Source organism: Ranitomeya variabilis, chromosome 1, assembly GCF_051348905.1.
Source record: "Ranitomeya variabilis isolate aRanVar5 chromosome 1, aRanVar5.hap1, whole genome shotgun sequence".
Lineage (NCBI taxonomy): Eukaryota > Metazoa > Chordata > Amphibia > Anura > Dendrobatidae > Ranitomeya > Ranitomeya variabilis.
Window position 1 is genome coordinate 553,345,651 of NC_135232.1, and position 72,089 is coordinate 553,417,739.

The 72,089-nt window shown below is 49.8% G+C and overlaps 2 protein-coding genes across 5 annotated transcripts; one reads left to right on the forward strand and one right to left on the reverse strand.

The window, feature by feature from the left end:
* Positions 1-10,408: 10,408 nt before the first annotated feature.
* Positions 10,409-33,759, forward strand: DPM3 (dolichyl-phosphate mannosyltransferase subunit 3, regulatory). Of its 2 annotated transcripts, none has more exons than XM_077255984.1 (2): positions 10,409-10,526; positions 33,225-33,759. In XM_077255984.1, the coding sequence occupies exons 1-2, from the start codon at positions 10,454-10,456 to the stop codon at positions 33,509-33,511; spliced, it is 360 nt and encodes a 119-aa protein (XP_077112099.1). In that variant the 5' UTR covers positions 10,409-10,453; the 3' UTR covers positions 33,512-33,759. The 2 variants fall into 2 exon arrangements, with proteins under 2 accessions (XP_077112099.1, XP_077112104.1); XM_077255989.1 differs by lacking the exon at positions 10,409-10,526 and adding an exon at positions 10,564-10,584.
* A 513-nt stretch (positions 33,760-34,272) lies between these two features.
* SLC50A1 (solute carrier family 50 member 1) lies at positions 34,273-47,165 on the reverse strand. 3 transcript variants are annotated; one of them, XM_077255967.1, is made up of 6 exons: positions 46,938-47,165; positions 46,728-46,805; positions 45,469-45,592; positions 45,218-45,379; positions 34,866-34,985; positions 34,273-34,795 (listed from the first exon to the last, which is right to left on the reverse strand). In XM_077255967.1, the coding sequence occupies exons 1-6, from the start codon at positions 47,003-47,005 to the stop codon at positions 34,697-34,699; spliced, it is 651 nt and encodes a 216-aa protein (XP_077112082.1). In that variant the 5' UTR covers positions 47,006-47,165; the 3' UTR covers positions 34,273-34,696. The 3 variants fall into 3 exon arrangements, with proteins under 3 accessions (XP_077112082.1, XP_077112075.1, XP_077112088.1); XM_077255960.1 differs by having other exon boundaries at positions 46,690-46,805; positions 46,938-47,084; XM_077255973.1 differs by having other exon boundaries at positions 46,882-47,019.
* Positions 47,166-72,089: the final 24,924 nt, after the last annotated feature.

Below are 72,089 nucleotides of genomic sequence, written 5' to 3' on the forward strand. Positions count from 1 at the left end.
GAACGAACCCTCATCCGACCCGAACTGGCGGCCCCTGAAGAAATCATTCCGGGGAAAACCCTAACTGTCACTGGGATTGGGGGCATCAGCTGTCCCTTGCCAATGGCCCGGGTTTTTATTGATTGGGGTGCTGGGAGCGGGGTGAAGGAAGTGGGGCTGTCTGATAATTTGCCCACTGATGTTTTGTTGGGGACTGATTTGGGGAGGTTGGTTGCATACTTCGTGGATGACCCTCCTCCCCAATCTACTAATGAGGGTAACGTTAACCCTGACAATGATGATGATGATGAGGGGAAATCGCATGTGTTACCTGACCATGCTTTATCTTGTAGTGATGCATCTGCTAACCATTTTTTCCCTAGGATTGATGGTGAAAATGTTGTACCTGTGCCAACTGTATCTGATAATGATGTTTCTGTAAAAGTTGATGTGTCCATAGGTACAGGAGTGCTCAGCCACGTTGCTCTGCGGAGTGAGACGGCTGAGGAACCCCTAGCAGGGGCAAGTGTCGGTGCTACAAGAAATGGGGAGATACATGGGAACCGTGAGACAGGTGACGCCATGAAATTGACCAGTGCCACCGAGGAAGGTAACTGGCCCCTAAGTAGCAATGCTCCTGAGGTAATGGGGGAGGATGGGGAGGTAGAGCCCATAGCAGCGTCAGCTGATGGGTCTGTAGAAACCCCCGGGGAGACAGCCTACGTAGCTGCTGTCACCCGCAGTCAGAGTGCCCGGAACGCAGATACCTGTCTGCCTTCCGGACCCTCCTCAGTCATCAGTGTGACTGAACCAGAGGTGGACCCAGTGCAGGTCCCAGAGGGCTCCCGTGGGCAAGGGACCCTGACGTCGCTTCTGGCTTCCCCTAGCCAGGAGTTTCAGGCCGCTCTGCACACAGATGCGAGCCTAGAGAGTTTGAGACAACTCGCCGGGGCGTCATTCTCCGAGACTGATAAGGAGAAGGTGTTCTGGGAAGGAGGAAGGTTGTACCGGGAGACAGTACCCGGAGAATCACAAAAGGAGTGGTTGAGGGAAAGACAGCTGGTCGTCCCGCAGCAATTCCGGGGTGAGTTGTTGCGGATTGCCCATGAGATCCCACTAGCTGGACACTTGGGGATCAGCAAAACTAAGGCCCGGCTGTCTCAACACTTCTATTGGCCTAAGATGGGGACAGATGTGTCAAACTACTGCCGCTCCTGTGTCACCTGTCAAAGAGTGGGGAAGGCGGGGCCTGCTCTTAAGGCTCCCCTGATCCCTTTGCCAGTGATAGAGGAGCCTTTCCAGAGGATTGCGGTGGACATTGTGGGCCCGCTGGCCGTCTCCAGCAGCTCTGGAAAGCGATTTATTCTTACTGTGGTAGACTACGCTACCCGGTACCCAGAGGCAGTAGCTCTGTCGTCAACTAGGGCAGATAAGGTGGCGGATGCCCTGTTGGCTATCTTTTCACGGGTAGGATTTCCCAGGGAAATGCTTACTGATCGAGGGACCCAATTTATGTCTCACCTAATGGAGGCTCTCTGTAAGAAAATGCAGGTGAAGCACCTGGTATCGAGTGCGTATCACCCACAGACCAATGGCTTGTGTGAACGTTTCAATGGTACCCTCAAACAGATGCTACGCATGCTGGTTGAGACACAAGGGCGCGACTGGGAGCGGTACCTCCCACACCTGCTATTTGCTTACCGAGAGGTTCCGCAGGCCTCGACGGGGTTCTCCCCCTTCGAGCTCCTGTACGGCAGGCGAGTCCGGGGACCCCTTGGGTTGGTAAGAGAATCCTGGGAAGAGGAGCCGAACCCTTCTGAAGTGTCCATAGTGGAGTATGTCATGCGCTTCCGTGACAAGATGCAGACCTTGACGCAGTTGGTGCATGACAACATGACGCAGGCTCAGGCTGATCAGAAGCACTGGTACGACCAGAACGCCCGAGAGCGGACCTACCACGTGGGTCAAAAGGTGTGGGTGCTGGTTCCTGTACCAACAGATAAGCTTCAGGCAGCCTGGGAGGGCCCATACGTCGTCCACCAACAGCTCAACCCGGTCACCTACGTGGTCACGCTTGACCACGCTCGGGGTAGGCGAAAGGCCTTTCACGTCAACATGATGAAGGCTCATCACGAACGTGAACCTTTCGTCCTACCGGTCTGCAGCTTACCCGAAGACGGGGAGGAAGACACCCTCCTGGACATGCTGGCCCAAGCCAAGGCCCGTGGGTCCATTGAGGACGTGGAGGTGAGCGCCTCGCTAGATGAACCACAGCGGTTGCAGTTGCAAACCACACTGGAACCCTTCCGGGTCGTGTTCTCCAACCGGCCTGGAAGGACTGAGTTAGCGGTCCATGAGGTGGACACCGGGAATCACGCCCCACTACGGCGAACACCCTATCGAATCTCTGACCAGGTGCAGCAGATTATGCGCCAGGAGATCGATGAGATGTTACAGCTGGGGGTGATTCGACGGTCAAAGAGCGCGTGGGCCTCACCTGTAGTGCTCGTGCCAAAGAAGGACCGGACCACCCGGTTCTGCGTGGACTACAGGGGGCTCAACGCCATTACAGCCTCTGACGCGCACCCAATGCCGCGCATCGAGGAGCTGCTTGAGAAGTTAGCTGGCGCAGAATACCTGACAATAATGGATCTGAGTCGCGGATACTGGCAGATTCCCCTGAGCCCCGAGGCGCAGGAGAAGTCCGCCTTTATCACACCCTTTGGACTGTACGAGTCCACGGTCATGCCCTTCGGCATGAAGAATGCCCCTGCCACTTTCCAGCGGATGGTCAATCTCCTGCTTCAGGGACTGGAGAAGTACGCAGTGGCGTACTTAGATGACATTGCCATCTTCAGTCCCTCCTGGGATGAACACCTGCAGCATCTCGAGGAGGTGCTCGGGCGAATTCACCGAGCAGGACTGACCATCAAGCCGGGAAAGTGCCAGATGGGCATGAGGGAGGTTCACTACCTGGGGCACCGGGTAGGCGGAGGCACCCTGAAACCGGAGCCTGACAAAGTGGGCGTGATCGTGAACTGGCCCACTCCCAGGAACAAGAAACAGGTGATGTCCTTCCTGGGCACTGCAGGGTACTATAGGCGCTTCGTGCAGCACTATAGTAGCCTGGCAAAACCTTTGACGGACCTCACCAGGAAGAAGCTACCCCACATCGTCAACTGGACAGATGGCTGTGAGGGGGCCTTCCAGGCGTTGAAAACCGCACTGTGCAACGCCCCTGTGTTGAAAGCAGTCGACAGCAGTCGACCATTCTTGGTACAGACCGACGCCAGCGAGTTTGGCCTTGGTGCTGTGCTCAGCCAGGTGGACTCGGAGGACCAAGAGCACCCCGTGTTGTACCTGAGCCGGAAACTTTTGCCGAGGGAAGTGGCCTACTCCACCATTGAGAAGGAGTGCCTGGCCATAGTCTGGGCCCTGCAGCGCTTGCAGCCCTACTTGTACGGGCGCACCTTCACTGTGGTGACCGACCACGACCCTCTGCGCTGGCTAAGCACCATGTGTGGAACCAATGGCAGGTTGCTACGCTGGAGCCTTGCCCTTCAGCAATTTGACTTCACCATTAAACACAAAGCGGGCAAAGAGCATGGTAATGCAGATGGACTCTCCCGCCAGGGTGAACCCACGGAGGTGCGCATGGAGGCATACCGAGAGGTCCTGCCGCCGTAGCGCACGCCAAAAGGGGGAGGTGTCACGATATGGTATGAAATATCATAAGTTAGTTTTCTTGCTAGCATGCGGGGGCTAAACCCCCCCCCCTCTCTCTGGTTCTCTTTCCTTCCCTGTGGTTCTAACTGTCTGTGTAGCAGAGCTTGCCTTGTGGGGGAGTTTTATTGACGGAAGGTATTTACGACGGTCATAGCTGCAAGGGAAATTTGTGTTAGCAGGAACTGTTAGAGAAACTTCTAGAATCATGAAAGTCTTTTGTTCCATTTTTGTAAGATATTACGCAAACCGTTTACGTTAAAAACACGAAAATAGATGTTCTTATTCTCTCTCGGTGGATCTATCAATGACTCTAATCACAGGCTTGTAGCTCCCTCTGGTGAAGAAGTAGGGATTGCTCTGTAAATAATAGGACATATTTGATCTCATAAGAAAGCTCATGTTAATACAAGCTGAATGCTGGGTGTGCTATGATTCTGATATGTACTGGAACGGAGTTATAAGCATTAGACCAATTTGTATTCAAAGTACTCAGACTGAAAGGTAGGAGGATCTGGAAAAGCCAGCCCTTTCTGTGATGTCACTAGCTGTAGGTCTTAAGTTTGTGGCCAGATCCCCAGCTCCCTTCTTCTTGTCTTTTCCTGTGAGGCCTGAGCAGCACGACAAATGAGCTGGGATGTCTGGTTGCCTGCAATGCAATGATCTGAGAATATGTGAGTGTTATCTTTTCTTCATTTAATCCTTTTATTTTCATAATTACCTTGTACATATTTGCAATTGTCTCATTTGTAACATCTTTGTGAAATATTTTATAAACACTGCCTAAAAATCATTTATGGGGTATCATATTTATTACTAGTTCGTTCTCCATGCTCTAAAAACGTACCCTGTCTTTGAAGGGAATTTACGCTACTATTTTGGGGGGTTAGCAGCCGAACCCGTTTAATCGGTGCTGGTGGCAGCTTACCGTGTGCCGGCTGTTGAAGGGTCACTGTAGCGACTGCGGCTTGATAATTATTGTTCCTGCCTGAGTGGGAGTAGTTATCGCGTTGCTGTAGTGCGCCCAATAGCCAGTACATAGCAGGCAGCCTTTCTGGCGACTAATTACCCCAGGTGCAGTACCTAATCTGACCTGAGAGTAAGGGGGGCGCCAGAGAGCTGCAAGTGTTAAGTGGAACTGTAAGCGGGATAGACACAAATCCCTGCAGTTCATGGTATATTGAAGAGCAGTGGGATACCTAAAATAAGCCCCTGCTGTAAACAAGAGGTCAATAGCCTCGTGTGTGTTTTTTCATCACATTGTGGCAGTGGAGGGATAACTAGGATAAGCCCCCCTGCACATGTGATAGCCGTCTGCTGGTCTAAAGTCACCCCGATCCGTGACATATTGTGGGCAGCGGCTAAGGGATCTTGACAGTCACGGTGTGAATCGTGACACCACCCATTTTTTAATAACCAGCTACGAAAAAGCAGACAGCTGTTCACTGATTAATAGGCTAAAAAGGTAAATGTTTATTGGGCCCTTCCCAGCATAATGAGACCAGCTCACAGCCAATGTGGTCTCGAACTTTCGTGCTGTAAAATGGGGGTAGTAAGCAGTAAAGGTGAAAAATGGAACAAAAAGGGGGTAAGCAGGACAACAGCCCTGAAAACAAATATGGATAGTAAGATCACTTAAAATAACAGAATAAAAAGTAATAATAATCTTGAAAAAAGAGGCATAGGTCCAAATGTAGGAGGAGGTGTAGTAGGTGGATGAGCTTGAGGCAAATGTGGCGATGAAGGTGGAAGAGGCAGGGGATGAGGTATGCAACAGTTTTTTTTTTGTTTTTTTTTTTAGGGACAGCACTTAGAAGAACATAATATAAAATAAAAAAGAACAATGTAGATACAGTAGTCGGATGTCCTAGTGGAGGAGGAGGTGGTGTAGGTGGACTAGCAGGAGGTGGACATTGCAGTCTAGGTGGAAGAGGCAGGTCTGATGGTATCCAACATTATTTTTGTGGATTTTATTTCTCTTCCTTTTTGGTAAGGCCCCAAAATAAAACAAATGGCAAATAAAATATAACAATGTCTGGGTGCAGATGGTACATTTGTCTGGTTTGCCAGAGGTACAGACAAGTCCTGTGGACTCCACTCCTGGTTTCTTTTAATGAATGCGAGAGTGCCCACGTTGACTTTGGACAGGTAGATGCGCCCACGTGTGATATCCCCTGCTGTGATAAACACATGTTCCAACATTACACTTGCCACGGGGCATGCCGGCACTTCCAAGTCAAACAGTACAAGCCTAGGCCATGTGTCCAGTTTGGAAACCAAGAAGTTAAATGGGCAGACCCAACATAGTACATGCAGATGTGTGGACATAGACATGTACTCTTCCACCATGTTGTTATAACGCTGGCACCTGGTTGTATAGACCGTATCAGATGGTGGTGCTGGATGCTGTGTCATGCGGATTAATTTTTTTCACATTTTAGCCATGTTAACCCTCCCTTCTGAGGTGGTGCCCCAGCTGCGTTGGCGACTTCCTCCTCCTCTGCCTTGTGTTTCTTCTGTCAGGTGGGAATGCCGTCAGTAGTGCCCCTACCAGCATGTGCTTGTATTCACACATTTTGCCATCCCGCTCCAGTGATGGAAGTAATAATGGTACTTTGTCTTTGCAGCAGGGATCCAGCAGGGTGGCCACCCAGTAATCAGTAGGGGTATGATCTGGGGAACTCTGCGGTCGTTGCGCAGGCTCAGCAGACTGTATTGGCTCATTCCGCCCTCTCTCTGTTGGAGTCCCTCAAGGCTCTGTCCTGGGGCCCCTAATTTTTTCCATCTATACCCTTGGCCTAGGATAACTCATAAAGTCCCATGGTTTCCAGTATCACCTGTATGCTGATGACACTCAGATCTACCTCTCTCGCCCAGATGTCACCTCTCTGCTGTCCAGAATCCCGAAGTGTCTATCAGCCATATCCTCCTTCTTCACCTCTCGCTTCCTAAAACTCAATGTAGACAATGCCGATCCCCCCTACCTGATTTATCTATTATGGTAAGCAGCATCACGCTCTCCCACACCTGAAATCCGCTGCCTCACGGTAACTCTCGACTCTGCCCTGTCCATCAAACCGCACGTCCAAACTCTTGCCACCTCCTGTCGCCTCCAACTCAAACATATTGCCAGAATCCGTCCTTTCCTCTGCCCTCAATCTACTAAAATGCTTGTGCATGCCCTCATCTCTCGCCTCGACTACTGCAACACCCTCCTCTGTGGCCTCCCCGCTAACTTTCTTGCACCACTCCAGTCTGTCCTCAACTCTGCTGCCCGGCTAATCCACCTCTCTACTCCCGTTTCTCCCCTCTGCAAATCCCTCCACTGGCTCCCAATTCCACAACGAATCCAGTTCAAACTACTAACACTGATCTACAAAGCCATCCACAACCTGTCCCCTCCCTATATCTCTGAACTAATCTCCCAATATCTTCCCTCACGTAATCTTCGATCCTCCCAAGACCTCCTACTCTCCTCCACACTTATTTGTTCCTCACACAACCGCCTCCAAGATTTCTCCCCAATATCCCCCATCCTCTTGAATTCCATGCCTCAACACGTCCGATTATCCACCACCCTTGGATCCTTCAGACGGAACCTGAAAACCCATCTCTTCAGGAAAGCCTACAGCCTGCAATAACCATTCTGCCTCCTCACCACCACCCGAGCTGCTGCACCCCCGACCTTTTGTCTCTTCCCCATAGAATGTAAATCTGCAAGGAAATGAAATTTCAACTCATAGCGGTCAAACAAATTTATTACAAGTCAAATAGTTAGAAATAAAAAAAAGAGAAATATATAAGTATGCATACATACAAATCAATAATAAAGAGTTTTAGAAATCAAAACAATTAATTAAACATTAAAGACAGATTAATTACAAAAAAGAAAAAACACATTTTGTACCAAAGTCCCCTGTGCTTTAGCTGCAAAAATTGTATTGTGGTGCTTAAAGGCAACCTGTCACCCCCAAAATCGAGGGCGAGCTAATCCCACCAGCATCAGGGGCTTATCTACAGCATTCTTTAATGCATTCTGTAATGCTGTAGATAAGCCCCCGATCCCCCGATGTATCCTTAAAAATTAGAAAAAGAGGTTATATTATACTCACCCAGGGACACTCCCGGTCCTGTCCGATGGGAATCGAGGTCCGGTCTGGCGCCTCCTATCTTCATCGGATGACGTCCTCTTCGTGTCTTCACGCTGCGGCTCCAGCACAAAGTACTGCAGTGTGCAGGCCCCAGGCCTCTCTGACCTTTCCCGACGCCTGCGCACCGCAGTGTGAAGACAAGAAGAGGAAGTCATCCTATCAAGATGGGAGGCCCAGGACCGGACCGCGACTTGGATCGGACCACCCGCGTGAGTATAATATAACCTCTTTTTCACATCTTTTAGGATACATTGGAGGCTTAACTACAGCATTACAGAATGCTGTAGATAAGCCCCTGATGCTGGTGGGCTTAGCTCACCATCGATTTTGGGGGTGACAGGTTCCCTTTAAGACGGAGAGCGGGGAGACAGACGGAGAGCGGGGAGACAGACGGAGAGCGGGGAGACAGACGGAGAGCGGGGAGACAGACGGAGAGCGGGGAGACAGACGGAGAGCGGGGAGACAGACGGAGAGCGGGGAGACAGACGGAGAGCGGGGAGACAGACGGAGAGCGGGGAGACAGACGGAGAGCGGGGAGACAGACGGAGAGCGGGGAGACAGACGGAGAGCGGGGAGACAGACGGAGAGCGGGGAGACAGACGGAGAGCGGGGAGACAGACGGAGAGCGGGGAGACAGACGGAGAGCGGGGAGACAGACGGAGAGCGGGGAGACAGACGGAGAGCGGGGAGACAGACGGAGAGCGGGGAGACAGACGGAGAGCGGGGAGACAGACGGAGAGCGGGGAGACAGACGGAGAGCGGGGAGACAGACGGAGAGCGGGGAGACAGACGGAGAGCGGGGAGACAGACGGAGAGCGGGGAGACAGACGGAGAGCGGGGAGACAGACGGAGAGCGGGGAGACAGACGGAGAGCGGGGAGACAGACGGAGAGCGGGGAGACAGACGGAGAGCGGGGAGACAGACGGAGAGCGGGGAGACAGACGGAGAGCGGGGAGACAGACGGAGAGCGGGGAGACAGACGGAGAGCGGGGAGACAGACGGAGAGCGGGGAGACAGACGGAGAGCGGGGAGACAGACGGAGAGCGGGGAGACAGACGGAGAGCGGGGAGACAGACGGAGAGCGGATCGAGAAAAAGGTTTTTTTTTTTTTTTTTAAGTAATTATACTCATCTATCTGACATTATCAGATGCACACGGTGTCATCCCTTTGGGTCCTCACATGGATTGTGGGGGCACCGCCATTCCACTTGGTGAAAAGAAGTCCAGTGATGTAATGACATCTGCAGGGAGGTCACTGCTCTGGGGGGCACAGGATGGGGAAAAGTCACAACACCTAGAATAAAACAGAAAAAAAAAAATCATGCAGAAAACTGGATACAAGTAGTGGCTGACACCAGTGGCCATCGGGCTAATACTGAGCAGCACAGCGTGCGAGGGGAGAATAAAGCCAGGGATCTGGAGACATTGTTGTAAAGCTGTTTCGCTCCCAGAGGTAATAGGTCAGTCATCAACCTGACAGCAGGTGTCCCCAATAATATTAATAATATTAACAGGACCGACTCCTCACCATCAGGCAGAGATTCTCATGCCAAGTAATATCAATCCCTCAGATCTCCATCATCATTCATCCCCTCCCCTGTTCGCCCCCACACACAGCACTATACTTCCCTGCACCCCCCACCGCAAGTGACATCACACACATTGACCTGCACAACACGTGACATCAGCCCCCCACACCACACAGACCCATGCGAGTAACATCAGCCCCATTCTGCAGGTAGACCCCCCTGCACGCAGATCCCCCACGCATGCAACATGACCCCCTTCCCACTGAGACCCCCAGCATGCAGTCACCCTTCCCCAGGCAGGCCCCTCCAGCACGCAGTCCCATGCAAACAACATCTCTCCCTTCTCCCCAGGCGGACCCCCCGTCCAGCATGCACATGCAGCCCCATGCAAGCACCACCACCCCATCCTCCCCAGGCAGCCCCATGCAAGCACCACCACCCCATCCTCCCCAGGCAGCCCCATGCAAGCACCACCACCCCATCCTCCCCAGGCAGCCCCATGCAAGCACCACCACCCCATCCTCCCCAGGCAGCCCCATGCAAGCAACACCACCCCATCCTCCCCAGGCAGCCCCATGCAAGCAACACCACCCCATCCTCCCCAGGCAGCCCCATGCAAGCAACACCACCCCATCCTCCCCAGGCAGCCCCATGCAAGCAACACCACCCCATCCTCCCCAGGCAGTCCCATGCAAGCAACACCACCCCATCCAGCCCCATGCAAGCAACACCACCCCATCCTCCCCAGGCAGCCCCATGCAAGCAACACCACCCCATCCTCCCCAGGCAGCCCCATGCAAGCAACACCACCCCATTCTCCCCAGGCAGACTCCCACTTACCTGATCTGTGACTTTAGAGAATGACCCCAAATCTTGCACAAAAATCCTCGAAATCCAGCCATGACATCCACAGCCTCCTCCTGTCTGCTCTGCTCTATGGAGGAAGAGGCAAATCCTGCACAAAACACTCCAAAACCAAATCCTGCACAAAATCCCGCCATGATATCCACAGCTTCCTCATGTGTGCTCTGTCTGTTCTATGGAGGAAGAGGCACCGCCCCTTCCGGTCACATGGGCAGAGGTCCTTTAGCCGACTTGGATTTAGCCTCTACCTTTACCTTTAGCTTCTACCTGCATCTCCCCGGTAACCGACATGTGTGGTGACGGGAAACCGGAAATGTGTGATTACAGGGGGGTGTAATGTGCGTGATTACAGGGGGCTCCGCCGATTATACTGTACGGGGGTGTAATGTGCGTGATTACAGGGGGCTCCGCCGATTATACTGTACGGGGGGGTGTAGTGTGTGATTACAGGGGGCTCCGCCGATTATACTGTACGGGGGGTGTAATGTGCGTGATTACAGGGGGCTCCGCCGATTATACTGTACGGGGGGTGTAATGTGCGTGATTACAGGGGGCTCCGCCGATTATACTGTACGGGGGGTGTAATGTGCGTGATTACAGGGGGCTCCGCCGCTTATACTGTACGGGGGGTGTAATGTGTGTGATTACAGGGGGCTCCGCCGATTATACTGTACGGGGGGTGTAATGTGTGATTACAGGGGGCTCCACCGATTATACTGTACGGGGGGTGTAATGTGCGTGATTACAGGGGGCTCCGCCGATTATACTGTACGGGGGGTGTAGTGTGTGATTACAGGGGGCTCCGCCGATTATACTGTACGGGGGGTGTAGTGTGTGATTACAGGGGGCTCCGCCGATTACACTGTACGGGGGGGTGTAGTGTGTGATTACAGGGGGCTCCGCCGATTATACTGTACGGGGGGTGTAATGTGCGTGATTACAGGGGGCTCCGCCGATTATACTGTACGGGGGGTGTAATGTGCGTGATTACAGGGGGCTCCGCCGATTATACTGTACGGGGGGTGTAATGTGCGTGATTACAGGGGGCTCCGCCGCTTATACTGTACGGGGGGTGTAATGTGTGTGATTACAGGGGGCTCCGCCGATTATACTGTACGGGGGGTGTAATGTGTGATTACAGGGGGCTCCGCCGATTATACTGTACGGGGGGTGTAATGTGCGTGATTACAGGGGGCTCCGCCGATTATACTGTACGGGGGGTGTAGTGTGTGATTACAGGGGGCTCCGCCGATTACACTGTACGGGGGGGTGTAGTGTGTGATTACAGGGGGCTCCGCCGCTTATACTGTACGGGGGGTGTAATGTGTGATTACAGGGGGCTCCGCCGATTATACTGTACGGGGGGTGTAATGTGCGTGATTACAGGGGGCTCCGCCGATTATACTGTACGGGGGGTGTAGTGTGTGATTACAGGGGGCTCCGCCGATTACACTGTACGGGGGGGTGTAGTGTGTGATTACAGGGGGCTCCGCCGCTTATACTGTACGGGGGGTGTAATGTGTGTGATTACAGGGGGCTCCGCCGATTATACTGTACGGGGGTGTAATGTGCGTGATTACAGGGGGCTCCGCCGATTATACTGTACGGGGGGTGTAATGTGCGTGATTACAGGGGGCTCCGCCGCTTATACTGTACGGGGGGTGTAATGTGTGTGATTACAGGGGGCTCCGCCGATTATACTGTACGGGGGGTGTAATGTGCGTGATTACAGGGGGCTCCGCCGATTATACTGTACGGGGGGGTGTAGTGTGTGATTACAGGGGGCTCCGCCGATTACACTGTACGGGGGGGTGTAGTGTGTGATTACAGGGGGCTCCGCCGATTATACTGTACGGGGGGGGTGTAGTGTGTGATTACAGGGGGCTCCGCCGATTATACTGTACGGGGGGTGTAATGTGTGTGATTACAGGGGGCTCCGCCGATTATACTGTACGGGGGGTGTAATGTGTGTGATTACAGGGGGCTCCGCCGATTACACTGTACGGGGGGTGTAATGTGCGTGATTACAGGGGGCTCCGCTGATTATACTGTACGGGGGGGTGTAGTGTGTGACTACAGGGGGCTCTGCCGATTATACTGTACGGGGGTGTAATGTGTGTGATTACAGGGGGCTCCGCCGATTATACTGTACGGGGGGTGTAATGTGCGTGATTACAGGGGGCTCCGCCGATTACACTGTACGGGGGGGTGTACTATGTGATTACAGGGGGCTCCGCCGATTACACTGTACGGGGGGTGTAATGTGCGTGATTACAGGGGGCTCCGCTGATTATACTGTACGGGGGGGGGTGTAGTGTGTGATTACAGGGGGCTCTGCCGATTATACTGTACGGGGGGTGTAATGTGTGTGATTACAGGGGGCTCCGCCGATTATACTGTACGGGGGGTGTAATGTGCGTGATTACAGGGGGCTCCGCCGATTACACTGTACAAGGGGGTGTAGTGTGTGATTACAGGGGGCTCCGCCGATTACACTGTACGGGGGGTGTAATGTGCGTGATTACAGGGGGCTCCGCTGATTATACTGTACGGGGGGGTGTAGTGTGTGATTACAGGGGGCTCTGCCGATTATACTGTACGGGGGGTGTAATGTGTGTGATTACAGGGGGCTCCGCCGATTATACTGTACGGGGGGTGTAATGTGTGTGATTACAGGGGGCTCCGCCGATTACACTGTACGGGGGGGTGTAGTGTGTGATTACAGGTGGCTCCGCCGATTATACTGTACGGGGGGTGTAATGTGCGTGATTACAGGGGGCTCCCCGATTATACTGTACGGGGGGTGTAATGTGTGTGATTACAGGGGGCTCCCCGATTATACTGTATGGGGGGTGTAATGTGTGTGATTACAGGGGGCTCCGCCGATTACACTGTACGGGGGGGGGGGGGTAGTGTGTGATTACAGGGGGCTCCCCGATTATACTGTACGGGGGGTGTAATGTGCATGATTACAGGGGGCTCCGCCGATTACACTGTACGGGGGGGTGTAATGTGTGCGATTACAGGGGGCTCCGCCGATTACACTGTACGGGGGGGGGGGGGGTAGTGTGTGATTACAGGGGGCTCCGCCGACTATACTGTACGGGGGGTGTAATGTGCGTGATTACAGGGGGCTCCGCCGATTACACTGTACGGGGGGGTGTAATGTGTGCGATTACAGGGGGCTCCGCCGATTACACTGTACGGGGGGGGGGGTGTAGTGTGTGACTACAGGGGGCTCCGCCGATTACACTGTACGGGGGGGTGTAACGTGTGCGATTACAGGGGGCTCCGCCGATTATACTGTACGGGGGGTGTAATGTGCGTGATTACAGGGGGCTCCGCCGATTACACTGTACGGGGGGGTGTAGTGTGTGATTACAGGGGGCTCCGCCGATTACACTGTACGGGGGGTGTAATGTGCGTGATTACAGGGGGCTCCGCTGATTATACTGTACGGGGGGGTGTAGTGTGTGATTACAGGGGGCTCTGCCGATTATACTGTACGGGGGGTGTAATGTGTGTGATTACAGGGGGCTCCGCCGATTATACTGTACGGGGGTGTAATGTGTGTGATTACAGGGGGCTCCGCCGATTACACTGTACGGGGGGGTGTAGTGTGTGATTACAGGTGGCTCCGCCGATTATACTGTACGGGGGGTGTAATGTGCGTGATTACAGGGGGCTCCCCGATTATACTGTACGGGGGGTGTAATGTGTGTGATTACAGGGGGCTCCCCGATTATACTGTATGGGGGGTGTAATGTGTGTGATTACAGGGGGCTCCGCCGATTACACTGTACGGGGGGGGGGGGTAGTGTGTGATTACAGGGGGCTCCCCGATTATACTGTACGGGGGGTGTAATGTGCGTGATTACAGGGGGCTCCGCCGATTACACTGTACGGGGGGGTGTAATGTGTGCGATTACAGGGGGCTCCGCCGATTACACTGTACGGGGGGGGGGGGGGTAGTGTGTGATTACAGGGGGCTCCGCCGACTATACTGTACGGGGGGTGTAATGTGCGTGATTACAGGGGGCTCCGCCGATTACACTGTACGGGGGGGTGTAATGTGTGCGATTACAGGGGGCTCCGCCGATTACACTGTACGGGGGGGGGGGGTGTAGTGTGTGACTACAGGGGGCTCCGCCGATTACACTGTACGGGGGTGTAACGTGTGCGATTACAGGGGGCTCCGCCGATTACACTGTACGGGGGGGGTGTAGTGTGTGACTACAGGGGGCTCCGCCGATTACACTTTACGGGGGGGGATGGTAGTGTGTGATTACAGGGGGCTCCCCGATTATACTGTACGGGGGGTGTAATGTGCGTGATTACAGGGGGCTCCGCCGATTACACTGTACGGGGGGGGGTAGTGTGTGATTACAGGGGGCTCCCCGATTATACTGTACGGGGGGTGTAATGTGCGTGATTACAGGGGGCTCCGCCGATTATACTGTACGGGGGGGGGTGTATTGTGTGTGAGATTACAGGGGGCTCCGACGATTATACTGTACGGGGGGTGTAGTGTGTGATTACAGGGGGCTCCGCCGACTATACTGTACGGGGGGTGTAATGTGCGTGATTACAGGGGGCTCCGCCGATTACACTGTACGGGGGGGTGTAATGTGTGCGATTACAGGGGGCTCCGCCGATTACACTGTACGGGGGGGGGGTGTAGTGTGTGACTACAGGGGGCTCCGCCGATTACACTGTACGGGGGGGTGTAATGTGTGCGATTACAGGGGGCTCCGCCGATTACACTGTACGGGGGGGGGGTGTAGTGTGTGACTACAGGGGGCTCCGCCGATTATACTGTACGGGGGGGTGTAATGTGTGTGAGATTACAGGGGGCTCCGCCGATTATACTGTACGGGGGGGTGTAGTGTGTGATTACAGGGGGCTCCGCCGATTATACTGTACGGGGGGTGTGATGTGCGTGATTACAGGGGGCTCCGCCGATTACACTGTACGGGGGGGTGTAATGTGTGCGATTACAGGGGGCTCCGCCGATTACACTGCACGGGGGGGGTGGGGGGGTGGTGTAGAGTGTGATTACAGGGGGCTCCGCCGATTACACTGTACGGGAGTGTAATGTGTGTGATTACAGGGGGCTCCGCCGATTACGCTGTACGGGGGGTGTAATGTGTGTGATTACAGGGGGCTCTGCCGATTACACTGTACAGGGGGGGGTGTAGTGTGTGATAGGGGGCTCCGCTGATTATACTGTACGGGGGGGTGTAATGTGCGTGATTACAGGGGGCTCCGCCGATTACACTGTACGGGGGGGGGGGGGTGTAATGTGTGCGATTACAGGGGGCTCCGCCGATTACACTGTACGGGGGGTGGTGTGGTGTAGTGTGTGATTACATGGGGCTCCGCCGATTACACTGTACGGGGGTGTAATGTGTGTGATTACAGGGGGCTCCGCCGATTACGCTGTACGGGGGGTGTAATGTGTGTGATTACAGGGGGCTCTGCCGATTACACTGTACAGGGGGGGGGTGTAGTGTGTGATAACAGGGGGCTCCGCTGATTATACTGTACGGGGGGTGTAATGTGTGTGATTACAAGGGGCTCCGCCGATTACACTGTATGGGGGGGGGGGGCGGGTGTATTGTGTGTGGTGTGAGATTACAGGGGGCTCCGCCGATTACACTGTATGGGGGGGGGTGTAGTGTGTGATTACAGGGGGCTCCCCGATTATACTGTACGGGGGGTGTAATGTGTGTGATTACAGGGGGCTCCGCCGATTATACTGTACGGGGGGGGGGGTGTAGTGTGAGATTACAGGGGGCTCCGCCGATTATACTGTATGGGGGGGGGTGTAATGTGTGATTACAGGGGGCTCCGCCAATTATACTGTACGGGGGGGGGGTGTATTGTGTGTGTGATTACAGGGGGCACCGCCAATTACACTGTACGGGGGTGTATTGTGTGGGATTACAGGGGGCTCCGCCGATTACACTGTACAGGGGGGGGGTGTAGTGTGTGACTACAGGGGGCTCCGCCGATTACACTGTACGGGGGTGTATTGTGTGGGATTACAGGGGGCTCCGCCGATTACACTGTACAGGGGGGGGGTGTAGTGTGTGACTACAGGGGGCTCCGCCGATTATACTGTACGGGGGGGTGTATTGTGTGTGAGATTACAGGGGGATCCGCCGATTATACTGTACGGGGGGGTGTAATGTGCGTGATTACAGGGGGCTCCGCCGATTACACTGTACGGGGGTGGGTGTAGTGTGTGATTACAGGGGGCTCCGCCGATTATAATGTACGGGTGGTGTAATGTGTGTGATTACAGGGGGCTCCGCCGATTATACTGTACGGGGGGTGTGTGTGTGTATTGTGTGTGAGATTACAGGGGGCTCCGCCGATTATACTGTACGGGGGGGGGTGGGGGTGTATTGTGTGTGAGATTACAGGGGGCTCCGCCGATTATACTGTACGGGGGGGGGGGTGTTGTAGTGTGTGATTACAGGGGGCTCTGCCGATTATACTGTACGGGGGGTGTAATGTGTGTGATTACAGTGGGCTCCGCCGACTACACTGTACGGGGGTGGGTGTAGTGTGTGATTACAGGGGGCTCCGCCGATTATAATGTACGTGTGGTGTAATGTGTGTGATTACAGGGGGCTTCGCCGATTATACTGTACGGGGGGTGTGTGTGTGTATTGTGTGTGAGATTACAGGGGGCTCCGCCGATTATACTGTACGGGGGGTGTGTGTGTGTATTGTGTGTGAGATTACAGGGGGCTCCGCCGATTATACTGTACGGGGGGGGTGTAGTGTGTGATTACAGGGGGCTCCGCCGATTATACTGTACGGGGGGTGTAATGTGTGTGATTACAGGGGGCTCCCCGATTATACTGTACGGGGGGTGTAATGTGTGTGATTACAGGGGGCTCCGCCGATTACACTGTACGGGGGGGTGTAGTGTGTGATTACAGGGGGCTCCGCCGATTATACTGTACAGGGGGTGTAATGTGCGTGATTACAGGGGGCTCCGCCGATTATACTGTACGGGGGGTGTAGTGTGTGATTACAGGGGGCTCTGCCGATTATACTGTACGGGGGGTGTAATGTGTGTGATTACAGGGGGCTCCGCCGACTACACTGTACGGGGGTGGGTGTAGTGTGTGATTACAGGGGGCTCCGCCGATTATAATGTACGGGTGGTGTAATGTGTGTGATTACAGGGGGCTCCGCCGATTCTACTGTACGGGGGGGGGGGTGTGTGTATTGTGTGTGAGATTACAGGGGGCTCCGCCGATTATACTGTACGGGGGGGGGGGGGTGTATGGTGTGTGAGATTACAGGGGGCTCCGCCGATTATACTGTACGGGGGGGTGTAGTGTGTGATTACAGGGGGCTCCGCCGATTATACTGTATGGGGGGGTGTGATGTGCGTGATTTCAGGGGGCTCCGCCGATTACACTGTACGGGGGGGTGTAATGTGTGCGATTACAGGGGGCTCCGCCGATTACACTGTACGGGGGGGTGTAGGGTGTGATTACAGGGGGCTCCGCCGATTACACTGTACGGGGGTGTAATGTGTGTGATTACAGGGGGCTCCGCCGATTACGCTGTACGGGGGGTGTAATGTGTGTGATTACAGGGGGCTCTGCCGATTACACTGTACAGGGGGGGGGTGTAGTGTGTGATAGCAGGGGGCTCCGCTGATTATACTGTACGGGGGGGTGTAATGTGCGTGATTACAGGGGGCTCCGCCGATTACACTGTACGGGGGGGTGTAATGTGTGCGATTACAGGGGGCTCCGCCGATTACACTGTACGGGGGGTGGTGTAGTGTGTGATTACAGGGGGCTCCGCCGATTACACTGTACGGGGGTGTAATGTGTGTGATTACAGGGGGTTCCGCCGATTACGCTGTACGGGGGGTGTAATGTGTGTGATTACAGGGGGCTCTGCTGATTACACTGTACAGGGGGGGGTGTAGTGTGTGATAACGGGGCTCCGCTGATTATACTGTACGGGGGGTGTAATGTGTGTGATTACAGGGGGCTCCGCCGATTATACTGTACCGGGGGTGTACTGTGTGTGATTACAAGGGGCTCCGCCGATTACACTGTATGGGGGGGGGTGTAGTGTGTGATTACAGGGCGCTCTGCCGATTATACTGTACGGGGGGGGGTGTATTGTGTGTGAGATTACAGGGGGCTCCGCCGATTATACTGTACGGGGGGGGGGTGTAGTGTGTGATTACAGGGGGCTCTGCCGATTATACTGTACGGGGGGGGGGGTGTGTATTGTGTGTGTGATTACAGGGGGCTCCGCCAATTACACTGTACGGTGGGGGGGTGTAGTGTGTGATTACAGGGGGCTCCGCCGATTACACTGTACGGGGGTGTATTGTGGGATTACAGGGGGCTCCGCCGATTACACTGTACAGGGGGCTCCGCCGATTATACTGTACGGGGGGGTGTATTGTGTGTGAGATTACAAGGGGATCCGCCGATTATACTGTACGGGGGGGGGGGTGTATTGTGTGTGAGATTACAGGGGGCTCCGCCGATCATACTGTACGGGGGAGGGGGGGGTGTGTATTGTGTGTGAGATTACAGGGGGCTCCGCCGATTATACTGTACGGGGGAGGGGGGGTGTGTATTGTGTGTGAGATTACAGGGGGCTCCGCCGATCATACTGTACGGGGGGGGGGGGTGTGTATTGTGTGTGCGATTACAGGGGGCTCCGCCGATTACACTGTACGGGGGGTGGTGTAGTGTGTGATTACAGGGGGCTCCGCCGATTACACTGTACGGGGGTGTAATGTGTGTGATTACAGGGGGCTCCGCCGATTACGCTGTACGGGGGGTGTAATGTGTGTGATTACAGGGGGCTCTGCCGATTACACTGTACGGGGAGGGTGTAGTGTGTGATAACAGGGGGCACCGCTGATTATACTGTACGGGGGGTGTAATGTGTGTGATTACAGGGGGCTCCGCCGATTATACTGTACCGGGGGTGTAATGTGTGTGATTACAAGGGGCTCCGCCGATTACACTGTATGGGGGGGGGGTGTAGTGTGTGATTACAGGGGGCTCTGCCGATTATACTGTACGGGGGGGGGGGTGTATTGTGTGTGAGATTACAGGGGGCTCCACCGATTATACTGTACGGGGGGGGTGTAGTGTGTGATTACAGGGGGCTCTGCCGATTATACTGTACGGGGGGGGTGTATTGTGTGTGTGATTACAGGGGGCTCTGCCAATTACACTGTACGGTGGGGGGGTGTATTGTGTGGGATTACAGGGGGCTCCGCCGATTACACTGTACAGGGGGCTCCGCCGATTATACTGTACGGGGGGGTGTATTGTGTGTGAGATTACAAGGGGATCCGCCGATTATACTGTACGGGGGGGGTGTATTGTGTGTGAGATTACAGGGGGCTCCGCCGATCATACTGTACGGGGGGGGGTGTGTATTGTGTGTGAGATTACAGGGGGCTCCGCCGATTATACTGTACGGGGGGTGTGTGTGTGTATTGTGTGTGAGATTACAGGGGGCTCCGCCGATTATACTGTACGGGGGGGGTGTAGTGTGTGATTACAGGGGGCTCCGCCGATTATACTGTACGGGGGGTGTAATGTGTGTGATTACAGGGGGCTCCCCGATTATACTGTTCGGGGGGTGTAATGTGTGTGATTACAGGGGGCTCCGCCGATTACACTGTACGGGGGGGTGTAGTGTGTGATTACAGGGGGCTCCGCCGATTATACTGTACGGGGGGTGTAATGTGCGTGATTACAGGGGGCTCCGCCGATTATACTGTACGGGGGGTGTAGTGTGTGATTACAGGGGGCTCTGCCGATTATACTGTACGGGGGGTGTAATGTGTGTGATTACAGGGGGCTCCGCCGATTCTACTGTACGGGGGGGGGGTGTAGTGTGAGATTACAGGGGGCTCCGCCGACTACACTGCACGGGGGTGGGTGTAGTGTGTGATTACAGGGGGCTCCGCCGATTATAATGTACGGGTGGTGTAATGTGTGTGATTACAGGGGGCTCCGCCGATTCTACTGTACGGGGGGGGGTGTGTGTGTATTGTGTGTGACATTACAGGGGGCTCCGCCGATTATACTGTACGGGGGGGGGTGTATTGTGTGTGAGATTACAGGGGGCTCCGCCGATTATACTGTACGGGGGGGGTGTAGTGTGTGATTACAGGGGGCTCCGCCGATTATACTGTACGGGGGGGTGTGATGTGCGTGATTACAGGGGGCTCCGCCGATTGCACTGTACGGGGGGGTGTAATGTGTGCGATTACAGGGGGCTCCGCCGATTACACTGTACGGGGGGGGGGGGGGTGTAGAGTGTGATTACAGGGGGCTCCGCCGATTACACTGTACGGGGGTGTAATGTGTGTGATTACAGGGGGCTCCGCCGATTACGCTGTACGGGGGGTATAATGTGTGTGATTACAGGGGGCTCCGCCGATTATACTGTACCGGGGGTGTAATGTGTGTGATTACAAGGGGCTCCGCCGATTACACTGTATGGGGGGGGGTGTAGTGTGTGATAACAGGGGGCTCCGCTGATTATACTGTACGGGGGGTGTAATGTGTGTGATTACAGGGGGCTCTGCCGATTATACTGTACGGGGGTGGGGTGGGGGGTGTATTGTGTGTGAGATTACAGGGGGCTCCGCCGATTATACTGTACGGGGGGGGGTGTAGTGTGTGATTACAGGGGGCTCTGCCGATTATACTGTACGGGGGGGGTGTATTGTGTGTGTGATTACAGGGGGCTCCGCCAATTACACTGTACGGTGGGGGGGTGTAGTGTGTGATTACAGGGGGCTCCGCCGATTACACTGTACGGGGGTGTATTGTGTGGGATTACAGGGGGCTCCGCCGATTACACTGTACAGGGGGCTCCGCCGATTATACTGTACGGGGGGGTGTAATGTGCGTGATTACAGGGGGCTCCGCCGATTACACTGTACGGGGGTGGGTGTAGTGTGTGATTACAGGGGGCTCCGCCGATTATACTGTACGGGGGGTGTGTGTGTGTATTGTGTGTGAGATTACAGGGGGCTCCGCCGATTATATTGGTACGGGGGGGGGGGGGGGGGGGTGTATTGTGTGTGAGATTACAGGGGGCTCCGCCGATTATACTGTACGGGGGGGGTGTTGTAGTGTGTGATTACAGGGGGCTCTGCCGATTATACTGTACGGGGGGTGTAATGTGTGTGATTACAGTGGGCTCCGCCGACTACACTGTACGGGGGTGGGTGTAGTGTGTGATTACAGGGGGCTCCGCCGATTATAATGTACGGGTGGTGTAATGTGTGTGATTACAGGGGGCTCCGCCGATTATACTGTACGGGGGGTGTGTGTGTGTCTTGTGTGTGAGATTACAGGGGGCTCCGCCGATTATACTGTACGGGGGGGGGGTGGGGGTGTATTGTGTGTGAGATTACAGGGGGCTCCGCCGATTATACTGTACGGGGGGGGGGGGGGTGTTGTAGTGTGTGATTACAGGGGGCTCTGCCGATTATACTGTACGGGGGGTGTAATGTGTGTGATTACAGTGGGCTCCGCCGACTACACTGTACGGGGGTGGGTGTAGTGTGTGATTACAGGGGGCTCCGCCGATTATAATGTACGTGTGGTGTAATGTGTGTGATTACAGGGGGCTTCGCCGATTATACTGTACGGGGGGTGTGTGTTTGTATTGTGTGTGAGATTACAGGGGGCTCCGCCGATTATACTGTACGGGGGGTGTGTGTGTGTGTATTGTGTGTGAGATTACAGGGGGCTCCGCCGATTATACTGTACGGGAGGGGTGTAGTGTGTGATTACAGGGGGCTCCGCCGATTATACTGTACGGGGGGTGTAATGTGTGTGATTACAGGGGGCTCCCCGATTATACTGTACGGGGGGTGTAATGTGTGTGATTACAGGGGGCTCCGCCGATTACACTGTACGGGGGGGTGTAGTGTGTGATTACAGGGGGCTCCGCCGATTATACTGTACGGGGGGTGTAATGTGCGTGATTACAGGGGGCTCCGCCGATTATACTGTACGGGGGGTGTAGTGTGTGATTACAGGGGGCTCTGCCGATTATACTGTACGGGGGGTGTAATGTGTGTGATTACAGGGGGCTCCGCCGACTACACTGTACGGGGGTGGGTGTAGTGTGTGATTACAGGGGGCTCCGCCGATTATAATGTACGGGTGGTGTAATGTGTGTGATTACAGGGGGCTCCGCCGATTCTACTGTACGGGGGGGGGGGGGTGTGTGTATTGTGTGTGAGATTACAGGGGGCTCCGCCGATTATACTGTACGGGGGGGGGTGTATTGTGTGTGAGATTACAGGGGGCTCCGCCGATTATACTGTACGGGGGGGGGGGGGGGTGTATTGTGTGTGAGATTACAGTGGGCTCCGCCGATTATACTGTACGGGGGGGGTGTAGTGTGTGATTACAGGGGGCTCCGCCGATTATACTGTACGGGGGGGTGTGATGTGCGTGATTACAGGGGGCTCCGCCGATTACACTGTACGGGGGGGTGTAATGTGTGCGATTACAGGGGGCTCCGCCGATTACACTGTACGGGGGGGGGGGGTGTAGAGTGTGATTACAGGGGGCTCCGCCGATTACACTGTACGGGGGTGTAATGTGTGTGATTACAGGGGGCTCCGCCGATTACGCTGTACGGGGGGTGTAATGTGTGTGATTACAGGGGGCTCCGCTGATTATACTGTACGGGGGGTGTAATGTGTGTGATTACAGGGGGCTCCGCTGATTATACTGTACGGGGGGGTGTAATGTGCGTGATTACAGGGGGCTCCGCCGATTACACTGTACGGGGGGTGTAATGTGTGCGATTACAGGGGGCTCCGCCGATTACACTGTACGGGGGGGGGGTGTAGAGTGGGATTACAGGGGGCTCCGCCGATTACACTGTACGGGGGTGTAATGTGTGTGATTACAGGGGGCTCCGCCGATTACGCTGTACGGGGGGTGTAATGTGTGTGATTACAGGGGGCTCTGCTGATTACACTGTACAGGGGGGGGTGTAGTGTGTGATAACAGGGGGCTCCGCTGATTATACTGTACGGGGGGTGTAATGTGTGTGATTACAGGGGGCTCCGCCGATTATACTGTACCGGGGGTGTACTGTGTGTGATTACAAGGGGCTCCGCCGATTACACTGTATGGGGGGGGGGTGTAGTGTGTGATTACAGGGGGCTCTGCCGATTATACTGTACGGGGGAGGGGGGGTGTATTGTGTGTGAGATTACAGGGGGCTCCGCCGATTATACTGTACGGGGGGGGTGTAGTGTGTGATTACAGGGGGCTCTGCCGATTATACTGTACGGGGGGGGGGGGGGGGTGTATTGTGTGTGTGATTACAGGGGGCTCCGCCAATTACACTGTACGGTGGGGGGGTGTAGTGTGTGATTACAGGGGGCTCCGCCGATTACACTGTACGGGGGTGTATTGTGTGGGATTACAGGGGGCTCCGCCGATTATACTGTACGGGGGGGTGTATTGTGTGTGAGATTACAAGGGGATCCGCCGATTATACTGTACGGGGGGGGGGGGTGTATTGTGTGTGAGATTACAGGGGGCTCCGCCGATCATACTGTACGGGGGGTGTGTGTGTGTATTGTGTGTGAGATTACAGGGGGCTCCGCCGATTATACTGTACGGGGGGGGTGTAGTGTGTGATTACAGGGGGCTCCGCCGATTATACTGTACGGGGGGTGTGTGTGTGTATTGTGTGTGAGATTACAGGGGGCTCCGCCGATTATATTGTACGGGGGGGGGGGGGGGGGTGTATTGTGTGTGAGATTACAGGGGGCTCCGCCGATTATACTGTACGGGGGGGGTGTTGTAGTGTGTGATTACAGGGGGCTCTGCCGATTATACTGTACGGGGGGTGTAATGTGTGTGATTACAGTGGGCTCCGCCGACTACACTGTACGGGGGTGGGTGTAGTGTGTGATTACAGGGGGCTCCGCCGATTATAATGTACGGGTGGTGTAATGTGTGTGATTACAGGGGGCTCCGCCGATTATACTGTACGGGGGGTGTGTGTGTGTCTTGTGTGTGAGATTACAGGGGGCTCCGCCGATTATACTGTACGGGGGGGGGGTGGGGGTGTATTGTGTGTGAGATTACAGGGGGCTCCGCCGATTATACTGTACGGGGGGGGGGGGTGTTGTAGTGTGTGATTACAGGGGGCTCTGCCGATTATACTGTACGGGGGGTGTAATGTGTGTGATTACAGTGGGCTCCGCCGACTACACTGTACGGGGGTGGGTGTAGTGTGTGATTACAGGGGGCTCCGCCGATTATAATGTACGTGTGGTGTAATGTGTGTGATTACAGGGGGCTTCGCCGATTATACTGTACGGGGGGTGTGTGTTTGTATTGTGTGTGAGATTACAGGGGGCTCCGCCGATTATACTGTACGGGGGGTGTGTGTGTGTGTATTGTGTGTGAGATTACAGGGGGCTCCGCCGATTATACTGTACGGGAGGGGTGTAGTGTGTGATTACAGGGGGCTCCGCCGATTATACTGTACGGGGGGTGTAATGTGTGTGATTACAGGGGGCTCCCCGATTATACTGTACGGGGGGTGTAATGTGTGTGATTACAGGGGGCTCCGCCGATTACACTGTACGGGGGGGTGTAGTGTGTGATTACAGGGGGCTCCGCCGATTATACTGTACGGGGGGTGTAATGTGCGTGATTACAGGGGGCTCCGCCGATTATACTGTACGGGGGGTGTAGTGTGTGATTACAGGGGGCTCTGCCGATTATACTGTACGGGGGGTGTAATGTGTGTGATTACAGGGGGCTCCGCCGACTACACTGTACGGGGGTGGGTGTAGTGTGTGATTACAGGGGGCTCCGCCGATTATAATGTACGGGTGGTGTAATGTGTGTGATTACAGGGGGCTCCGCCGATTCTACTGTACGGGGGGGGGGGTGTGTGTGTATTGTGTGTGAGATTACAGGGGGCTCCGCCGATTATACTGTACGGGGGGGGGGTGTATTGTGTGTGAGATTACAGGGGGCTCCGCCGATTATACTGTACGGGGGGGGGGGGGTGTATTGTGTGTGAGATTACAGTGGGCTCCGCCGATTATACTGTACGGGGGGGGTGTAGTGTGTGATTACAGGGGGCTCCGCCGATTATACTGTACGGGGGGGTGTGATGTGCGTGATTACAGGGGGCTCCGCCGATTACACTGTACGGGGGGGTGTAATGTGTGCGATTACAGGGGGCTCCGCCGATTACACTGTACGGGGGGGGGGGGGTGTAGAGTGTGATTACAGGGGGCTCCGCCGATTACACTGTACGGGGGTGTAATGTGTGTGATTACAGGGGGCTCCGCCGATTACGCTGTACGGGGGGTGTAATGTGTGTGATTACAGGGGGCTCCGCTGATTATACTGTACGGGGGGTGTAATGTGTGTGATTACAGGGGGCTCCGCTGATTATACTGTACGGGGGGGTGTAATGTGCGTGATTACAGGGGGCTCCGCCGATTACACTGTACGGGGGGTGTAATGTGTGCGATTACAGGGGGCTCCGCCGATTACACTGTACGGGGGGGGGGTGTAGAGTGGGATTACAGGGGGCTCCGCCGATTACACTGTACGGGGGTGTAATGTGTGTGATTACAGGGGGCTCCGCCGATTACGCTGTACGGGGGGTGTAATGTGTGTGATTACAGGGGGCTCTGCTGATTACACTGTACAGGGGGGGGTGTAGTGTGTGATAACAGGGGGCTCCGCTGATTATACTGTACGGGGGGTGTAATGTGTGTGATTACAGGGGGCTCCGCCGATTATACTGTACCGGGGGTGTACTGTGTGTGATTACAAGGGGCTCCGCCGATTACACTGTATGGGGGGGGGGTGTAGTGTGTGATTACAGGGGGCTCTGCCGATTATACTGTACGGGGGAGGGGGGGTGTATTGTGTGTGAGATTACAGGGGGCTCCGCCGATTATACTGTACGGGGGGGGTGTAGTGTGTGATTACAGGGGGCTCTGCCGATTATACTGTACGGGGGGGGGGGGGGGTGTATTGTGTGTGTGATTACAGGGGGCTCCGCCAATTACACTGTACGGTGGGGGGGTGTAGTGTGTGATTACAGGGGGCTCCGCCGATTACACTGTACGGGGGTGTATTGTGTGGGATTACAGGGGGCTCCGCCGATTATACTGTACGGGGGGGTGTATTGTGTGTGAGATTACAAGGGGATCCGCCGATTATACTGTACGGGGGGGGGGGTGTATTGTGTGTGAGATTACAGGGGGCTCCGCCGATCATACTGTACGGGGGGTGTGTGTGTGTATTGTGTGTGAGATTACAGGGGGCTCCGCCGATTATACTGTACGGGGGGGGTGTAGTGTGTGATTACAGGGGGCTCCGACGATTATACTGTACGGGGGGTGTAATGTGTGTGATTACAGGGGGCTCCCCGATTATACTGTACGGGGGGTGTAATGTGTGTGATTACAGGGGGCTCCGCCGATTACACTGTACGGGGGGGTGTAGTGTGTGATTACAGGGGGCTCCGCCGATTATACTGTATGGGGGGTGTAATGTGCGTGATTACAAGGGGCTCCGCCGATTATACTGTACGGGGGGTGTAGTGTGTGATTACAGGGGGCTCTGCCGATTATACTGTACGGGGGGTGTAATGTGTGTGATTACAGGGGGCTCCGCCGATTATAATGTACGGGTGGTGTAATGTGTGTGATTACAGGGGGCTCCGCCGATTCTACTGTACGGGGGGTGTGTGTGTGTATTGTGTGTGAGATTACAGGGGGCTCCGCCGATTATACTGTACGGGGGGGGGGTGTATTGTGTGTGAGATTACAGGGGGCTCCGCCGATTATACTGTACGGGGGGGGTGTTGTAGTGTGTGATTACAGGGGGCTCTGCCGATTATACTGTACGGGGGGGGTGTAATGTGTGTGATTACAGTGGGCTCCGCCGACTACACTGTACGGGGGTGGGTGTAGTGTGTGATTACAGGGGGCTCCGCCGATTATAATGTACGTGTGGTGTAATGTGTGTGATTACAGGGGGCTTCGCCGATTATACTGTACGGGGGGTGTGTGTGTGTATTGTGTGTGAGATTACAGGGGGCTCCGCCGATTATACTGTACGGGGGGTGTGTGTGTGTGTATTGTGTGTGAGATTACAGGGGGCTCCGCCGATTATACTGTACGGGAGGGGTGTAGTGTGTGATTACAGGGGGCTCCGCCGATTATACTGTACGGGGGGTGTAATGTGTGTGATTACAGGGGGCTCCGCCGATTATACTGTACGGGGGGTGTAATGTGCGTGATTACAGGGGGCTCCGCCGATTATACTGTACGGGGGGTGTAGTGTGTGATTACAGGGGGCTCTGCCGATTATACTGTACGGGGGGTGTAATGTGTGTGATTACAGGGGGCTCCGCCGACTACACTGTACGGGGGTGGGTGTAGTGTGTGATTACAGGGGGCTCCGCCGATTATAATGTACGGGTGGTGTAATGTGTGTGATTACAGGGGGCTCCGCCGATTCTACTGTACGGGGGGGGGGTGTGTGTATTGTGTGTGAGATTACAGGGGGCTCCGCCGATTATACTGTACGGGGGGGGGGGGGGTGTATTGTGTGTGAGATTACAGGGGGCTCCGCCGATTATACTGTACGGGGGGGGGGGGGTGTATTGTGTGTGAGATTACAGGGGGCTCCGCCGATTATACTGTACGGGGGGGGGTGTAGTGTGATTACAGGGGGCTCCGCCGATTATACTGTACGGGGGGGTGTGATGTGCGTGATTACAGGGGGCTCCGCCGATTACACTGTACGGGGGGGTGTAATGTGTGCGATTACAGGGGGCTCCGCCGATTACACTGTACGGGGGGGGGGGGGGGTGTAGAGTGTGATTACAGGGGGCTCCGCCGATTACACTGTACGGGGGTGTAATGTGTGTGATTACAGGGGGCTCCGCCGATTACGCTGTACGGGGGGTGTAATGTGTGTGATTACAGGGGGCTCCGCTGATTATACTGTACGGGGGGGTGTAATGTGCGTGATTACAGGGGGCTCCGCCGATTACACTGTACGGGGGGTGTAATGTGTGCGATTACAGGGGGCTCCGCCGATTACACTGTACGGGGGGGGGGGTGTGTAGAGTGGGATTACAGGGGGCTCCGCTGATTACACTGTACGGGGGTGTAATGTGTGTGATTACAGGGGGCTCCGCCGATTACGCTGTACGGGGGGTGTAATGTGTGTGATTACAGGGGGCTCTGCTGATTACACTGTACAGGGGAGGGTGTAGTGTGTGATAACAGGGGGCTCCGCTGATTATACTGTACGGGGGGTGTAATGTGTGTGATTACAGGGGGCCTCCGCCGATTATACTGTACCGGGGGTGTACTGTGTGTGATTACAAGGGGCTCCGCCGATTACACTGTATGGGGGGGGGTGTAGTGTGTGATTACAGGGGGCTCTGCCGATTATACTGTACGGGGGAGGGGGGGTGTATTGTGTGTGAGATTACAGGGGGCTCCGCCGATTATACTGTACGGGTGGGGTGTAGTGTGTGATTACAGGGGGCTCTGCCGATTATACTGTACGGGGGGGGGGGTGTATTGTGTGTGTGATTACAGGGGGCTCCGCCAATTACACTGTACGGTGGGGGGGTGTAGTGTGTGATTACAGGGGGCTCCGCCGATTACACTGTACGGGGGTGTATTGTGTGGGATTACAGGGGGCTCCGCCGATTATACTGTACGGGGGGGTGTATTGTGTGTGAGATTACAAGGGGATCCGCCGATTATACTGTACGGGGGGGGGGGGTGTATTGTGTGTGAGATTACAGGGGGCTCCGCCGATCATACTGTACGGGGGAGGGGGGGGGTGTGTGTATTGTGTGTGAGATTACAGGGGGCTCCGCCGATTATACTGTACGGGGGGTGTGTGTGTGTATTGTGTGTGAGATTACAGGGGGCTCCGCCGATTATACTGTACGGGGGGGGTGTAGTGTGTGATTACAGGGGGCTCCGCCGATTATACTGTACGGGGGGTGTAATGTGTGTGATTACAGGGGGCTCCCCGATTATACTGTACGGGGGGTGTAATGTGTGTGATTACAGGGGGCTCCGCCGATTACACTGTACGGGGGGGTGTAGTGTGTGATTACAGGGGGCTCCGCCGATTATACTGTATGGGGGGTGTAATGTGCGTGATTACAAGGGGCTCCGCCGATTATACTGTACGGGGGGTGTAGTGTGTGATTACAGGGGGCTCTGCCGATTATACTGTACGGGGGGTGTAATGTGTGTGATTACAGGGGGCTCCGCCGATTATAATGTACGGGTGGTGTAATGTGTGTGATTACAGGGGGCTCCGCCGATTCTACTGTACGGGGGGTGTGTGTGTGTATTGTGTGTGAGATTACAGGGGGCTCCGCCGATTATACTGTACGGGGGGGGGGGGGTGTATTGTGTGTGAGATTACAGGGGGCTCCGCCGATTATACTGTACGGGGGGGTGTAGTGTGTGATTACAGGGGGCTCCGCCGATTATACTGTACAGGGGGGTGTGATGTGCGTGATTACAGGGGGCTCCGCTGATTACACTGTACGGGGGGGTGTAATGTGTGCGATTACAAGGGGCTCCGCCGATTACACTGTACGGGGGGGGGGGTGTAGAGTGTGATTACAGGGGGCTCCGCCGATTACACCGTACGGGGGTGTAATGTGTGTGATTACAGGGGGCTCCGCCGATTACGCTGTACGGGGGGTATAATGTGTGATTACAGGGGGCTCTGCCGATTACACTGTACAGGGGGGGGTGTAGTGTGTGATAACAGGGGGCTCCGCTGATTATACTGTACGGGGGGTGTAATGTGTGTGATTACAGGGGGCTCCGCCGATTATACTGTACCGGGGGTGTAATGTGTGTGATTACAAGGGGCTCCGCCGATTACACTGTACGGTGGGGGGGTGTAGTGTGTGATTACAGGGGGCTCCGCCGATTATACTGTACGGGGGGCTCCGCCGATTATACTGTACGGGGGGGTGTATTGTGTGTGAGATTACAGGGGGCTCCGCCGATTACACTGTACGGGGGTGGGTGTAGTGTGTGATTACAGGGGGCTCCGCCGATTATACTGTACGGGGGGTGTGTGTGTGTATTGTGTGTGAGATTACAGGGGGCTCCGCCGATTATACTGTACGGGGGGGGGGGTGGGGGTGTATTGTGTGTGAGATTACAGGGGGCTCCGCCGATTATACTGTACGGGGGGGTGTTGTAGTGTGTGATTACAGGGGGCTCTGCCGATTATACTGTACGGGGGGTGTAATGTGTGTGATTACAGTGGGCTCCGCCGACTACACTGTACGGGGGTGGGTGTAGTGTGTGATTACAGGGGGCTCCGCCGATTATAATGTACGGGTGGTGTAATGTGTGAGATTACAGGGGGCTCCGCCGATTATACTGTACAAGGCGTGTGTGTGTGTATTGTGTGTGAGATTACAGGGGGCTCCGCCGATTATACTGTACGGGGGGTGTGTGTGTGTACTGTGTGTGAGATTACAGGGGGCTCCGCCGATTATACTGTACGGGGGGTGTAATGTGCGTGATTACAGGGGGCTCCGCCGATTATACTGTACGGGGGGTGTAATGTGTGTGATTACAGGGGGCTCCCCGATTATACTGTACGGGGGGTGTAATGTGTGTGATTACAGGGGGCTCCGCCGATTACACTGTACGGGGGGGTGTAGTGTGTGATTACAGGGGGCTCCGCCGATTCTACTGTACGGGGGGGGGGGTGTATTGTGTGTGAGATTACAGGGGGCTCCGCCGATTATACTGTACGGGGGGGTGTGATGTGCATGATTACAGGGGGCTCCGCCGATTACACTGTACGGGGGGGTGTAATGTGTGCGATTACAGGGGGCTCCGCCGATTACACTGTACGGGGGTGGGGTGGGGGGGTGGTGTAGAGTGTGATTACAGGGGGCTCCGCCGATTACGCTGTACGGGGGGTGTAATGTGTGTGATTACAGGGGGCTCTGCCGATTACACTGTACAGGGGGGGGTGTAGTGTGTGATAGCAGGGGGCTCCGCTGATTATACTGTACGGGGGGGTGTAATGTGCGTGATTACAGGGGGCTCCGCCGATTACACTGTACGGGGGGGTGTAATGTGTGCGATTACAGGGGGCTCCGCCGATTACACTGTACGGGGGGTGGTGTGGTGTAGTGTGTGATTACAGGGGGCTCCGCCGATTACTCTGTACGGGGGTGTAATGTGTGTGATTACAGGGGGCTCCGCCGATTACGCTGTACGGGGGGTGTAATGTGTGATTACAGGGGGCTCTGCCGATTACACTGTACAGGGGGGGGGGTGTAGTGTGTGATAAGGGGCTCCGCTGATTATACTGTACGGGGGGTGTAATGTGTGTGATTACAGGGGGTCCCGCCGATTATACTGTACCGGGGGTGTAATGTGTGTGATTACAAGGGGCTCCGCCGATTACACTGTATGGGGGGGGTGTAGTGTGTGATTACAGGGGGCTCTGCCGATTATACTGTACGGGGGGGGGGGTGTATTGTGTGTGAGATTACAAGGGGCTCCGCCGATTACACTGTATGGGGGGGGGTGTAGTGTGTGATTACAGGGGGCTCCCCGATTATACTGTACGGGGGGTGTAATGTGTGTGATTACAGGGGGCTCCGCCGATTATACTGTACGGGGGGGGTGTAGTGTGTGATTACAGGGGGCTCCGCCGATTATACTGTACGGGGGGGGGGGGGGTGTAGTGTGTGATTACAGGGGGCTCCCCGATTATACTGTACGGGGGGTGTAATGTGTGTGATTACAGGGGGCTCCGCCGATTATACTGTACGGGGGGGGGGGGGGTGTATTGTGTGTGAGATTACAGGGGGCTCCGCCGATTACACTGTACGGGGGGGTGTAGTGTGTGATTACAGGGGGCTCCGCCGATTATACTGTACGGGGGGGTGTAGTGTGTGATTACAGGGGGCTCCGCCGATTATACTGTACGGGGGGGTGTAATGTGTGATTACAGGGGGCTCCGCCAATTATACTGTACGGGGGGGGGGGGGGTGTGTGTGTATTGTGTGTGTGATTACAGGGGGCTCCGCCAATTACACTGTACGGGGGGGGGGGGGGGGGGTGTATTGTGTGTAAGATTACAGGGGGCTCCGCCGATTATACTGTGGGGGGGGGGGGGGGGTGTATTGTGCGTGTGATTACAGGGGGCTCCGCCAATTACACTGTACGGGGGGTGTATTGTGTGAGAGATTACAGGGGGCTCCGCCGATTACACTGTACGGGGGGGTGTATTGTGTGTTGCGTGTGATTACAGGGGGCTCCGCCAATTACACTGTACGGGGGGGTGTATTGTGTGTGAGACTACAGGTGGCTCCGCCGATTACACTGTACGGGGGGGTGTAATGTGTGTGATTACAGGGGGCTCCGCCGATTACACTGTACGAGGGGGGGTGTAATCTGTGTGATTACAAGGGCTCCGCCAACTATACTGTACAGGGGTGGGGGGTTGAAATGTGTGACTGGGGGGGAGAATCGGTGATGTCTTACATTTGGGGAGTTGTATGTGTACTGTGGGCAGGATAGGTGGTCTCTTACACTTGGGGGGGGTTCTATGTGTCTGTGGGGAGGATCGGTGGTGTTTTACCCCTGGAGGCTGTGAGGATCAATGGTGTCTTACCTTTGGGAGTTGTATGTGTACTGGGGGGAGAATTGGTGGTCTTACCCTTGGGGGTTGTATGTGTAGTGTGTGGATGATCGGTGGTCTCTACCACTTGCAGGGCAGTATGTGTACTAGGGGGGGGTCAGCGGTGTCTTAAGTTGTGGAGGAGTGGTGACTTGTGTATGTGTACAGTTTCGGGGCTGTACTTGGAGTGCACTCATCATGTTCCCCTTTTCTTGTAGGACTGCAGATGACAAAGCTGGTGGAGTGGCTGCTGGGCATGAGCCTTCTCTGTGGAGTCTGGGTGACCCTGACCTTTGATCTTTTGGGCATGGCTATGCCCAGGGCATGCTGGGAGGTTGTCTGGCCACTGCCCATCTATCTGCTGGTTGCGTTTGGGTGCTTCTCTTTGGCGACTGTTGGGTACCGCGTGGCCACTTTCAACGACTGCGAGGAAGCTGCCCAAGAGCTGCAGGCTCAGATTTGTGAGGCCAAGGCTGACTTGAAGCGTCGAGGCTTGCGCTTTTAGAGGAGACATCAGGTGAATCTTCAAACTACAGGTCAACAACCCGAGGCCACCTCCTGATGGTCAGAGCCCTGCTGTCCCTGCAGTTGACATGCTGCACCCTGTAGAGGTGCAGTACCACCACCTGAGGACATCTCCAGCTGTGTCATAACACCAAGGTGCCACCAACTGACCATACCGGTGCCCTTCGCACTCCGATCCTGGGCCGGGCTGTAGTGTGTATGGAAATACAGGATGATGATGTCACCTTGTGCTCTCTGGTGGTCTCCATTATTCCCTCATCAGTTATATGGTAGGGAGGTTGTCTCTGCGCTGGGGTGTAAATATGCAGGTATGTGTGAGTGGTGAGGGTGTCATGAACTGTCTGCAGATGTGTAGCCACACGTTTCCCAGGATCCTCTTCTCCTTGGCATGAGATGTTTTGCACGCTATCTTCACAGTGTCACCCTGTAATCAGACATTACCTGACCCATGCCAGTCAGGCACAGTCATAATCTGCTCGCTTGCAGGCGACTGATCAGCATCAACCTGCCCCTGGCATAATGCAGCAAGTACCATGCTCACATTCCCAGCTGCAGTCCCTCTGAGCACACACTTCTCATTCCCAGCACCCATCCCCCCTCCCTACCTTCCTGGGCTCCTTCATCTCCTTCGCCAGGCGACCTCCCCTCGGTCCCCTTTACTCATCTCCCCCCCCCCCACCCGGTCTCTGCCCCTCCGTCCCTCTTCCCTTGTTGGGTGCTGACACCTGATGACTCTGGAGATAGTGTAAAATAGAATTTATTCTAAAGGTGAATCAGGCACCTTGGAATCACAGATAGGCCCCGCCCCCAGCGTAACATGGGTCATGTGACCCAACATGTAAACTGTGTGTGTGCTGCGCACTGCTTCCCCTGGTCATATTGCTGGTTGAGTTTTGCTACAGTGAGGATAACCACCTTGTAGACAGGTGACCCTTGATTGCTGCAGTGAGAAGTTAACCCCTCCAATCACAAGGATGGGTCACTGGTCACATGGCGCGGTGTGTAAGGGAGGCGCCCACATGTATTTGCCCCCATCGTGTGCTGGCACCGCAGCCTCCAGACCCGGAGTCTTCTATATATCTCGACCATCCCATAGACAATTAGAAGTACATGATTTAGTGCAGACGGCTCCTCTCCCCAGAAGGCACGTATGAGGCAGCACAGCTCAGGCCTGCAGGGGGCGGTACAATGCTTGTGCCTGCGGGTATTTCCTGAACAGCCAAAGGCGCAGGATGCTCGTCACAATCCCAGGGAAGTTGGGGACCTGTAAACAGACAGGTGGAGTTGAGCGGCGACCCACGGTGTGCTGGGTCAGGACAAGCAGGCCAACTCACCATGATGTAGGGGTCCCTGCGCTGCAGGCCGTACAGCACCCAGGATGTGGATGTCAGCAGCGTGGTGACTGTCAGAGGGAACGACAGGCACTTGGTGGATTTACTCCTAATGATCTGAGCCTGTGGAAGAGACCGAGCGTTACCACCAAAAGCGGCTCACATAAAACACTATACTACATATACTGTATAACAATACACAATACTATAGTGCTGCTATACTACATAGCCTGTATAATAATAATACTATAGTGCTGCTATACTACATATACTGTATAACAATACACAATACTATAGTGCTGCTATACTACATATACTGTATAACAATACACAGTACTATAGTGCTGCTATACTACATAGCCTGTACAATAATAATACTATAGTGCTGCTATACTACATATACTGTATAACGATACACAATACTATAGTGCTGCTATACTACATATACTGTATAACAATACTACAGTGCTGCTATACTACATAGCCTGTATAATAATAATACTATAGTGCTGCTATACTACATATACTGTATAACAATACACAATACTACAGTGCTGCTATACTACATAGCCTGTATAATAATACTATAGTGCTGCTATACTACATATACTGTATAACAATACACAATACTATAGTGCTGCTATAGTACATAGCCTGTACAATAATAATACTATAGTGCTGCTATACTACATATACTGTATAACGATACACAATACTATAGTGCTGCTATACTACATAGCCTGTATAATAATACTATAGTGCTGCTATACTACATATACTGTATAACAATACTACAGTGCTGCTATACTACATAGCCTGTATAATAATAATACTATAGTGCTGCTATACTACATATACTGTATAACAATACACAATACTATAGTGCTGCTATACTACATAGCCTGTACAATAATAATACTATAGTGCTGCTATACTACATATACTGTATAACGATACACAATACTATAGTGCTGCTATACTACATAGCCTGTATAATAATACTATAGTGCTGCTATACTACATATACTGTATAACAATACTACAGTGCTGCTATACTACATAGCCTGTATAATAATAATACTATAGTGCTGCTATACTACATATACTGTATAACAATACACAATACTACAGTGCTGCTATACTACATAGCCTGTATAATAATACTATAGTGCTGCTATACTACATATACTGTATAACAATACACAATACTATAGTGCTGCTATACTACATATACTGTATAACAATACACAGTACTATAGTGCTGCTATACTACATAACCTGTACAATAATAATACTATAGTGCTGCTATACTACATATACTGTATAACGATACACAATACTATAGTGCTGCTATACTACATAGCCTGTATAATAATACTATAGTGCTGCTATACTACATATACTGTATAACAATACTACAGTGCTGCTATACTACATAGCCTGTATAATAATAATACTATAGTGCTGCTATACTACATATACTGTATAACGATACACAATACTATAGTGCTGCTATACTACATAGCCTGTATAATAATAATACTATAGTGCTGCTATACTACATATACTGTATAACAATACACAATACTTTAGTGCTGCTATACTACATAGCCTGTATAATAATACTATAGTGCTGCTATACTACATATACTGTATAACAATACACAATACTATAGTGCTGCTATACTACATATACTGTATAACAATACACAATACTATAGTGCTGCTATACTACATAGCCTGTATAATAATACTATAGTGCTGCTATACTACATATACTGTATAACAATACACAATACTATAGTGCTGCTATACTACATATACTGTATAACAATACACAATACTATAGTGCTGCTATACTACATATACTGTATAACAATACACAATACTATAGTGCTGCTATACTACATATACTGTATAACAATACACAATACTATAGTGCTGCTATACTACATAGCCTGTATAATAATAATACTATAGTGTTGCTATACTACATATACTGTATAACAATACACAATACTATAGTGCTGCTATACTACATAGCCTGTATAATAATACTATAGTGCTGCTATACTACATATACTGTATAACAATACACAATACTATAGTGCTGCTATACTACATAGCCTGTATAATAATACTATAGTGCTGCTATACTACATATACTGTATAACAATACTACAGTGCTGCTATACTACATAGCCTGTATAATAATAATACTATAGTGCTGCTATACTACATATACTGTATAACAATACACAATACTACAGTGCTGCTATACTACATAGCCTGTATAATAATACTATAGTGCTGCTATACTACATATACTGTATAACAATACACAATACTATAGTGCTGCTATACTACATATACTGTATAACAATACACAGTACTATAGTGCTGCTATACTACATAACCTGTACAATAATAATACTATAGTGCTGCTATACTACATATACTGTATAACGATACACAATACTATAGTGCTGCTATACTACATAGCCTGTATAATAATACTATAGTGCTGCTATACTACATATACTGTATAACAATACTACAGTGCTGCTATACTACATAGCCTGTATAATAATAATACTATAGTGCTGCTATACTACATATACTGTATAACAATACACAATACTACAGTGCTGCTATACTACATAGCCTGTATAATAATACTATAGTGCTGCTATACTACATATACTGTATAACAATACACAATACTATAGTGCTGCTATACTACATATACTGTATAACAATACACAGTACTATAGTGCTGCTATACTACATAGCCTGTACAATAATAATACTATAGTGCTGCTATACTACATATACTGTATAACGATACACAATACTATAGTGCTGCTATACTACATAGCCTGTATAATAATACTATAGTGCTGCTATACTACATATACTGTATAACAATACTACAGTGCTGCTATACTACATAGCCTGTATAATAATAATACTATAGTGCTGCTATACTACATATACTGTATAACAATACACAATACTACAGTGCTGCTATACTACATAGCCTGTATAATAATACTATAGTGCTGCTATACTACATATACTGTATAACAATACACAATACTATAGTGCTGCTATACTACATATACTGTATAACAATACACAGTACTATAGTGCTGCTATACTACATAACCTGTACAATAATAATAATACTATAGTGCTGCTATACTACATATACTGTATAACGATACACAATACTATAGTGCTGCTATACTACATAGCCTGTATAATAATACTATAGTGCTGCTATACTACATATACTGTATAACAATACTACAGTGCTGCTATACTACATAGCCTGTATAATAATAATACTATAGTGCTGCTATACTACATATACTGTATAACAATACACAATACTACAGTGCTGCTATACTACATAGCCTGTATAATACTATAGTGCTGCTATACTACATATACTGTATAACAATACACAATACTATAGTGCTGCTATACTACATATACTGTATAACAATACACAATACTATAGTGCTGCTATACTACATAGCCTGTATAATAATAATACTATAGTGCTGCTATACTACATAGCCTGTATAATACTATAGTGCTGCTATACTACATATACTGTATAACAATACACAATACTATAGTGCTGCTATACTACATATACTGTATAACAATACACAATACTTTAGTGCTGCTATACTACATAGCCTGTATAATACTATAGTGCTGCTATACTACATATACTGTATAACAATACACAATACTATAGTGCTGCTATACTACATATACTGTATAACAATACACAATACTATAGTGCTGCTATACTACATAGCCTGTATAATAATACTATAGTGCTGCTATACTACATATACTGTATAACAATACACAATACTATAGTGCTGCTATACTACATATACTGTATAACAATACACAATACTATAGTGCTGCTATACTACATAGCCTGTATAATAATAATACTATAGTGCTGCTATACTACATATACTGTATAACAATACTGTAGTGCTGCTATACTACATATACTGTATAACAATACACAATACTATAGTGCTGCTATACTACATATATTGTATAACAACACACAATACTATAGTGCTGCTATACTACATATACTGTATAACAATACTATAGTGCTGCTATACTACATAGCCTGTATAATAATAATACTATAGTGCTGCTATACTACATATACTGTATAACAATACTATAGTGCTGCTATACTACATATACTGTATAACAATACTATAGTGCTGCTATACTACATAGCCTGTATAATAATAATACTATAGTGCAGCTATACTACATATACTGTATAACAATACACAATATTATAGTGCTGCTATACTACATAGCCTGTATTATAATAATACTATAGTGCTGCTATACTACATATACTGTATAACAATACACAATACTATAGTGCTGCTATACTACATAGCCTGTATAATAATACTATAGTGCTGCTATACTACATATACTGTATAACAATACACAATACTATAGTGCTGCTATACTACATATACTGTATAACAATACACAATACTATAGTGCTGCTATACTACATAGCCTGTATAACAATACACAATACTATAGTGCTGCTATACTACATATACTGTATAACAATACACAATACTATAGTGCTGCTATACTACATATACTGTATAACAATACACAATACTATAGTGCTGCTATACTACATATACTGTATAACAATACACAATACTATAGTGCTGCTATACTACATATACTGTATAACAATACACAATACTATAGTGGTGCTATACTACATATACTGTATAACAATACACAATATTATAGTGCTGCTATACTACATAGCCTGTATAATACTAATACTATAGTGCTGCTATACTACATATACTGTATAACAATACACAATACTATAGTGCTGCTATACTACATAGCCTGTATAACTATACACAATACTATAGTGCTGCTATACTACATATACTGTATAACAATACACAATACTATAGTGCTGCTATACTACATAGCCTGTATAACAATACACAATACTATAGTGCTGCTATACTACATATACTGTATAACAATACACAATACTATAGTGCTGCTATACTACATAGCCTGTATAATACACAATACTATAGTGCTGCTATACTACATATACTGTATAACAATACACAATACTATAGTGCTGCTATACTACATAGCCTGTATAATAATAATACTATAGTGCTGCTATACTACATATACTGTATAACAATACACAATACTATAGTGCTGCTATACTACATAGCCTGTATAACAATACACAATACTATAGTGCTGCTATACTACATATACTGTATAACAATACACAATACTATAGTGCTGCTATACTACATAGCCTGTATAATACACAATACTATAGTGCTGCTATACTACATAGCCTGTATAACAATACACAATACTATAGTGCTGCTATACTACATATACTGTATAACAATACACAATACTATAGTGCTGCTATACTACATAGCCTGTATAACTATACACAATACTATAGTGCTGCTATACTACATAGCCTGTATAACAATACACAATACTATAGTGCTGCTATACTACATATACTGTATAACAATACACAATACTATAGTGCTGCTATACTACATATACTGTATAACAATACACAATACTATAGTGCTGCTATACTACATAGCCTGTATAACAATACACAATACTATAGTGCTGCTATACTACATATACTGTATAACAATACACAATACTATAGTGCTGCTATACTACATAGCCTGTATAACAATACACAATACTATAGTGCTGCTATACTACATAGCCTGTATAACTATACACAATACTATAGTGCTGCTATACTACATAGCCTGTATAACAATACACAATACTATAGTGCTGCTATACTACATATACTGTATAACAATACACAATACTATAGTGCTGCTATACTACATATACTGTATAACAATACACAATACTATAGTGCTGCTATACTACATAGCCTGTACAATATTACTATAGTGCTGAAAAAAAGTGGTATTCACCTGCGCTGTCTACAAAAACGAACAATAAAATGAAAAATAAGAGAGCACTTACTTAATGAGTAATCATTGGTTATGCAGTGGATGTTGTAATAGGTCCTTAAAATACTACCAGAATCTTAGGGGAATGAGAAGCGAAGAAAATAAAAAAAGTGTAAATGTTTGTATTGGTGAATATAGTGAGACTAAATAGATTTATAATATATACTCACTCAGATATTAAATGGAAATGTGCAATGAAGAGACGTGATCCCTGTGTATCTGCAATTGATGCGGGTATTGTGATGACCACGGTTGCTTAATCTTCAGAGGTTTATAGTAGTTGCCCCTGCTTAAATATATATACAACCTTTATAGTTATGGTTTTAAATAAATGCGGTCTAGTTTTCCCAGTACACAGTAAACTTACTGCTGGTGGGAGTAGCGCAGGATTCCGTTAGGTTAAGGTACTAAGATGACCGTCAGGTGCTGGCTGACAAGGATTCCTGTGATTAGAATTGATTGCTCATATGTTGAGATGAGGAGAAATGCTCCCCTAGTATGTTGGAGCACTAATATGCCACAATTGCTATGTGCACATAAAATATGCATCGTGTGCACGCAGCCTAATTCCTAACCAACAGACAATTCAATTGAGTTCCACAGCTCAATACCTAATTACATATCAGCAACTTTCTGTATTGGTGCACAAACAGCAAGCCTCCTGCAAGCCTCTTTCCAGGACAACACAGCAAGGCGCGGGATGCGCCGCTGACCTCACAAGAGACCCCCATCAGGCCCACCATGTACGATACGGCCCTTCTGAAATAAGTTACATATTTTTTTGGGACAGCAGCCCTTACTGGCCTCATTATAAGGTTATGCCCTTTAAAACAGGGATCGTTTGTTTCTCCTCCACTACTGCCACCTTTATGCATGTATATCATTGGACTAGAGTAACCCCATGAATAAGGCCCGGGAGGGTCAAAACGTCGGGTTTTGTTCTATCAATGTGGCAAACTATTACTTTGTTTTTTCTTGAATAAAATTGGCATTAACCCTTTTTCTGCATTACACCAGTATCGAGTGTGCGGTAATTTTCTCTATGTTGGTGCACAAACAATCATCCAATTAATGATACGATTCACTAATTGAATCAGCACTGGCAGCAATTACACATAGGAGGGGAGGGCATAGCGCTATAAAAGAAGCAGGAACACATGCGGTCAGCATTAACCCTGATGAAGAGGGCCAGAGCCCTTAAAACGCGTTGGTTGGCTGACTAGCTATACTAGCACACCTGTAGCCCCGTAGCGTGGTGACGTCACCAGTAGCTCCGCCCACCCTCTCCGACCGCTACCTCAGCGCTGCATCCGGCCGGGGCACGCGAGGTCTCGCGGTCGCGTGGCTTCTGCCGCCACTCTCTCCTTAACCCACCGCTCTGCCATAGCGGTAAACCTAGCGGTGGCTCAGACTTTCTGGAACCGCTTCCCTCCGCACTCAGCACCACAGTGAGTACAGCATATTTTATGTGCACATAGCAGTTGTGGCATATTAGTGCTCCAACATACTAGGGGAGCATTTCTCCTCATCTAAACATATGGGCAATCAATTCTAATCACAGGAATCCTTGTCAGCCAGCACCTGACGGTCATCTTAGTACCTTAACCTAACGGAATCCTGCGCTACTCCCACCAGCAGTAAGTTTATTGTGTACTGGGAAAACTAGACCGCATTTATTCAAAACCATACCTATATAAAGGTTGTACATATATTTAAGCAGGGGCAACTACTATAAACCTCTGAAGATTAAGCAACCGTGGTCATCACAATACCCGCATCAATTGCAGATACACAGGGATCACGTCTCTTCATTGCACATTTCCATTTAATATCTGAGTGAGTATATCTTATAAATCTATTTAGTCTCACTATATTCACCAATACAAACATTTACACTTTTTTTTATTTCTTCTCTTCTCATTCCCCTAAGATTCTGGTAGTATTTTAAGGACCTATTACAACATCCACTGCATAACCAATGATTACTCATTAAGTAAGTGCTCTCTTATTCATTTATTCATCTATTTTTCATTTTATTGTTCGTTTTTGTAGACAGCGCAGGTGAATACCACTTTTTTTTCATTTTATATACTTTACAGGTCTACACAGAACCTGTCACAATCACCAGCAGCACTCTACATTCAGCAATTTTTGTTCCCCCACTATGAACTATCAGGAGCGCCAGTGCTTTCCACTTCCTTTTTTAGTACTACTATAGTGCTGCTATACTACATATACTGTATAACAATACACAATACTATAGTGCTGCTATATACTACATAATATTTTAGTGCTGCTTTGCTACATATACTGTATAATACACAATACTAGTGCTGCTATACTACACAGACTGTATAATACATAATACTATAGTGCTGCTAACTACATATACTGTAACAATACTATAGTGCTGCTATACTACATATACTGTATAACAATACACAATACTATAGTGCTGCTATACTACATAGCCTGTATAATACTATAGTGCTGCTATACTACATATACTGTATAACAGGACACAATACTATAGTGCTGCTATATATACTACATAGCCTGTACAAAACTATAGTGCTGCTATACTACATATACTGTATAACAATACACAATACTATAGTGCTGCTATACTTCATAGACTGTATAACAATACTATAGCGCTGCTATACTACATAGACTGCATAATACTATAGCGCTGCTATACTACAGACTGTTTAATACTATAGTGCTGCTATACTACATTGACTGTATAATACTATATCGCTGCTATACTACATAATAAATACTCTAGTGCTGCTATAGAACACATACTGTATAATACTATAGTGCTGCTACAGAACATAGACTGTATAATACTAGTGCTGCTATACTACATATACTATATAATACTAGTGTTGCTACATCGCCACATCCTTCTACATTACTACTACTTCTGACTGCTACATCCCCTTACATTACTACTACTGCTCCACCGCGACATGTTCCTACATTACTACTGCTCCACTGCCACATGTTCCTACATTACTACTGCTCCACCGCCACGTGTTCCTACATTACTACTACTACTGCTCCACCGCCTTGTGCTTCTACATTACTACTACCCCATCCTCCTACATTACTACTATTGCTCCACTACTCCAGTCTCGTACATTACTACTACCCCATCTTCCTACATTACTACTATTGCTCCACTACTCCAGAATCGTACATTACTACTACCCCAGCCTCCTACATTACTACTATTGCTCCACTACTCCAGCCTCGTACATTACTACTATTGCTCCACTACTCCAGCCTCGTACACTACTACTACCCCATCCTCCTACATTACTACTATTGCTCCACTACTCCAGCCTCGTACATTACTACTATTGCTCCACTACGCCAGCCTCGTACATTACTACTACCCCATCTTCCTACATTACTACTATTGCTCCACTACTCCAGCCTCGTACATTACTGCTACCTTATCCTCCTACATTATTACTGCTACTCTACTACTCCAGCCTCATACACTACTACTACCCCATCCTCCTACATTACTACTATTGCTCCACTACTCCAGCCTCGTACACTACTACTACCCCATCCTCCTACATTACTACTATTGCTCCACTACTCCAGCCTCGTACATTACTACTATTGCTCCACTACGCCAGCCTCGTACATTACTACTACCCCATCTTCCTACATTACTACTATTGCTCCACTACTCCAGCCTCGTACATTACTGCTACCTTATCCTCCTACATTATTACTGCTACTCTACTACTCCAGCCTCATACACTACTACTACCCCATCCTCCTACATTACTACTATTGCTCCACTACTCCAGCCTCGTACACTACTACTACCCCATCCTCCTACATTACTACTATTGCTCCACTACTCCAGCCTCGTACATTACTACTATTGCTCCACTACGCCAGCCTCGTACATTACTACTACCCCATCTTCCTACATTACTACTATTGCTCCACTACTCCAGCCTCGTACATTACTGCTACCTTATCCTCCTACATTATTACTGCTACTCTACTACTCCAGCCTCATACACTACTACTACCCCATCCTCCTACATTACTACTATTGCTCCACTACTCCAGCCTCGTACATTACTAATGCTGCTCTACTACTCCAGCCTTGTACATTACTGTTACCTCATCCTCCTACATTATTACTGCTGCTCTACTACTCCAGCCTCGTACATTACTACTACACTACCAGTTGTAGTGCTAGTGATGAATTGTCAGCAGGAGTACCAGGTCTGCCATCGGGGAGAGGTACATGCTGATGGTGAAGACGCTGCAGAACAGACCCAACTGGTTAAGGCGTGCGTCCACATCTGGAATCCAGAGGTAGAAGTATGTGTATGCCAAAATCAGGACACCCAGCGACAAGAACACTTGAAACAGGGGGTAACGCTGCAACACAAGATCAGGACATGTCAGGCAGAGCCAGGAGCAGCAGAGCCCTCATAACAGTCACTTGCCGCTCATACTCAGACATGAACCTTATCAGTGGTGTAGACAATGAAGGCTACGATGTAGAGCGATTGCAGCGAAGCCCCGATGGAGTTCACCGTGATCAGGGTCCAGTCCTTCTTCAGGAGACCATAATACAACCAGCCCAGATTACTGCAAGAGACAAACACTTTCTCAGCACTCTCACTACTCATCCCATCATCACCCCAACCCCTCCATCTATAACATAGAACAGTCTTGCAGCATTCCCTCTATCTTCTTTATAGTCTATCCTTGGCCCGACCTGGGCTCCACCCCATCCCCGAATCAGCGTTGACATGACCCGGGCTCCACCCTGTCTCCGGACTACTCTCGGCCCGACCCGGGCTCCAACCCGTCCCCAGACTAGCCTCGGCCCGACCTGAGCTCTACTCTGTCCTCGGACTAGCCTCGGCCCGACCTGAGCTCCACTCTGTCCTCGGACTAGCCTCGGCCCGACCTGAGCTCCACTCTGTCCTCGGACTAGCCTCGGCCCGACCCGGACTCCACCCTGTCCCTATACCACCTCGGCCCGACCTCAACCCTGTTCCCGAACTAATTTCCGCTTAATCTGGGCTCCACCCTGTCCTCGGACTAGCCTCGGCCCGACCTGAGCTGCACTCTGTCCTCGGACTAGCCTCGGCCCGACCTGAGCTCCACTCTGTCCTCGGACTAGCCTCGGCCCGACCCGGACTCCACCCTGTCCCTATACCACCTCGGCCCGACCTCAACCCTGTTCCCGAACTAATTTCCGCTTAATCTGGGCTCCACCCTGTCCTCGGACTAGCCTCGGCCCGATCTGGGCTCCACCCTGTCCCCGTACCAGCCTCGGCCCTGTCCCAGCCTCTGCCCGACCCAGGCTCCACTCCGTCCCCAGACTAACCACGCTGTCCCCATACCAGCCTTGGCCCGACCTAGGCTCCACACTGTCCCCGTACCAGCCTCGACCCGACCCGACCCGGGCCCCACCCCGTCTCCGGACTAGCATCGGCCCGACTCGGACTCCAACCCATCCCCAGATTAGTCATAGTCCGACCCGGGCTCCAAACCGTCCTCGGACTAGCCTCGGCCCAACCCATCCCCAGACTAGCTGAGGTCCGACCTGGGCTCCAAACCGACCTCGGACCTGCCTCGGCCCGACCCGGGCTCCATCCTGTCCTCAGCTTAACCCCTGCCCTTCCAGACCTAGACTCACAGTTGGAGGCACTAATAGGTACAAACTCGGCAAATACCGGTAAATATTGGCGTACTCAGCACCACCCCGACCTACTTCACAGCTGTAGTCAGGAACGGCAGGAACTGGATGTTGTCCACAGTCCGCCTGGTGATCATCACCCGCAGGTCCGACCTGAGAGAGAGGAGAGAGGCTTTAGCGAGGGACCGAGGGCCCCCACGTCACAGAGACTCCCACCCGAGACACTCACGTCACTACACGGGGCAGCCGCCCTCACGTCACAGAGACCCCACCCGAGACACTCACAGGCCGCTGGAGAACATGGCGAGAGTGAAGACGATGCAGGCGCCGGAGAGCAGCCATATCCCGTCCATATCAGAGCCTGAGCGGGGAGAGGAGGCGGGCGGCAGCACAGGCCAGACCCACAGCGCCTCCTACACCCGCCACATCACCCGCGGGTCACCGCGACCGCACAGAGGCGACAGCTGCACCTCACCCGCGAATCACACCCGTCACTAGTGCTTCACCACAGACGCCCTGAATTGTGACCAGAGCGCCTGAAATGTGACCAGAGCGCCCCGAAATGTGACCAGAGTGCCATGACATGTGACCACATCCCACAAAATGTGATCAGAGCGCCCCGAAATGTGACCAGAGCGGCGGAAATATGACCAGAGCGCCCCGAAATGTGACCAGAGCGCCCAGAAATACTACCAGATAACCGAAATGTGACCACTAGGGTTGAGCGACTTTCATTTTTTTAAGATCGAGTAGGGTTTTGGGAAACCCGATTTTGTCCAGAGTCGAGTCGAGTGCAGTCGGCCGATTATCGCTAAAAGTCGGGGATCGACCGAAACACGAAACCCAATGCAAGTCAATGGGGAAGCATAGTCGGCAGTGAGTGGAGGCCAGGAAAACACCTACAGTGCCCATTTTAAAGGGAACCTGTCACCACGTTTTTGGAAGATGGGATAAAAATAGCGTTAAATAGGGGCAGAGGTGGGCGTTACATTAGTGTGTGTGTTATGCGTTTATTACCCACCTAAGTTGCCGAAATAACTTTGCAAAGTCTCCGTTTTCGCCTGTCAATCAGGCTGGTCAGGTCACATGGGCGTGGTGTCTTCACCCAGATTTGGCGTAGTTTTCCGTTGGTGGCGTAGTGGTGTGCGCATGCCCAAAGTCCGGAATCCTCTTCCAGGGGATTTAAAATAGCGCGGTGTTCGTTATTGCATTGGTGATCGGTGGGCGCGGCCATCTTCCTTTGGCCGCGCGTGCGCAGAAGCGGCGCTCTGCTGGCCGCGGCTTCAGGAAAATGGCCGCGGGATGCCGCGCGTGCGCAGATGGATATCGCGGCGGCCATTTTCCTGAAGCCGCGGCCAGCAGAGCGCCGCTTCTGCGCACGCGCGGCCAAAGGAAGATGGCCGCGCCCACCGATCACCAATGCAATAACGAACACCGCGCTATTTTAAATCCCCTGGAAGAGGATTCCGGACTTTGGGCATGCGCACACCACTACGCCACCAACGGAAAACTACGCCAAATCTGGGGGAAGACAACGCCCATGCGACCTGACCAGCCTGATTGACAGGCGAAAACGGAGACTTTGCAAAGTTATTTCGGCAACTTAGGTGGGTAATAAACGCATAACACACACACTAATGTAACGCCCACCTCTGCCCCTATTTAACGCTATTTTTATCCCATCTTCCAAAAACGTGGTGACAGGTTCCCTTTAATGCCAAAAACATCCATTCTTGTTTCTGAAGCTTGCCAATCTTAATTAACTGTATAATAATAGTTGGGCATAGGGAATTGGGGGAAAGTTGTGGGGGGAGTAGGGCTGGCTCAAGTTTTTCGTGGGCCCAGGAAATGCGGACTACGTCACGGCGGTGTTGCAGGGAAAGGTAAGTATTTAAAAGTTGCAAGTGCTGTGATCCTGAGCAAGCAGGGGGGGGCCCACTCGTTCGCATTGCCACTGGCACAGGGCCCCTCAAAGTACGGCGGTGTGTTTGCATGGCGGGGGCGCCTCCCACCAGCAGCGACACTTTTGCGTACTCTGAGGGGCCCTGTGCCAGTGACGTCGCCAACGAGTATGCCCCCCCACCTGATGAAGGAACCTGCACTTTCATCTGCACCTTCCTCTTTGTCCCTGTGTAAGGTGGTATAACATGCGGGAAGGGGAACCTTACTTTCAGCAGGGACAGATTCTGGCTGTGTAGAGTACAAGGGGAATGTAGTGGTCTAGGTCAATGTACCAGCAGACTCATTTAGCAGTGGCTGGGCAATGGGCAGGATGAGGAGGAAACAGATATAGGGCCAAAGAATAAAGTAGGCTACATGCAGTTCAAAATTGGTAACAGGACTAAACAGGCGGCATTGCTTTGTTCAGTGGAGTAGCAAACCCAAGAGCAGCAGACACTGTTTCAAGGGCCTAACCACACTAGTAGGCCAAATGCAGTTTAATATCTGATAGTATAGGGCGAAAGCCAGAATGTGGAAGCTCAGCTTTGTTCAGTTGAGGACAACACCAGGGAGGGGCAGACACCTTTAGTAGGCCGGAAAAGCCTATTGCATTTTTCAAAATGGTAATTTGGAGCAGAAGGTTGAAGCTCAGCTTTATTTAGTTGAGGGCAACACCAGGGAGGGGCAGAAGCCGTTAGTAGGCCCTAACCACCATTTTTTTTTTTTAAAACCACTTAATGAGAGCCGGAAGGTTGAAGCTCAGCTTTATTTAGTTGAGGACAACACCAGGGAGGGGCAGAAGCCGTTAGTAGGCCCTAACCACCATTTTTTTTTTTAAAACCACTTAATGAGAGCCGGAAGGTTGAAGCTCAGCTTTATTTAGTTGAGGACAACACCAGGCAGGGGCACACAGACAGACACCTTTAGTAGGCCGGAAAAGCCTATTGCATTTTTCAAAATGGTAATTTGGAGCAGAAGGTTGAAGCTCAGCTTTATTTAGTTGAGGGCAACACCAGGGAGGGGCAGAAGCCGTTAGTAGGCCCTAACCACCATTTTTTTTTTTTTAAACCACTTAATGAGAGCCGGAAGGTTGAAGCTCAGCTTTATTTAGTTGAGGACAACACCAGGGAGGGGCAGAAGCCGTTAGTAGGCCCTAACCACCATTTTTTTTTTTTAAACCACTTAATGAGAGCCGGAAGGTTGAAGCTCAGCTTTATTTAGTTGAGGACAACACCAGGCAGGGGCACACAGACAGACACCTTTAGTAGGCCTGAAAAGCCTATTGCATTTTTCAAAATGGTAATTTGGAGCAGAAGGTTGAAGCTCAGCTTTATTTAGTTGAGGGCAACACCAGGGAGGGGCAGAAGCCGTTAGTAGGCCCTAACCACCATTTTTTTTTTTTAAAACCACTTAATGAGAGCCGGAAGGTTGAAGCTCAGCTTTATTTAGTTGAGGACAACACCAGGGAGGGGCAGAAGCCGTTAGTAGGCCCTAACCACCATTTTTTTTTTTAAAACCACTTAATGAGAGCCGGAAGGTTGAAGCTCAGCTTTATTTAGTTGAGGACAACACCAGGCAGGGGCACACAGACAGACACCTTTAGTAGGCCGGAAAAGCCTATTGCATTTTTCAAAATGGTAATTTGGAGCAGAAGGTTGAAGCTCAGCTTTATTTAGTTGAGGGCAACACCAGGGAGGGGCAGAAGCCGTTAGTAGGCCCTAACCACCATTTTTTTTTTTTTAAACCACTTAATGAGAGCCGGAAGGTTGAAGCTCAGCTTTATTTAGTTGAGGACAACACCAGGGAGGGGCAGAAGCCGTTAGTAGGCCCTAACCACCATTTTTTTTTTAAAACCACTTAATGAGAGCCGGAAGGTTGAAGCTCAGCTTTATTTAGTTGAGGACAACACCATGCAGGGTCACACAGACAGACACCTTTAGTAGGCCGGAAAAGCCTATTGCATTTTTCAAAATGGTAATTTGGAGCAGAAGGTTGAAGCTCAGCTTTATTTAGTTGAGGGCAACACCAGGGAGGGGCAGAAGCCGTTAGTAGGCCCTAACCACCATTTTTTTTTTTTAAAACCACTTAATGAGAGCCGGAAGGTTGAAGCTCAGCTTTATTTAGTTGAGGACAACACCAGGGAGGGGCAGAAGCCGTTAGTAGGCCCTAACCACCATTTTTTTTTTTAAAACCACTTAATGAGAGCCGGAAGGTTGAAGCTCAGCTTTATTTAGTTGAGGACAACACCAGGCAGGGGCACACAGACAGACACCTTTAGTAGGCCGGAAAAGCCTATTGCATTTTTCAAAATGGTAATTTGGAGCAGAAGGTTGAAGCTCAGCTTTATTTAGTTGAGGGCAACACCAGGCAGGGGCACACAGACAGACACCTTTAGTAGGCCGGAAAAGCCTATTGCATTTTTCAAAATGGTAATTTGGAGCAGAAGGTTGAAGCTCAGCTTTATTTAGTTGAGGGCAACACCAGGGAGGGGCAGAAGCCGTTAGTAGGCCCTAACCACCATTTTTTTTTTTAAAACCACTTAATGAGAGCCGGAAGGTTGAAGCTCAGCTTTATTTAGTTGAGGACAACACCAGGCAGGGGCACACAGACAGACACCTTTAGTAGGCCGGAAAAGCCTATTGCATTTTTCAAAATGGTAATTTGGAGCAGAAGGTTGAAGCTCAGCTTTATTTAGTTGAGGGCAACACCAGGGAGGGGCAGAAGCCGTTAGTAGGCCCTAACCACCATTTTTTTTTTTTTAAACCACTTAATGAGAGCCGGAAGGTTGAAGCTCAGCTTTATTTAGTTGAGGACAACACCAGGGAGGGGCAGAAGCCGTTAGTAGGCCCTAACCACCATTTTTTTTTTTTTAAACCACTTAATGAGAGCCGGAAGGTTGAAGCTCAGCTTTATTTAGTTGAGGACAACACCAGGCAGGGGCACACAGACAGACACCTTTAGTAGGCCGGAAAAGCCTATTGCATTTTTCAAAATGGTAATTTGGAGCAGAAGGTTGAAGCTCAGCTTTATTTAGTTGAGGGCAACACCAGGGAGGGGCAGAAGCCGTTAGTAGGCCCTAACCACCATTTTTTTTTTTTTAAACCACTTAATGAGAGCCGGAAGGTTGAAGCTCAGCTTTATTTAGTTGAGGACAACACCAGGGAGGGGCAGAAGCCGTTAGTAGGCCCTAACCACCATTTTTTTTTTTAAAACCACTTAATGAGAGCCGGAAGGTTGAAGCTCAGCTTTATTTAGTTGAGGACAACACCAGGCAGGGGCACACAGACAGACACCTTTAGTAGGCCGGAAAAGCCTATTGCATTTTTCAAAATGGTAATTTGGAGCAGAAGGTTGAAGCTCAGCTTTATTTAGTTGAGGGCAACACCAGGGAGGGGCAGAAGCCGTTAGTAGGCCCTAACCACCATTTTTTTTTTTAAAACCACTTAATGAGAGCCGGAAGGTTGAAGCTCAGCTTTATTTAGTTGAGGACAACACCAGGCAGGGGCACACAGACAGACACCTTTAGTAGGCCGGAAAAGCCTATTGCATTTTTCAAAATGGTAATTTGGAGCAGAAGGTTGAAGCTCAGCTTTATTTAGTTGAGGGCAACACCAGGCAGGGGCACACAGACAGACACCTTTAGTAGGCCGGAAAAGCCTATTGCATTTTTCAAAATGGTAATTTGGAGCAGAAGGTTGAAGCTCAGCTTTATTTAGTTGAGGGCAACACCAGGGAGGGGCAGAAGCCGTTAGTAGGCCCTAACCACCATTTTTTTTTTTAAAACCACTTAATGAGAGCCGGAAGGTTGAAGCTCAGCTTTATTTAGTTGAGGACAACACCAGGCAGGGGCACACAGACAGACACCTTTAGTAGGCCGGAAAAGCCTATTGCATTTTTCAAAATGGTAATTTGGAGCAGAAGGTTGAAGCTCAGCTTTATTTAGTTGAGGGCAACACCAGGGAGGGGCAGAAGCCGTTAGTAGGCCCTAACCACCATTTTTTTTTTTTAAAACCACTTAATGAGAGCCGGAAGGTTGAAGCTCAGCTTTATTTAGTTGAGGACAACACCAGGCAGGGGCACACAGACAGACACCTTTAGTAGGCCGGAAAAGCCTATTGCATTTTTCAAAATGGTAATTTGGAGCAGAAGGTTGAAGCTCAGCTTTATTTAGTTGAGGGCAACACCAGGGAGGGGCAGAAGCCGTTAGTAGGCCCTAACCAAAGTTGAAGGCCAAATGCAGTTTAATTTCTGATACTATAGGCCGAAAGCCAGAAGGTGGAAGCTCCGATTTAGACAGTGGAGGACAATTTGAATTAGGGACTGCAGACAGACTTAGTAGGCTGTCCCCTGTGGACCATGCATCCACCACATTAACCCATTGCGCCGTAATGGACACGTAATCTTCCGTGGCCATGCCTACAGGTCCATGCGTCTGTTGTCAGGTGCACCTTTGTACTCACAGATTGCCAGAGTGCATGGACAATGCGGTCTTCTACATGCTGGTGGAGGGTTGGGATGGCTTTTCTCGCAAAAGAAGTGTCGACTGGTTAGCTTGTAGCGTGGTACAGCGTAGTCCATCATGGCCTTATTAATAGTAAATAAAATATATAACTAGGCTCTATGAACTTTTAAATAGGTTCCAGGGGTACACGGGCAGCATTGGTGTGGTCAGTGGAGGAGTATTGCAAGTAGGGGCTGCAGACAGGCTATCAAAGGCCTAAAATAACAAACAGTAGGCAGTCATGGCAGTTTTACATCGGTTACATGGATACACAGGCAGGCACTCCAGGCAGCATTGTGGTCAGTGGAGGAGTATTGCAAGTAGGGGCCGCAGACAGGCTATCAAAGGCCTAAAATAACAAACAATAGGCTCATGGCAGTTTTACAGCGGTTACATGGATAGACGGGCAGGCAGCTTGGTGGTGAGTGGAGGAGTATTTAAAGTAGGGACCGCAGACAGGCTATCAAAGGCCTAACATAACAAACAATAGGCTCATGGCAGTTTTACAGCGGTTACATGGATACACGGGCAGGCAGCTTGGTGGTCAGTGGAGGAGTATTTAAAGTAGGGACCGCAGACAGGCTTCAAAGGCCTAACATAAGAAAATGGGCTGGCTGTAGGCACTTTATAATTGGTTCCAGGGGTACACGGGCAGCAGTGGTCTGGTCAGTGGAGGACTAGTGGAAGGAGGGACCGCAGACAGGCTTCAAAGGCCTAAAATAACAAACAATAGGCTCATGGCAGTTTTACAGCGGTTACATGGATACACGGGCAGGCAACTTGGTGGTGGTGAGTGGAGGAGTATTTAAAGTAGGGACCGCAGACAGGCTATCAAAGGCCTAACATAACAAACAATAGGCTCATGGCAGTTTTACAGCGGTTACATGGATACACGGGCAGGCAGCTTGGTGGTGAGTGGAGGAGTATTTAAAGTAGGGACCGCAGACAGGCTATCAAAGGCCTAAAATAACAAACAATAGGCTCATGGCAGTTTTACAGCGGTTACATGGATACACGGGCAGGCAGCTTGGTGGTCAGTGGAGGAGTATTTAAAGTAGGGACCGCAGACAGGCTTCAAAGGCCTAACATAAGAAAATGGGCTGGCTGTAGGCACTTTATAATTGGTTCCAGGGGTACACGGGCAGCAGTGGTCTGGTCAGTGGAGGACTAGTGGAAGGAGGGACCGCAGACAGGCTTCAAAGGCCTAAAATAACAAACAATAGGCTCATGGCAGTTTTACAGCGGTTACATGGATACACGGGCAGGCAACTTGGTGGTGGTGAGTGGAGGAGTATTTAAAGTAGGGACCGCAGACAGGCTATCAAAGGCCTAAAATAACAAACAATAGGCTCATGGCAGTTTTACAGCGGTTACATGGATACACGGGCAGGCAGCTTGGTGGTCAGTGGAGGAGTATTTAAAGTAGGGACCGCAGACAGGCTTCAAAGGCCTAACATAAGAAAATGGGCTGGCTGTAGGCACTTTATAATTGGTTCCAGGGGTACACGGGCAGCAGTGGTCTGGTCAGTGGAGGACTAGTGGAAGGAGGGACCGCAGACAGGCTTCAAAGGCCTAAAATAACAAACAATAGGCTCATGGCACTTTTACAGCGGTTACATGGATACACAGGCAGGCACTCCAGGCAGCATTGTGGTCAGTGGAGGAGTATTGCAAGTAGGGGCCGCAGACAGGCTATCAAAGGCCTAAAATAACAAACAATAGGCTCATTGCAGTTTTACAGCGGTTACATGGATAGACGGGCAGGCAGCTTGGTGGTGAGTGGAGGAGTATTTAAAGTAGGGACCGCAGACAGGCTATCAAAGGCCTAACATAACAAACAATAGGCTCATGGCAGTTTTACAGCGGTTACATGGATACACGGGCAGGCAGCTTGGTGGTCAGTGGAGGAGTATTTAAAGTAGGGACCGCAGACAGGCTTCAAAGGCCTAACATAAGAAAATGGGCTGGCTGTAGGCACTTTATAATTGGTTCCAGGGGTACACGGGCAGCAGTGGTCTGGTCAGTGGAGGACTAGTGGAAGGAGGGACCGCAGACAGGCTTCAAAGGCCTAAAATAACAAACAATAGGCTCATGGCAGTTTTACAGCGGTTACATGGATACACGGGCAGGCAACTTGTTGGTGGTGAGTGGAGGAGTATTTAAAGTAGGGACCGCAGACAGGCTATCAAAGGCCTAACATAACAAACAATAGGCTCATGGCAGTTTTACAGCGGTTACATGAATACACGGGCAGGCAGCTTGGTGGTGAGTGGAGGAGTATTTAAAGTAGGGACCGCAGACAGGCTATCAAAGGCCTAAAATAACAAACAATAGGCTCATGGCAGTTTTACAGCGGTTACATGGATACACGGGCAGGCAGCTTGGTGGTCAGTGGAGGAGTATTTAAAGTAGGGACCGCAGACAGGCTTCAAAGGCCTAACATAAGAAAATGGGCTGGCTGTAGGCACTTTATAATTGGTTCCAGGGGTACACGGGCAGCAGTGGTCTGGTCAGTGGAGGACTAGTGGAAGGAGGGACCGCAGACAGGCTTCAAAGGCCTAAAATAACAAACAATAGGCTCATGGCAGTTTTACAGCGGTTACATGGATACACGGGCAGGCAACTTGGTGGTGGTGAGTGGAGGAGTATTTAAAGTAGGGACCGCAGACAGGCTATCAAAGGCCTAAAATAACAAACAATAGGCTCATGGCAGTTTTACAGCGGTTACATGGATACACGGGCAGGCAGCTTGGTGGTGGTGAGTGGAGGAGTATTTAAAGTAGGGACCGCAGACAGGCTATCAAAGGCCTAAAATAACAAACAATAGGCTCATGGCAGTTTTACAGCGGTTACATGGATACACGGGCAGGCAGCTTGGTGGTCAGTGGAGGAGTATTTAAAGTAGGGACCGCAGACAGGCTTCAAAGGCCTAACATAAGAAAATGGGCTGGCTGTAGGCACTTTATAATTGGTTCCAGGGGTACACGGGCAGCAGTGGTCTGGTCAGTGGAGGACTAGTGGAAGGAGGGACCGCAGACAGGCTTCAAAGGCCTAAAATAACAAACAATAGGCTCATGGCAGTTTTACAGCGGTTACATGGATACACGGGCAGGCAACTTGGTGGTGGTGAGTGGAGGAGTATTTAAAGTAGGGACCGCAGACAGGCTATCAAAGGCCTAAAATAACAAACAATAGGCTCATGGCAGTTTTACAGCGGTTACATGGATACACGGGCAGGCAGCTTGGTGGTGGTGAGTGGAGGAGTATTTAAAGTAGGGACCGCAGACAGGCTATCAAAGGCCTAAAATAACAAACAATAGGCTCATGGCAGCTTTACAGCGGTTACATGGATACACAGGCAGCTTGGTGGTGAGTGGAGGAGTAGTGCAAGGAGTGTCTGTCCCAGTACTCCCAAAATATAAATAGATGTTAATGTCTCGCAAAGCAACCACAACAAAAAAAAAGGTGGCATACTTAGGTACAGGGGTGGGCTCATCTGCTGAGTTTCTGACATAGTAATTTGGCAGTAACTATTTAATGGTGCCAATATAGGACACAGACACAGACTACTTTAAGTTGCATCATAGATGTCTACAAATTTGTATTGTCAGTGCCAGACATTGAATGATGTCAGCGAATAGACTAAAGATTGGTGGAGCTGTGCGACATAATTTTGGACGTGGTAGAGCACATTTTGAGCTGGGGTAGGGGGGAACTCTCTTGAGGCCGGCGGGACCGCCCCAGGGCCCCTCATGTTACAACGGTGTGTCTGACGTTGGGTGCGCACCACCACCGCCAGAGACACTACATTGTACTATGAGGGACCCAGTAGCAATGCCGTCAACCAAAAGCGAGCACACCCACCTCTTCAGACAAACAGCAGTCTCACGGGTGCTTGCGCCAAGTCGCGATACCACGGCCCCGTGTGGGGAGTTTTGCCATTTAGGGAGGTGTAAACATGTCGTATGCTGTACAATCAGCTGCAGCAAATTAGACATTAGAAAAGTAATTCACAGGCAAGAGCTTTTCATAGGAAAGCTAGGTGTCGGCCGGGCAAGGTGGGGCAAAAGATTTCGAAATCCAGTTGTGGTTCATTTTAATGAATGTTAGATCGTCAACATTTTGGGTAGCCAGACGAGTCCTTTTTTCGGTTAATATTGAACCTGCAGCACTGAATACTCTTTCTGATAGGACACTTGCTGCCGGGCAAGCAAGCTCCTGCAATGCATATTCTGCCAATTCTGGCCAGGTGTCTAATTTGGAGGCCCAGTAATCAAATGGGAATGACGGTTGAGGGAGAACATCGATAAGGGATGAAAAATAGTTAGTAACCATACTGGACAAATGTTGTCTCCTGTCACTTTCAATTGATGCAGCAGTACCTGTCCTGTCTGCGGTCATAGCAAAATCACTCCACAACCTGGTCAGAAAACCCCTCTGTCCAACGCCACTTCTGATGTGTGCACCCCTAACACTCCTAGTCTGCTGCCCCCTGGAGCTCGTGTGAGAACGATCACGTGCGCTGTGTGCTGGGAATGCCTGAAGCAAACGGTCAACAAGAGTTGATTGTTTGGTTGCTAATATTAGTTCCAAGTTCTCATGTGGCATAATATTTTGCAATTTGCCTTTATAGCGTGGATCAAGGAGGCAGGCCAACCAGTAATCGTCATCGTTCATCATTTTCGTAATGCGTGTGTCCCTTTTTAGGATACGTAAGGCATAATCCGCCATGTGGGCCAAAGTTCCAGTTGTCAAATCTCCGGTTGTGATTGGTTGAGGGGCAGTTGCAGGCAAATCTACGTCACTTGTGTCCCTCAAAAAACCAGAACCCGGCCGTGACACGCAACCAATTTCCTGTGCCCCCGGGAAAGGTTCGGCATTAAAAATATACTCATCCCCATCATCCTCCTCGTCCTCCACCTCCTCTTCGCCCGCTACCTCGTCCTGTACACTGCCCTGACCAGACAATGGCTGACTGTCATCAAGGCTTTCCTCTTCCTCTGGTGCAGACGCCTGCTCCTTTATGTGCGTCAAACTTTGCATCAGCAGACGCATTAGGGGGATGCTCATGCTTATTACGGCGTTGTCTGCACTAACCAGCCGTGTGCATTCCTCAAAACACTGAAGGACTTGACACATGTCTTGTATCTTAGACCACTGCACACCTGACAACTCCATGTCTGCCATCCTACTGCCTGCCCGTGTATCCTCCCACAAATAAATAACAGCACGCCTCTGTTCGCACAGTCTCTGAAGCATGTGCAGTGTTGAGTTCCACCTTGTTGCAACGTCTATGATTAGGCGATGCTGGGGAAGGTTCAAAGACCGCTGATAGGTCTGCATACGGCTGGCGTGTACAGGCGAACGTCGGATATGTGAGCAAAGTGCACGCACTTTGAGGAGCAGGTCGGAGAACCCAGGATAAGTTTTCAATAAGCACTGCACCACCAGGTTTAAGGTGTGAGCCAGGCAAGGAATGTGTTTCAGTTGGGAAAGGGAGATGGCAGCCATGAAATTCCTTCCGTTATCACTCACTACCTTGCCTGCCTCAAGATCTACTGTGCCCAGCCATGACTGTGTTTCTTGTTGCAAGAACTCGGACAGAACTTCCGCGGTGTGTCTGTTGTCGCCCAAGCACTTCATAGCCAATACAGCCTGCTGACGCTTGGCAGTAGCTGGCCCATAATGGGACAACTGGTGTGCAACAGTGTCATCTGCCGATGGAGTGGTTGGCAGACTGCGTTCTGTGGAAGAGCTGTAGCTTCTGCAGGAGGACGAGGAGGAGGAGGAGGAGGGGGTGCGAACGCCTACAGCCAACTGTTTCCTAGACCGTGGGCTAGGCACAACTGTCCCTAAATTGATGTCGCCTGTGGACCCTGCATCCACCACATTCACCCAGTGTGCCGTGATGGACACATAACGTCCCTGGCCATGCCTACTGGTCCATGCATCTGTAGTCAGGTGCACCTTTGTACTCACAGATTGCCTGAGTGCATGGACGATGCGCTGTTTAACATGCTGGTGCAGGGCTGGGATGGCTTTTCTGGAAAAAAAGTGTCGACTGGGTAGCTCGTATCGTGGTTCAGCGTACTCCATCAGGGCTTTGAAAGCTTCGCTTTCAACTAACCGGTAGGGCATCATCTCTAACGAGATTAGTCTAGCTATGTGGGCGTTAAAACCCTGTGTACGCGGATGCGAGGATAAGTACTTCCTTTTTCTAACCAGAGTCTCATGTAGGGTGAGCTGGACTGGAGAGCTGGAGATCGTGGAACTTTCGGGTGTGCCGGTGTACATGGCAGACTGAGAGACGGTTGGAGACGGTATTGTTTCCGCCGGTGCCCTAGATGCAATATTTCCTCCTACAAAACTGGTGATTCCCTGACCCTGACTGCTTTTGGCTGGCAAAGAAACCTGCACAGATACTGCCGGTGGTGCGGAAAATGGTGGCCTTACAGTGACGGAAGGGATGTTGCGTTGCTGACTAGCTTCATTGGCCGAGGGTGCTACAACCTTGAGGGACGTTTGGTAGTTAGTCCAGGCTTGAAAATGCATGGTGGTTAAGTGTCTATGCATGCAACTAGTATTTAGACTTTTCAGATTCTGACCTCTGCTTAAGCTAGTTGAACATTTTTGACAGATGACTTTGCGCTGATCAGTTGGATGTTGTTTAAAAAAATGCCAGACTGCACTCTTCCTAGACTCGGATCCCTTTTCAGGGATTGCAGACTGAGCTTTAACCGGATGGCAACGCTGTGCTCCAACAGGTTTTGGCTTTGACACGCGTTTTGGGCCAGATACGGGCCCGGCAGATGGAACCTGTTGCGATGTTGATGCCTGCTGCGGCCCCTCCTCCACCTCCGCTTCTGAACTACTGCCGCCTGCACCCTGTTCCCCCAATGGCTGCCAATCGGGGTCAATAACTGGGTCATCTATTACCTCCTCTTCGAGCTCGTGTGCAACTTCGTCTGTGTCACTGTGTCGGTCGGTGGTATAGCGTTCGTGGCGGGGCAACATAGTCTCATCAGGGTCTGATTGTGGATCTGTACCCTGAGAGGGCAATGTGGTGGTCTGAGTCAAAGGAGCAGCATAGTACTCTGGCTGTGGCTGTGCATCAGTGCACTCCATGTCAGAATATACTTGTAATGGGCATGGCCTGTTAAATGTTTCACTTTCTAAGCCAGGGACGGTATGTGTAAAGAGCTCCATGGAGTGACCCGTTGTGTCGCCTGCTGCATCCTTCTCTCTTGTTGTAGTTTTTGCTGAGGAGGACAAGGAAGCGACTTGTCCCTGACCGTGAACATCCACAAGCGACGCGCTGCTTTTACATTTACCAGTTTCGGAAGAGGAGGCAAAAGAGCTAGAGGCTGAGTCTGCAATGTAAGCCAAAACTTGCTGTTGCTGCTCCGCCTTTAAAAGCGGTTTTCCTACTCCCAGAAAAGAGAGCGTTCGAGGCCTTGTGTAGCCTGACGACGAAACTGGCTCCACAGCTCCAGACTTAGGTGGAATATTTTTATCCCCACGACCACCTGATGCTCCACTACCACTACCATCATTACCAGCTGACAATGAACGCCCACGACGACCTCTTGCACCAGACTTCCTCATTGTTTTAAAATCTTAACCAAAGTAACTTTATTTGTTGCTGTCAAACAACTTACACGGTGAGCTATAACTTCAGTATGATTTCAATATCCCTTAACAGGTTGGTGAGACCACAAGGAAAATCAGGCACAATGTTACACACTCTGTTTTCTGTGGCACCAAATCACAGAGATGACACACACGCAGGACTGTCACTCAAGCACTAATGTCAATATTAATCTCCCACCTAATTTATGTATTTTTTTTTTTCAGGGAGACTTTAGAAACCAAATAATAAGAAAAAAAATAAATAAATAAATAGGCTTTCTATAGCCCACTGAATGAGAGATAGCACACACAGCAGTGGCACACAAGCCCTGACTGAGGCCAATATTTTTCTCCCACTGATTGATGTAGTGTTTTTGTGTTGAGGTAGAATTTAGAACACAAATCAAGGAAAAAAAAAAAAAAAGCTTTCTATGGCCCACTGAATGAGAGAGGTGGCACACCCAGGAGTCAAGACTGGCACACAAGCTGAAAGGGCAATATTACTCTCCCACTGTTTTTTGTATGTTTTTTTTTTTTTTCAGGGAGACTTTAGAAACCAAATAATATTAAAAAAACCAAAAAAAAAATAGCCTTTCTATGGCCCACTGAATGAGAGAGAGAGGTGGCACACCCAGGAGTCAAGACTGGCACACAAGCTGAAAGGGCAATATTACTCTCCCACTGTTTTTTTATGTATTTTTTGTTTTTTAAGGGAGACTTTAGAAACCCAATAATATTTAAAAAAAAAAATAAATAGGCTTTCTATGGCCCACTGAATGAGAGGGAGAGAGGTGGCACACCCAGGAGTCAAGACTGGCACACAAGCTGAAAGGGCAATATTACTCTCCCACTGTTTTTTTAGGTTTTTTTTTTTTTTCAGGGAGACTTTAGAAACCAAATAATATTAAAAAAAAAAAAAAAAAAATAGGCTTGCTATAGCCCACTGAATGAGAGATAGCACACACAGCAGTGGCACACAAGCCCTGACTGAGGCCAATATTTTTCTCCCACTGATTGATGTAGTGTTTTTGTGTTGAGGTAGAATTTAGAACACAAATCACGGAAAAAATAAATAGGCTTTCTATGGCCCACTGAATGAAAGGGAGAGAGGTGGCACACCCAGGAGTCAAGACTGGCACACAAGCTGAAAGGGCAATATTACTCTCCCACTGTTTTTTTATGTTTTTTTTTTTTTTTTCAGGGAGACTTTAGAAACCAAATAATATTAAAAAAACCAAAAAAAAAATAGCCTTTCTATGGCCCACTGAATGAGAGAGAGAGGTGGCACACCCAGGAGTCAAGACTGGCACACAAGCTGAAAGGGCAATATTACTCTCCCACTGTTTTTTTATGTATTTTTTGTTTTTTAAGGGAGACTTTAGAAACCCAATAATATTAAAAAAAATAAATAAATAGGCTTTCTATGGCCCACTGAATGAGAGGGAGAGAGGTGGCACACCCAGGAGTCAAGACTGGCACACAAGCTGAAAGGGCAATATTACTCTCCCACTGTTTTTTTAGGTTTTTTTTGTTTTTTCCGGGAGACTTTAGAAACCAAATAATATTAAAATAAAAAATAGGCTTGCTATAGCCCACTGAATGAGAGATAGCACACACAGCAGTGGCACACAAGCCCTGACTGAGGCCAATATTTTTCTCCCACTGATTGATGTAGTGTTTTTGTGTTGAGGTAGAATTTAGAACACAAATCACGGAAAAAATAAATAGGCTTTCTATGGCCCACTGAATGAAAGGGAGAGAGGTGGCACACCCAGGAGTCAAGACTGGCACACAAGCTGAAAGGGCAATATTACTCTCCCACTGTTTTTTTATGTATTTTTTGTTTTTTAAGGGAGACTTTAGAAACCCAATAATATTTAAAAAAATAAATAAATAGGCTTTCTATGGCCCACTGAATGAGAGGGAGAGAGGTGGCACACCCAGGAGTCAAGACTGGCACACAAGCTGAAAGGGCAATATTACTCTCCCACTGTTTTTTTAGGTTTTTTTTTTTTTTTCAGGGAGACTTTAGAAACCAAATAATATTAAAAAAAAAAAAAAAAAAATAGGCTTGCTATAGCCCACTGAATGAGAGATAGCACACACAGCAGTGGCACACAAGCCCTGACTGAGGCCAATATTTTTCTCCCACTGATTGATGTAGTGTTTTTGTGTTGAGGTAGAATTTAGAACACAAATCACGGAAAAAATAAATAGGCTTTCTATGGCCCACTGAATGAAAGGGAGAGAGGTGGCACACCCAGGAGTCAAGACTGGCACACAAGCTGAAAGGGCAATATTACTCTCCCACTGTTTTTTTATGTTTTTTTTTTTTTTTTCAGGGAGACTTTAGAAACCAAATAATATTAAAAAAACCAAAAAAAAAATAGCCTTTCTATGGCCCACTGAATGAGAGAGAGAGGTGGCACACCCAGGCGTCAAGACTGGCACACAAGCTGAAAGGGCAATATTACTCTCCCACTGTTTTTTTAGGTTTTTTTTGTTTTTTCCGGGAGACTTTAGAAACCAAATAATATTAAAAAAAAAAAAAAAAAAATAGGCTTGCTATAGCCCACTGAATGAGAGATAGCACACACAGCAGTGGCACACAAGCCCTGACTGAGGCCAATATTTTTCTCCCACTGATTGATGTAGTGTTTTTGTGTTGAGGTAGAATTTAGAACACAAATCACGGAAAAAATAAATAGGCTTTCTATGGCCCACTGAATGAAAGGGAGAGAGGTGGCACACCCAGGAGTCAAGACTGGCACACAAGCTGAAAGGGCAATATTACTCTCCCACTGTTTTTTTATGTATTTTTTGTTTTTTAAGGGAGACTTTAGAAACCCAATAATATTTAAAAAAATAAATAAATAGGCTTTCTATGGCCCACTGAATGAGAGGGAGAGAGGTGGCACACCCAGGAGTCAAGACTGGCACACAAGCTGAAAGGGCAATATTACTCTCCCACTGTTTTTTTATGTTTTTTTTTTTTTTTTCAGGGAGACTTTAGAAACCAAATAATATTAAAAAAACCAAAAAAAAAATAGCCTTTCTATGGCCCACTGAATGAGAGAGAGAGGTGGCACACCCAGGAGTCAAGACTGGCACACAAGCTGAAAGGGCAATATTACTCTCCCACTGTTTTTTTATGTATTTTTTGTTTTTTAAGGGAGACTTTAGAAACCCAATAATATTTAAAAAAATAAATAAATAGGCTTTCTATGGCCCACTGAATGAGAGGGAGAGAGGTGGCACACCCAGGAGTCAAGACTGGCACACAAGCTGAAAGGGCAATATTACTCTCCCACTGTTTTTTTAGGTTTTTTTTGTTTTTTCCGGGAGACTTTAGAAACCAAATAATATTAAAAAAAAAAAAAAAAAAATAGGCTTGCTATAGCCCACTGAATGAGAGATAGCACACACAGCAGTGGCACACAAGCCCTGACTGAGGCCAATATTTTTCTCCCACTGATTGATGTAGTGTTTTTGTGTTGAGGTAGATTTTAGAACACAAATCACGGAAAAAATAAATAGGCTTTCTATGGCCCACTCAGTGAGAGATGGCACACACAGGGATGGCACTGTAGCAGAAATGCCAATCTTAATCTCCCACAAAAAAAAACAAAAAAAAAAAAAAAACTGTCCTACAATTACTATCTCCCTGCAGTAATGTAAGCCAGGTATGGCAGGCAGCAATAGGAGTGGACTGATGCACAAATTAAATAAAAAGTGTGGACAAACAAAAAAGATAGCTGTGCAGAAAGGAAGGAACAAGAGGATATGTGCTTTGAAAAAAGCAGTTGGTTTCCACAGTGGCGTACACACAGCAATACAGCTATCACGGAGCCTTCTAGGGCAGCCCAATGAGCTACAGCGCTGAGGGAAAAAAAAAAAAAATAGCTTCCACAGTCCCTGCACACCGAAGGTGGTGTTGGACAGTGGAAATCGCTGCAGCACAAGCGGTTTGGTGGTTAGTGGACCCTGCCTAACGCTCTCCCTGCTTCTGACGAAGCGGCAGCAACCTGTCCCTAAGCTCAGATCAGCAGCAGTAAGATGGCGGTCGGCGGGAACGCCCCTTTATAGCCCCTGTGACGCCGCAGACAGCAAGCCAATCACTGCAATGCCCTTCTCTAAGATGGTGGGGACCAGGATCTATGTCATCACGCTGCCCACACTCTGCGTTCACCTTCATTGGCTGAGAAATGGCGCTTTTCGCGTCATTGAAACGCGACTTTGGCGCGAAAGTCGCGTACCGCATGGCCGACAAGCACAGGGGTCGGATCGGGTTTCATGAGACGCCGACTTAGCCAAAAGTCGGCGACTTTTGAAAATGATCGACCCGTTTCGCTCAACCCTAGTGACCACAGCTTCCTGAAATATGACCAGAAGCCCAGAATGTGACCATAGCGCCCCGAAATGTGATCAGAGCTCCCCGAAATATGATCAGAGCGTCCGGAAATGTGACCATGGCGCCCCAAAATGTGACCATGGCGCCCTGAAATGTGACCAGAGCGCCCTGAAATGTGACCAGAGTGCCATGAAATGTGACCACATCCTACAAAATGTGACCAGAACTAACCGAAATGTGATCAGAGCGTCCCGAAATGTGTCCACAACGCCCCAAAATGTGACCATGGCGCCCTGAAATGTGACCAGAGCTCCCCGAAATGTAACCAGAGCGCCCCGAAATGTGACCAAAGTGCCCAGAAATGTGACCATAGCGCCCTGAGATGTGACCACACACCCCAACATGTGACCAGAGCGTTCCAAATGTGTCCAGAATGCCCCGAAATGTGATCATAGCGCCCTGAGATGTGACCAGAGCTCCCCGAAATGTGACCAAACCACCCAGAAATATGACCAGATGCCCAGAATGTGATCAGAGCACCCGAAATGTGACCAAAGCGCCCCGAAATGTGACCAGACACCCCAAAATGTGACCAGAGCGTTCCAAAATGTGACCAGAGCTCCCCGAAATGTGACCAGAGCTCCCCGAAATGTGACCAAAGCGCCCCGATATGTGACCAAAGTGCCCAGAAATATCACCAGATGCCCCGAATGTGGCCATAGCGCCCGAAATGTGACCAGAGCCTCCCGAAATGTGACCAGAGCCTCCCGAAATGTGACCAAAGTGCCCAGAAATATGACCAGAGTACACCAAAATGTTACCAAAGTGCCTGAAATGTGACCAGAGTGCCCCGAAATGTGAACACAGCTCCCTGAAATGTGATCACATCCCACAAAATGTGATCAGAGCGCCCTTAAATGTGACCAGATGCCCAAAATGTGAACAGAGCGCCCTGAAATGTGATCAGTGTCATGAAATGTGACCACATCCCACAAAATGTGATCAGAGCACCCTTAAATGTGACCAGATGATCAAAATGTGAACAGAGCGCCCTGAAATGTGATCAGTGTCATGAAATGTGACCACATCCCACAAAATGTGATCAGAGCGCCCCAAAATGTGACCAGAGTGCCCTGAAATGTGACCAAAGCGCCTGTAAATGTGTCTAGGGTGTCCCAAAATGTGTCCAGAGAGTCCCAAAATGTGACCAAAGCGGACGGAAATATGACCAGAAGCCCAGAATGTGACCATAGCGCCCCGAAATGTGATCAGAGCGCCCCGAAATGTGATCAGAGCGTCCGGAAATGTGACCATGGCGCCCCAAAATGTGACCATGGCGCCCTGGAATGTGACCAGAGTGCCATGAAATGTGACCACATCCTACAAAATGTGACCAGAACTCCCCGAAATGTGACCAGAGCGTCCCGAAATGTGTCCACAACACCCCAAAATGTGACCATGGCGCCCTGAAATGTGACCAGAGCTCCCCGAAATGTTACCAGAGCGCCCCGAAATGTGACCAAAGTGCCCAGAAATGTGACCATAGCTCCCTGAGATGTGACCACACACCCCAACATGTGACCAGAGCATTCCAAATGTGTCCAGAATGCCCCGAAATGTGATCATAGCGCCCTGAGATGTGACCAGAGCTCCCCGAAATGTGACCAAACCACCCAGAAATATGACCAGATGCCCAGAATGTGATCAGAGCACCCGAAATGTGACCAGACACCCCAAAATGTGACCAGAGCGTTCCGAAATGTGACCAAAGCGCCCCGATATGTGACCAAAGTGCCCAGAAATATGACCAGATGCCCCGAATGTGGCCATAGCGCCCGAAATGTGACCAGAGCCTCCCGAAATGTGACCAAAGTGCCCAGAAATATGACCAGAGTACACCAAAATGTTACCAAAGTGCCTGAAATGTGACCAGAGTGCCCCGAAATGTGGACACAGCTCCCTGAAATGTGATCAGTGTCATGAAATGTGACCACATCCCACAAAATGTGATCAGAGCGCCTTTAAATGTGACCAGATGCCCAAAATGTGAACAGAGCGCACTGAAATGTGATCAGTGTCATGAAATGTGACCACATCCCACAAAATGTGATCAGAGCACCCTTAAATGTGACCAGATGATCAAAATGTGAACAGAGCGCCCTGAAATGTGATCAGTGTCATGAAATGTGACCACATCCCACAAAATGTGATCAGAGCGCCCCAAAATGTGACGAGTGCCCTGAAATGTGACCAGAGCTCCCCGAAATGTGACCAGTGCCCTCCGAATTGTGAACAAAGCACCTCGACATGTAACCAAGGTGACCCGAAATGTAACCAGAAGCCAGAAATATGACCATATTGCCCGAAATGTGACCACAGCACCCCAAAATGTGACCAGACAGCCCGAAATGTGACCAAATGCCCGAAATGTGACCAAATGCCCAAAATGTGACCACAGCGCCCCTAAATCTGACCCGAGCACCCTGAAATGTGAGCAGACTCCCCGAAATGTGACCAGACACCTCAAAATGTGATGAGCATTCCGAAATGTGTCCAGAATTCCCCGAAATGTGATCATAGCGTGCTGCGATGTGACCAGAGCTCCCCGAAATGTGACCAAAGCGCCCCAAAATATGACCAAAGTGCCCAGAAATATGACCAGATGCCCAGAATGTGGCCATAGCACCCGAAATGTGATCAGAGCACCCGAAATGTGACCAGTGCACCCCGAAATGTGATCAGAGCACCCGAAATGTGACCAGACACCCCAAAATGTGACCAGAGCGTTCCGAAATGTGTCCAGAATGCCCCAAAATGTGACTATAGCGCCCTGAGATGTGACCAGAGCTCCCCGTAATGTGACCAAAGTGCCCAAAAATATGACCAGATGCCCGGAATGTGACCATAGCACTCGAAATGTGACCAAATTGCCCAGAAATATGACCAGATGCCCGGAATGTGACCAAAGCATCCAGAAATGTGACCAAAGTGCCCAGAAATATGACAAGAGCGCCCCAAAATGTTACCATAGTGCCTGAAATGTAACCAGATGCCCAAAATGTGAACACAGCTCCCTGAAATGTGATCAGTTTCATGAAATGTGACCACATCCCACAAAATGTGATCAGAGCCCTGAAATGTGACCAGAGCTCCCCGAAATGTGACCAGAACGCCCCGAATTGTGAACAAAGCACCCCGAAATGTGACCAAGGTGACCCGAAATGTGACCAGAAGCCAGAAATGTGACCTGTTGCCCAAAATGTGACCACAGCGCCCCTAAATCTGACCCGAGCACCCTGAAATGTGAGCAGACACCCCAAAATGTGACCAGATGCCCGAAATGTGACCAGAGTTCCCTAAAATGTGACCAGAGCACCCTGAAATGTGACCAGACACCCCAAAATGTGACCAGACACCCTGAAATGTGACCAGAGTGCCCACAAATGTGACCAGAACGCCCCTTAATCTGACCCGTGCACCCTGAAATGTGATCGGAATGCCGCAAAATGAGAATAGGCTCCCCTAAATATGATCAAAACGCCCTTAGATGTGATCAAAGAGCCCCAAAATGTGACCAGAGCTCCATGAAATGTGACCAGAGAACCACGAAATGTGACCACAGCACCCCGAAATGTGACCAGAGCGCCCCTAAATCTGACTCGAGCACCTTGAAATGTGACTAGAAGCCCCAAAATGTTACCAGACGCCCCTGAAATGTGACCAGAGTTCCCTGAAATGTGACCAGAACGCCCCTTAATCTGACCCGTGCACCCTGAAATGTGACCGGAATGCCCCGAAATGTGAACAGGCTCCCCAAAATATGATCAGAACGCCCTTACATGTGATCAGAGAGACCCAAAATGTGAAAAGAGCTCCCTGAAATGTGACTAGAGCTCCCTGAAATGTGACCAGAGAGCCACGAAATGTGACCACAGCACCCTGAAATGTGACTAGAGCGCCCCTAAATCTGACTCGAGCACCTTGAAATGTGACTAGAAGCCCCAAAATGTGATCAGAATACCCCAAAATGTGACCAGACTCCCTGAAATATGATCAGAGCGCCCCAAAATGTGACTAGACTCATATGACCTGTTAGTATTACCTTATTAGTCTGGTTGGTGTACTGCGGTGCATGGCTGCTCCCCTCTTCCCTGGGTGAGGGGAAGGGTACAGACTGAGGGCAGATTCAGGAGATAAGGCAAGGTATGTTGCCCCGGTGTCTTCACCATCAAAAATAATGATAATGGGAACAGGGCGAGCTAGGGCGCCCCTAGCGTTAGGGACAGGGAAGGAGCCCTTGGTCCTGGGACACGCGATAACACGCGAGTCGTTGAAGGGTATATGTCACGATAATGTAAAAAATGCCATATTGTGAGTTCAGTTCTAGAAGGTATCATGGCACAGTCACACGCTGCAGATTCAACCCCCCCCCCCCTCACTCTGCCTGCTGCCTGTGTGTATAAATCAAAACCCCTCAGTTTCCCTCCTCCCACAAGAATTTATATAGTTCTACAGTACAGACCAAACGTTTGGACACACCTTCTCATTTAAAGATTTTTCTGTATTTTCATGACTATGAAAATTGTAAATTCACACTGAAAGCATCAAAACTATGAATTAACACGTGGAATTATATACTTAACAAAAAAGTGTGAAACAACTGTAAATATGTTTTATATTCTAGGCTCTTCAAAGTAGCCACCTTTTGCTTTGATGACTACTTTGCACACTCTTGGCATTCTCTTGATGAACTTCAAGAGGTAGTCACCTGGAATGGTCTTCCAACAATCTTGAAGGAGTTCCCAGAGATGCTTAGCACTCGTTGGCCCTTTTGCCTTCACTCTGCGGTCCAGCTCACTTTAAACCATCTCGATTGGGTTCAGGTCTGGTGACTGTGGAGGCCAGGTCATCTGGCGTAGAACCCCATCACTCTCCTTCTTGGTCAAATAGCCCTTACACGGCCTGGAGGTGTGTTTGGGGTCATTGTCCTGTTGAAAAATAAATGCTGGTCCAATTAAAACACAAACCGGATGGAATAGCATGCCGCTGCAAGATGCTGTGGTAGCCATGCTGGTTCAGTATGCCTTCAATTTTGAATAAATCCCCAATAGTGTCACCAGGAAAGCACCCCCACACCATCACGCCTCCTCCTCCATACTTCACGGGGGGAACCAGGCATGTAGAGTCCATCCATTCACCTTTTCTGCGTCGCACAATGACACGGTGGTTGGAACCAAAGATCTCAAATTTGGACTCATCAGACCAAAGCACAGATTTCCACTGGTCTAATGTCCATTCGTTGTGTTCTTTAGCCCAAACAAGTCTCTTCTGCTTGTTGCCGGTCCTGAGCAGTGGTTTCCTAGCAGCTATTTTACCATGAGGGCCTGCTGCACAAAGTCTCCTCTTAACAGTTGTTGTAGAGATGTGTCTGCTGCTAGAACTCTGTGTGGCATTGACCTGGTCTCTAATCTGAGCTGCTGTTAACCTGCGATTTCTGAGGCTGGTGACTCGGATAAACTTTTTTCCATCATACATGACGGCACCACGAAAGAGGGCATCTGGACGTTGGTGAGTGCGGCGCTGCCTCCTGGAGTCCGTGGTCTGGAATTCCCGGCGCTGCAAGCTCCTTCTCAGCCGGCGTCGGGTGCCAGAAATGGTGGGTACGCGCATGCGCACGATACCCGGCGGCAGCAGTCGGAACGTTATACAGGAGCTAAGGGGTAGGGGGGCCGAAAGAGGTGGCGGGGGCCGAAAGAGGTGGCGCGCACCGGAAGTGGTGACCGGATGCGTGCCTGGAACACAGTACAGCAGCGCGCACCGGAAGTAGGACCGGGTGCGCGCGCAGTGTTCTAGCAGAGGCAGGATCAACCAGGTGAATGGTGGATCAAAAAGCTCTGGCATAAATATACAGTGCAGGCGTTGCGCTAGCGACGGCAGAGGCAGGATCAACCAGGTGATTGATTGCATATAGGAGCACCGGAACTGGTGCAGGCACGATCAGCCAGGTAATCATTCATGACAGGTGCAAACATACACCTGATTACTGAAGCGACCAGAAAAGGCAGGATCAACCAGGTGATCCATTAAAAAAAAAAAAGAGTGCATCTATTTAAACGAACCAGATGTGCTGCCCTGTGTCACTAAACCAGGTCAGGTTGAAGGTGACTACTCTTGTTGCGTGGTGGTGTGTAAGATGGAGAGCTTTTCACCGGAGCATTTGATGCCACAGCAAGAGGTGCAGGAGAGGCGGTCTCGCTCAAGTGAAAAGAGCCAGATCCGCCGTGGCAGCAGCAGAAGCCGCTCGGACAGCGTACGGATGGATCTCCATACCAAGGAGGGGTCCTTAGTCTCATTGGGAGACACGGAAAAAACCCGCCAACCTCCGGATCCGGTACCCGTACTTTGAAAGCGTCCGAGTGGTGAGTGAACTGCGAGAAAGTCCAGCACGCTAATGTCTGTTGTTTTCTCTTCTCTTATCTCCGTCTCTCCCTTCTTTTCTTATATACATTGCGGGGTGGAGTTTAGGAAGTCCCCAAAAAGTATAAGGCAAAAACTAAAAATAAGGAATGTCCCTTATGTAAAAGGCCTTTAAAGACATCTTGGGGTAAAAGACTGTCAGGAGTGTATCAACCAGACTGTGGCGGAGGAAACACCCTCCTTTACGGACAGCCTAAGATCTCTGATTCAGTCCGAAGTCTCTAGATCCGTAAAAGCATTACAGACAGCTGACACGGATGCCAGATCTAGGGACAGATCCAGCCCCTCAGTAGCATCCCAAAGAGATTCCTCGGAGTCAGAGAAGGACTCAGATACAGCCCGCTGCTCAGATAGTAGCTCAGAGGAGGAGGATACATTTCCAGCAGAGGCTACGGATAAGCTTATAAAAGCTGTTCGCTCTACCATGGGGCTGGTAGATGAGAAGGCTAAAAAGACAGCCCAGGAACTTATGTTCAGTGGCCTACAAAAGAGAAAACGGAGGTCATTCCCTATTAATGAACAGCTACAGGAACTGATT

Coding starts and splice junctions, on each gene's coding strand:
- DPM3 (XM_077255984.1), top strand. CDS start 10,454: ATGGGCAGAGGTCCTTTAGCCGACTTGGATTTAGCCTCTACCTTTACC. Junction 10,527..33,224: donor CTTCTACCTGCATCTCCCCG/GTAACCGACATG, acceptor CTTTTCTTGTAG/GACTGCAGATGACAAAGCTG.
- SLC50A1 (XM_077255960.1), bottom strand. CDS start 46,994: ATGGCTGCTCTCCGGCGCCTGCATCGTCTTCACTCTCGCCATGTTCTC. Junction 45,380..45,468: donor TTGTCTACACCACTGATAAG/GTTCATGTCTGA, acceptor CTTGTGTTGCAG/CGTTACCCCCTGTTTCAAGT. Junction 34,986..45,217: donor TCTCCCCGATGGCAGACCTG/GTACTCCTGCTG, acceptor TCTCTTCCACAG/GCTCAGATCATTAGGAGTAA.